Source organism: Lucilia cuprina, chromosome 4 (assembly GCF_022045245.1).
Source record: "Lucilia cuprina isolate Lc7/37 chromosome 4, ASM2204524v1, whole genome shotgun sequence".
In the NCBI taxonomy this organism is placed as follows: domain Eukaryota; kingdom Metazoa; phylum Arthropoda; class Insecta; order Diptera; family Calliphoridae; genus Lucilia; species Lucilia cuprina.
Genome location: NC_060952.1, coordinates 73,682,617 through 73,751,659, shown reverse-complemented (window position 1 = coordinate 73,751,659; position 69,043 = coordinate 73,682,617). Strand labels below are relative to the sequence as shown.

The following is a 69,043-nucleotide window of genomic DNA, read 5'->3' as shown; positions in this document are numbered from 1 at the left end:
CACTGTAGGCTTGACTTTAGACTAAACATTAGGCTAGACTGTAGACTAGACTATAGACTAACTTATAGACTACACTCTAGGCTAGATTGTAGACTAAACATTAGGCTAGACTTTAAACTAGACTAAATGCTAGACTATAAACTAGATTGTGGACTAGACTGCAGATAAGACTGTAGTCTAGACTATAGACTAGACTTTAAACTAGACTATAAACTAGACTTTAGAGTAGATTAGACTATAGACTTGACTATAGACTAAACTATAGACTAGACTATAGGCTACCGTGACAGATATCCTAGATCGGTTGATTAATGGAATATCATGGTCAATTGAAACATTACATATAAGTTTCTTTTCGTTACGGCGACTAAAACATAAATCCTTATCAAAATTATTAAACCTTGCATTCGATACCAACCAGGTTTCACTTCCGTGTAACAATGTTGACTTTAATAGAGAGTAGAAAAACAATGATTTCTCCAACATTTGTGTGAAGTATTTGCCTAATATTACCACTGTGAAGAATTAAGAGTTCTGTGTACACGTATGTGGCTCTGGATTTTAATTTAACAAAATATGTATTTCGCAATCATAAATAATACACTTAAATATATGTATAACATGAATACGCATTATAAAACGGCTGTCAAAATGTTCTTTTTCATCCTGAAAAGAGATTAAGTCTTTTTTTTTGAGCATGTGATGATACTGCTGATGATAACACAATTGCTGACTTTTCATTATTACGATACTTTCGCATGAATGTGTTTATTTCGAAAATTATACAATTTATTACAGATAATATTATGCAAACAAGCACTAGAATTGTTTTTTCATATACATATGTATTTGTAATCACTTTTGCACTACGGCACTAATAAAATATGGCAGAGATGCCAGTATTGATCACTATTCATCTACCAAAAAAAAGTAACAACAGAGTGATATTCATTTAAATAGATTGAGTTGAATAGGTTTTTTATTAAAATATTTTTATGAATGGATGTCCTAGTGACCGTTATATTCTAAGGCATCTTTCTAGTTTTTGAAGAGCTATGCACGTACAAAAGAAAATTCCTTTTCATTTTTCCTAAACCAAGGATGTGCATGAAATATTTATGTTCACACTGTATTCGCTTATATGTATTACGAATGTAAACACATGAATGCATTATCATCTGCGAATTTTAGTGTAAACAAACACGTAAAGAATGTATGTTTTCCACTCCCATACGAAATGCTCATGACCATGATTATTGCATTCATGCGTTTATAATTTAAATATCCTTGTTATTATAAACATCCATACAAACAAACAGATTAATATATACACTCGCATGCATGCACAGTTATATTTGTATGTAGATATTTCCACTATATTTATCAGTATCCCAGTATCTGTACTGGGTCATACAATTACGCGAATTGTTTGTTTAATCGACTGCTTGATACCCAAGTTTTTTTTAATTAAATGAGGTTTCAACTTTTTCAAATTTTTAAAAAAGAAATAATTTTGATTTCTAATATTGAGCAAAATGGCGCCTACGATCGAAAGCATCGTTCCTTAAGTGTATAATATAAAATATATTTTGGCCACCTTTTGATGTTTATAGAGTTAACACTCTCTTCCAAAAATTAGTACATTAAATAATTGATACCTTTTTCATCACTATCATAAATTCCAAGTAACTTGAAACTAACTTAGACTTAGACTTAGAATTTCACTGTCCTCTCCACATGCTTGACATTTGTCTGAATCCGCACGTTTAATTTTGCATAAGTATATGTGATCGTAGTCTTGCATATATATTTAGAATACGGACCATCAGCTCATTTTGCGAAGATTTCACATCTTTCTATTATCAGGGACTCACTCACAGCCATTTTTAATTCAGCCTTAGTCGCGTCGCACAGTTTTTCGTTCTTCATGTTATCTTCCTCGAGCTCTAGTCCCTTCAAAGATATTTGATTTTTTTAATACCGCCTTATTTTAATAATGCAACACTAACTCATTACCAATGCTTAGCCCCATCTTCAATATCAAAGAGATATGTCATCTTTTTTGCAACAGCGGTTAACTTATTCCGAAACATAGACCTCGCAGAGGATCAGTGTTTAAACAATATTCTCCACAAGCATTCCTAATTGAGCTCCGAAAACTGCAGTCATTTGAATACCTAGGAATAGCGGGAAAGGCATCATTAGGCTAGTGAGTTTGTTAGATAGATAGATAGATAGATAGATAGATAGATAGATAGATAGATAGATAGATAGATAGATAGATAGATAGATAGATAGATAGATAGATAGATAGATAGATAGATAGATAGATAGATAGATAGATAGATAGATAGATAGATAGATAGATAGATAGATAGATAGATAGATAGATAGATAGATAGATAGATAGATAGATAGATAGATAGATAGATAGATAGATAGATAGATAGATAGATAAAATACTTTATAAAAAAGTTTAGACTTAATTTCCAAATAAATGTTTTCTTCTCCACTGTAAGCTATTTTAAAATTGTGCAAATACTTTGAACAAACCAAAAGTTGAAATGTTTGTCCAAATCTTGCCATTGATGTCAGAGTATAAAATACAAATTGGCTTTTTAAAAAAATACATTTAATTTTGCATGTGCATCCATTTTGGCAAAAATTTGTCTATTTATATCATGGTGTTTGTGTGTGTACAAATTACCGTAAATGTCTGTGTGTTAAATAAACACAAACAAGAATGAATGCAAAAGAGAAACAAAATTATTGTAACTAAAACCATTGAGATTCATTTCATTGAATCACGTTTCATTACTCAGTCAGTCATGGACCAATGCATTTATTTTCATCTTTCATGTTTCTACATTTCATTTTTCCGATACATTTGCAAAAAAAAAGCAAACAGAATGAAAGAAAGAAAAGTAAATAATTTCTCTTGAATATGTACGAATGCAAAGGACACGTGCAAATATTGAATTGAAAAACATTTTTAAATATTTATTTCACAAGGAAAATGCAACAGAACTCATAAAACTTAAACATTGAACTTTGTTCTTATATCTTTACGATTGAATAAATAATTAAAAATATTTATGAAATCTAAATATTTAATTTAAACTATAATTTACAATGGCCAAATTGAAATCATGGCACAGTAGCAATTAAGGAAAACATACTGAATAATTATGTTTCTTTTTTTTAATTAAAGGGAAAATGCCAATTGCTTCCGTTTGGATAATTAAAGGGTGGAATGGGTTGGGAATATAATTTTGGAATACAAGTATTCTTATTGCTTCAACTTGATTTTAATAAGGGTTATAAAATGAATACGTGGTAAGGATAATTGGCAGCAGTTAACCATAAAACTACTTACTTAGTAAGTGTGTGTCGGAAATTATTATTTTTTTTTTGCATTCAGCATGAACTACTAAAGTAATCGTAACGAAATTAAAGCTTAAAAAATTTCGATTTTGTTGTTTGGTAGCATACGTAAAATTGAGCCCTTTAGTTTGTCCCGAAATTACGGGGACCTCAATAACCATGACAAGAAGAAGTCCGAAAATTACTTATCTGTTTTCGTTGTACCAGATTATTTGACCCCATATATAATCATTCCACGAACCTTCCGTGGACACATTTAGGACCAACCGTTTTTAGTCCTAGATGTGTTCATGAGGGATGTTATATTTATGAGGATGTTATATGATTAGTATTTCGGGATCTTCATAAGAGATTTCCAGAACCGTTTTATCTCCTAGTTTAGAGTTATTCCTACGGCAATTTGATCTAATGCTCCACGTCAAAGTTTCCGACATATTCTGTGTCTGGTATGCAATCCAACACTTCCAATGTATCCAATATACGAACGACCGGCTAAAAAGTATGTTGGGTAAAATATCTCCATCAACGATATATTTTCCGATAATCAAAATATAAGGCCTCTTTCTGAAGGCTACTTGAGGAATTAATCCAAAGAAAATAAAAACCAGAAGTTCCATAAAAATGAGCACAAAGATACAAGCCGACTTGGGCCAAATCTGTTTCTGCTTAGTCTTAGCTGACGCCATTATACTTTATAACGAGCAGCTGCCCCTGATCATTTTGCATCGTCTTGTATGTCTGAGAAATCTCGCCAGTGGAAGTAGTACATACTTAGTACTACGCCCTACAAAATCCCTTAAAAAAACAAAATCTGACAAATCAGATCAAAATTAAATTGGCTCATTTAAGATTACATAAATCGCTCAGGCCAAAATGTAAAACTTTTGAAAAAAAGTAAGTTAAGTACTGTCAACCCTTCACCTTCAATATTGTATCAAATTCTTAATTTTCTTTGAATTATACAGTTATAACATTGCGAATGCAAATATAATATAATACATAATAAAATATTTATATAAAAAAAGAAATCTTGCCATATCATTAATCATATATTTATTTCCATTTTTAATATTCTTAAATCACTTTCTTCCCTTGATAATGAACCTGAAAAAACAAACGAAGCGTGTTCAACTACATGCACACATAAAAATGAAATGATTTAAGACGTCACGTTGGCAATTGCGAAAAGTTGAATCCTTTGTGGCATATCCTGTTAAGTTCAGTGCAATATATTGGGTTTCGCATGCTGCTTCATGCTGTGAATGAATTTACACGTGATTTAAAATCTTTTAAAATCTATAAAACTAGTTAAAGTTTTACACTCAGCTATGCCGAATTTTATGAACCCACCTTCTTAGCAGAACATCTTAGGACATACACATATAAAGTGGGTTTGGTAAGGTTGTTATGAACCGATACCTTTAGTGGTATTGAAAATGTCAATAGAAAATATTTGCTGAAATTTCAAACCTCCCATCCCATAATTTCAATAAAATAAGAAAAGGGCACGCTAGTTCGTTTTAAAATCCAATTGTAATTCAGAATATATGTACTTACATGAGCAAATAGTTGTGTGGTTTTGGAGTAAATTATGATATGTTACAAACGGAATGACAAGTCATTATGCATCCTTAGTAAAGGTACAAAACATACATATAAACGTTAATAAAAGTAGATGGCTCTGATTGGGAATGGGTACTACAAAGTTATGTGTAATAGAATGTTATTGATGTTATTTCCTGTTTCCGCATGTTTACGTCAAAGATGCTATATCTTTGGAAAAAGAACTGCATGTGTTGTTATTGTATTCCACATTTGTAAAGCTTTTGCTGACAATTGTTTAAAAAAAATATATAGTCACATAATATTACGAAGCAGATAATGAAAAGAACGTAATAGTAAACTAACTAACTAACTAAGTAACTAACTAACTAACTAACTAACTAACTAACTAACTAACTAACTAACTAACTAACTAACTAACTAACAAATAACTAACTAACTGACTAACTAACTGACTAACTAACTAACTAACTAACTAACTAACTAACTAACTAACTAACTGTTCTAGTTCAGTTGCGGACTTATATGGACATGTTTATAACGTGCTCTCATCAACTTCGCGCCCATGCAGAAATCACAGTTATTTTCTCTATTGGTTGCCCGTTGAAGCGATTTAATTTACCAGGTCTTCTCTTTCTATACTTAGTTGTTAGAACTTTATCTGTCGAATTTCCGAGTTAATGCACTATATAGCACAGTTTTATTTTCTTCTGTGGTCTTAAAATCCTCGAATGATTCGACCCTTTTTACTTCAGATATTAAGATAGTTAACACATTTTTACAAGTTACTTGAGTAGATTATTTCAGATTTATTGTATACGACCTAAGTAAAAATGAAGTGGATAAGGACCATAATAAAGGGCAATGATTACTTACATCACTGCTCATCACATCACCTAACTTCCACAAGTACATATACGCAAATAGCATTTTTCCAACACAAACCGATAATTGACATCATTATAAAGTGATTGGATCAGAGTTTCGAGTTTTTGTAGGATTCTTTAAGATGTATAGGTGATTGTTATTTCCTGGATTGTTACGCAATCATTGTTACACCCTACACCACTATAGTCCAATACCTTAAAGTATACCGATCTATTCAGAATCATTTTTTGAGTCGATTAAGACATGTCCGTCCGTCCGGCTGACTGGCTGGCTGTCCATGTACAGGCTGCAATTTTCAAGATAATTTGATGAAATTTGGACCAAGCATTTTGAAAATGATTGAAATCGGTCCATTATTTCACCTAGCTCCCATACAACCATACCTCCCGATTTGAACTTTTTATGCCATAATTACGTCAAATAATCTGTTATCTCTCCAAATAAGTTTTATATGAGTATAAATGATACTGCAGATTTTTTGTAAGGATAGGCCCTTATTTGACCCTAGCCCCCATACAAACCCCCCTTCAAAAAATGTCTTAAACGTCTAAAATTGACTTGTAACCATTTGTATCACAATGAAACTCAACAAAACTAACTGTTATTTAAAAATATAAATAAAAATTTTAAAAATATGCTCATGGTGTAGGGTATTATATGGTCGGTCATGCCCGACTATACTTTCCTGCTTGTTTTAGTATTATTTTGTTTACTTTTATACCCATCCATTTAAGGTAATCCGTTAGGGATCGTTATTTGGAAGTATCGACTTTTTTGAACTGTGACTGAGTGGACTGAGTTCTGAAATGCATACCCGAGTGGTATGCTATCATTATCCTACTTTACCATTCGTCTTTTTGACTTTGGTATGAAATCCGAACCCTCACCTATACATATTTAAAGGCTGAAGTATGTTAAATCAGGGATGTATTTTTATGGAAATACATACAAAAAAGTGAAACAGCTGTTTCCATCGCATAATGAAAATCATGCTTATAGTCGGACATGGCACACTATATATATTTCATTACTTGTTCTGTAGGTTTTGGTTAGCAAAATTTCCGCTCTATTTAGCATCCACTGTCAGGAACATTTATATATACATATGTATATGTGCCTACATGTATAAATATACACATGTATGTAGGTTGTTAATTGATGTCAAATAAATAAGTTTTTAACAGTTATTGAAAACCCGTTGGAAAGCAAAATCAGAATAAGTTAGAGCTTTTTTTTAAGTTTCCACTTTATATTTCTTTTTGTATATAATAAATATAAAATGAAAAGCTTTAAAAATGATGGTAAAGCTTTAGTATACAATTGCAAAGTTTTAAATATTTTCTTACATTATTATAAGTAGTAATAATAAGATATATAGGGTTTATAGAGCAAACTTTACATGAAATTTTAGTAATTTGTTAATATTAACTTTTCGACTTTTTATACCCTGCACCACTATAGTGGAGAGGGTATTATGCGTTTGTGCTGATGTTTGTAACAACTAAAAATACTGGTTCTAGACCTTAAGTATATCAATCGGCTGAGAATCACTTTCTGAGTCGATTTAGCTATGTCCGTCTGTCGTCCGTCCGTCTGTCTGTGTGTCCATTTAAACCTTGTGCGCACGATACAGGCCGCAATTGTCAAGATAATTTGAGGAAAATTGGCACTATTGAAAATGGTTGAAATCGGTCCAATATTTCGCCTAGCCCTCATACAACCCCCCGAATCTGGCCTTTAGTCTCATAATTTCGTTAAATGTTCTATTATGTCAACAAAAATCTGCAAAATTTAGTTTTTTAGAACGATAAACGACACTACCAATGTTTATAGTGATCGGGGGCTAGGGTCAACCCCAGATAATATTTTGAAGGTCAAAATTCACTTATAACTTCTAATAAAACGATTAAAACCTACATAAATAACTTTGGGGTAGACGTGAATTCCTTTACCAAAATTTGTAAGAATAGGCCCATATTTACTCTTACTCCCCTATGAACCCTCTTGTAGAAAATCTATTTTTTTGTCAATAATACGTAAAAATATTCCACAATACGGTTAAAAAACCAATTAAATGCTTTATTTTTTAAATTATCCACTTTTTTAACATAATGACTGGTGTAGAGTATACTATATGATACATTCATACTTGTTAAATTTAATCTGATTTTTATACCCTCCACCACCATCAGTGGTGATAGAGGGTATATATAACTTTGTCATTCCGTGTGTAACACCAAGAAATACTCATCTGAGACCCAACAAAGTATATATATTCTGGGTCCTTATCAAATTCTGAGTCGATCTAGCTATGTCCGTCTGTCCGTTTGTCCGTCTGTCTGTGTAAAACACGCTCACGATAAAACGAAGCAATAGAATTTAACCAAATTCATCCAAAATGTTCTTTGTTTTCCTAAGTTGTTTGGTATTGAAAATGGGCAAAATCGGTTCACACCGGGAAAAGTTATGAATCAAAATTTGAAACAACCTCGAAAAAATAAGCATTTTTTACACATTCTGATGTAATTTTCTCGAAAACTATGCAAGATAATTCCATAAAAATCGGCATACATTCGTTTCCACACAAGAGCTTAATCTCTGCGCAAAATCGCCAGAATCGGTCCACAATTTCATATACCTCCCATACAAAAGTACAAATTCCCGGAAATTTGGTTTTTTGTTAATAACTTCCGTCGTAATGTCGATATCTTCACAAAATTTTAGAAATTAAAATTTTATGACAATAGAATTTATTCAGAGGAAAAATTTTTCAGATGGGTCCATAATTGGTGATAGCTCCCATACAAGGTCCCCTCCCGAAAATCACTTAAACGCGCATATCTCACTACTAAATTAAGATATCGATATAAAATTTAGTACAAGTATTGCTCTTATATACAAAAATATTACATTGAAAGTTTTTTTGGATCGGTCCATAATTGGTCAAAGCTCCCATATAAGGTCCCCTCCCGAAAATCACTTAAACGCGCATTACTCATTACCAAAGATATCGATATAAAATTTGGTACAAGTATTGCTCTTATATACAGAAATATTACAATGAAAGTTTTTTTGGATCGGTCCATAATTGGTCATAGCTCCCATACAAGGTTCCCTTCCGAAAATCATAAAAAACGCACATAACTCATAACCAAATATTGATATCCATACATTTGTCAAAAATATTGCTCTTATATACATAAATTCACTATAAAATTGTTTTACGATCGGTCCATATTTGGTCATAGCTCTCATACTAGGTCCAGAAAATCACATAGAATCACAATATTTATTACCAAGTAATGATATAGATACAGAATTCTGAAATTTTGTCTTTATATACATAATTGGACATAGCTCCTATACAAAGTCCTTTTACGAAAATCTCTTAAACGCACATTACTTATTACCAAATTAAGCTATTGATACGTAATTTGTCAAAAATATTAGTTTTATATACTTCTATTTCTATATTAGTTTTGTATACTTCCTGTATTAGGGGCAGGACCCTAAAAGCGCTTTAACCGTATTTAAAGAGCATTATCAATTTGTGTTGAACAATATTTTGTGTAGAACATAATTATATATGTATTTGTATTTTGAAAATCTCTAAATCTTTCACACACATACATACAAATTACATGCAAATTACTAAATTTATAATGTTCAATAAATCTTGGAATTTTAATAGATTTAACTTTTGGGATTTTTTCTATTAAAGACATGAGAAAACTTATTGCTACAAATATTTGATCAATTAGAAAATTAATAACATAAAAGTAGCTGGTGGAGGGTATTTAAGATTCGGCACAGCCGAATATAGCACTCTAACTTTTTTTTTCATTTTTGCCGACATATGTATATATTTCAAAATTATCAACTTTAAATTTCCAAATCTCTTATACGACATTTTTTGTATTGAAAACCCTACATTACCAACAAGTTGTTTGCAAAAAAAACGTTACAATAGAAACAGTTTGAACTTTTTAAACAAGGGTTACTTAAAATTGGTGGGGGTTGATTGAGGAACTAAGGAAACTATAATGAGTGAAACTTTTTGTAATCGACCAACTACGTATAAAAAAAACAACAAAAACAAAATATTTACTCCTATGTGTACTCATATTAGAGATAAACAATAAGTTGACTTTGGTGAAAATTTCAAGTGCAATGAGTGCATTTGCCATCAACACGTTGTCGTGCAAAGACCGAAAACGCGGAACATTAAACGACTGTAAAACCGATACCGATTGTAATTAATTAATAAATATACATTCATAGTATAAAAGTGCAACTTGTTTGAGAAAATATAATAAATTATTTTTATAAAAAGTTTAATTGCAATTGTGTATTTAGATACGTTTTTATAATGTCGATTAATATAATTTGGTTCCGTCATGGTTTAAGACTGCACGATAATCCAGCTCTATTGGAAGCTATATCGGACAAAGATTTAGGAATAGAACTATTGCCGATTTTTATATTTGATGGGGAGAGTGCGGGTAAGTGTAATACCGGCTGATGTATGAACTAGTTTGAGTAAAAGAGCATTTAAACAAAGAAACCTTACAACAATTATACAAAACTAGCATACCCTGGGTGCTTCGCTACCCTAACTTAAATAAAATACATAAAAAATTGTATTTACTTTTATAAAAAATTAAAATTGATTAAAATTTTTTTAATATTTTAGTTTTATACTAAGATCCCTACATTTTAAATTTTATTTTCAATATCTCTGTTCAATATCGTAAAAATATTAAAAATAACCATAGGAAAAACATACAAAAATCTCTCTCAATAAATTCTCATTTAATAACTGTGTGTGTTCCTATTAACCATTATAAAAACGTACCATTTGAAGAATAGAAAAGTACCAAATAGTCCCCACTTACAGAATATTATTCAGTCAAGACCATATATGTTAAAATTAATGTTCCTAGGTTGAGTATTTTAGAAACTTAAAAAATACAATTTATGAGATAAAAAGTACTAAAAAGTTGTATCTTAAAGAATCTTATTCAATGAGGACTGCGTATGTTTAATAATTATGTGTTTTGAGTTCATATTAAAGAGCATACAAAGAGTATCATTTGAAGGAAGAATAAGTACCAAAAATGGAATAAATTTTACCTAAGTGGAAAGTACTAATAAAAAGAGTACAATTTTTCCCCTTTTTGCTTAGAAATATACTTTTTCGAGAATAAAGTTTACAAAATGTTCCGTATTTAAATCTATATATCACAGATAAAACTCAAACGATTCAAATCTGCATATAGGCCTTAGTACTCGAATTCCAAAATAATAATAATAACAATAATAATAATAATATGTGAGTAAATAAACTACTTTTCATATTTTATAAAAATTGGCCTAATGAGTTTGAATAAAATTAAATTTCCCGTTTTTTCTTTTTGGTACTTTTTCCCCAGTGAAATAGCAAACATTTTCTAACAATAAATATTACAGAGTTAGTCCGTAATATAATAGGAATAATTCAATAAAACGAAAAGTTTTCTTATTGTGCTAAAAAAGTACCATAAATACAGTTTTCTCCCTTTTACACCCAAAAGAACTAAATTTTTAAAGAAGTACGAAACAGGTGTCTCGTAATTTTGAGAGATGTATCCAAAATATTTAGAAAAAATTGATTATGTTAATTAGTTCAAAAGTTATAAAGGACCAAAAAAGGTACCAAATTCACCTTTGTTACACATTTTTATCCCTTAAAAGTACGAATTTCAAAAAAGTACCAGACACCCATCTGCTCATTTTAAGAGTAGATACAGGTGCATTTAAAATTTTTCTTGTATCACTAATATTGTGTAAAATAATTAAGAAAACCTGTTTTAGCCGTTTTTCCCTTTTTACCCGTAAATGTGCAAATTTCCGAAAATCCCTCCTTAGTGGATCTACATAACCAAAAACACATCTACTGTCGAAATTTCATGATTCTAGGTTAAGCCGTTTGGGCTGTGCGATGATGAATCAGTCAGTCAGTAACGCTACTCTTTTATACTTATATAGATGAGCGTTATTTTTGTAAATAAACAACTAGAATATAAAAAGTTTAACATATGACTTGACCAATTTAAAACACTTCCATATGTGTTAGGGTTAACAGTATTCATACCTTTTAAAATACAAAAGAATCTTCCAACTGAATTCGTTACTTCAAAATATTCGGTCAAAGATTAATATAATTTTAATTTTACATAGCAGGTACGTTAAAACTATGAGAGGTATTGAGCTCATTCTTTTTGTGTTTAATAATTTTATATATCCTTTATAATATCCAGTATAGAAAACTATTTTTTTTAAATCCATTTAACAAAATTCTTTAAAGTTTTAAAATGGAGTTTTGGAGATACTGTTAAAATAATGGTTCTTTTTTGCCACCCACTAAACCGAGCAAACGTTATCCAATTTGAACAAAAATTCATAAATCTTATAAAGATAAAATATTTCTTTGTAAAATGTTTAAAAACTGAAAAAAATTACTTTTATGTGTCTTCAGAATCACAAAATTCTCGGAGAAAATTTTAATGACTTAAAACTTTTTTTACCAATTTTAAGTTTTCCTATCTTTTTGGAAAGACAATATTGTTAGACATTACGATTTTGCTATGAAATGGTGCAATAATAATTATTTTAAGAGTTCATTTTGTAAAAAAAACTCCAAAAAGTGTAACTTTTTCCCATATAAACTCATTTACAGACTTTGGCGGCGATGCTCGGGCTCGTACCCTCAAAATAATTGAATAATATTTTACAGTCTTCCATTTGACGTTAAAATACAACATAATTTCACTATTAGAAGTTGATCCGAGAGAAAAGCCTAATACCCACCTATACACTCAGAAAATACTTTACTTACCCGGTAAGCAGGCAAGTAATATTGAAGTAATGTGGAAGTACTTACTTTTGGGGTGAATTACAAGTTATTTTAGTTCGACGAGGTTCAAAAAATAACTGTTTACAAATTTGCTTACCCGACTTTCCTGGGCTTAAACTTGTCTCTACAGTTATTTTAGGTATTTATTAGTCTTTCCGCTTACTCAATGAGTAGGTAGTAGATATTTGCTCGTAAGAAATTTAATCGAATTTCAGCACTAAACTCGTCTTTTAAAGCCAGCAAAGGGCGTTGAAGTCATTTTTCTAGAGGACCATATATGAAGGAAAGGGTCAATTATGGATCGCTGCTCATAAAATTTGGTAGAGAGAATTTGGCACATATAAAACTTATTTCTCTCAAATTTCATTGCTACACTCGCATTTTTAAAACTATTATAGTTGTTAAAGCGAGAGGCCACTTGTATGGGGGCTATACGAAAACGTGAACCGATATTGATTATTTTCAATACCAAACAAACCTTATATGTAAGTAATATTTGTGTAAAATTTCAATCTCCCAGCGCTCTTTCTGTATGGACTCTATCGTGCTTTCAACAGACAGACAGACGGACGGGCAGACATGGCTAGATCGTCTTAGAATTTAATAATATTTCGATGCGTTACAAACGGAATGACAAAATCAATATATCCCCCATAATTTATAACTGCCGATTCCGTCTGTATGCGTATTTGTGTATTTCTAAAAATGTTCATAAGTAGTATTTAGTTTTGCAATTTTAAATGGGCTGTGTGACACGCCCATATACAAAATATACATTCAAATTTGTATTTATGAGATACTGCAATACCTAAAAATTTAAAATTATGCATTTACTATGACATTTATATAAACATTTTAGCTGGCGTGTCATCTCCCCTATTAATCAAATACTAGGTTGATAGGAGGATGTATAGTACATCAAATCCGAGAAAATACCACTATCGGGCATGTTGTGAGCTCCTTTTAATGGAAAAAATAGTTCATTCAGTATATTGAGTCAGGTTAACTACCTTTAACTCTCATCCCTTTAAAGCTATTACATTCATTCAGTTAAAGTTTTCTTACAATCCAATGACGTGTTTTATAACCGCTTTTGGTCAGTTCGCTTAAAGAGGCTATAAGCGACGCATCATATGTTAAATATGTTTCAATGGGTGGAATATGTCGCCGTGTTAACATTGAGCCCAGATCAAGGCCATATTCAGAGCCTTCTCAGCTGTTCTACACAAGTAATTAAGACGTTGTCTGCATAGCAGACAGGTCTATGTCGGGTAGGAAATACTGGTAAAATACTTAAATTCGTATATCTGAAAAAAATATATGCTAAAGTAATCAAATATTGTACCAATCACTTAATTATCAATATGAAGTTTTAGTGAAAAATGGAAGGTATGGAATCAGTAGGCGTGACAACACGCATATTAATAGTGGGCGTGACATTTTTTATGTAAATTAAGTACAAAATTCATATATCAAGAATACTACAGAATCACGAAGCCCCTATGACCGAGGAAATTATCTATCGTATGGAAAACCATATAAAATTTAAATCCCGTGGCTATTTTTCCACATCTCAAGGTTCTCTTTTTTCATTCTGTCAGGAAGGATGTTGAGGAGCAAGGGAGGCAATAATTGCATTAAGGCAAGCAGTGATAGAATATTCTTGCAAGACCCGACACAAGCGACTGGTTTCGCTTCCTGATGGCAAATTGACATAAAATATGGAATACCTTTTATTAGTGGATATATGGGAGATAGTCATTCCATTCATGGACTGTTTCGCAATCACGCAGTACTTCTTTGAACGAGATTCAGCTTGAGACCTTAAATATAAGCTTTTACAACAAATAAAGCATTCAATATTTCATCGATGACAAGAGATAACTTTGAAATATCGTGTCTTACTAAATAATTATTTAAGTACACAAGCATCCAGTGGATAACGGAGATCTGGAAAGCTTCTTTGAGTAATTATCTGTTATAGGAGATAACAGATCTTCCGAACTCTTTTTCGACGAAATTTCAGATTTATACAATTTGTTTGAACTCAAACTTGTTGGAGTTTATCGAATCAAAAGTATTTCTAATATTTTATATATAATTCTAAAATTTTTGATTACTTTTAAAATAATTCCTAAAAAAATGTTTTACTGATATTTGTTTCTCTTCGCACAGGCACCAAATCAGTTGGCTATAATCGTTTAAAATTCCTTCTGGATTCCCTGAAAGATATTTACGATCAACTGCAAAATCTCAGTTTAAGTCTGGGACGATTGTATGTACTGCAAGGAAATCCCGTACAAATATTTCGACGTCTGCATGAGCAATGCGGCATAAGGAAATTATGTTTTGAGCAGGATTGTGAACCGATTTGGAATAGACGCGATAATGCGGTGAAAAAACTTTGCCATGATTTGGGCATAACTTGCCTAGAGAGAATCTCGCACACTTTATGGGACCCTAAAAAGGTTATCGATACTAATGGCGGCATACCGCCATTAACATATCAAATGTTTTTGGTAAATATATTATATATATATAAAATTTTAATATTTATTTAATACATATTTATCAATATTAGCATACAGTACAAATAATTGGCTTACCACCACGCCCAGTACCCAATCCAGATTGGACTAATGTCAAGTTCCACAAACTAAGTGAGAAACTTATAATGGAATTAAAAGTGTATCTAGAGGTAATGTTAAAGTAATACTTGAAAGTTAGTTTTTTTTTAATTCTTAATACTTCTTCATTAGTTTCCCACACCGGAAGACTTTAATGTTTATCCCGATAACTTGAGTTATTTAGCCAAAGTCAAATGGATTGGTGGTGAAACCCAGGCGTTGCTACATTTGCATCAACGCCTTAAAGTGGAGGAAAATGCTTTTAAATGTGGTTACTATTTGCCTAATCAGGCTAAGCCCAATATTTTGGAGTCCCCTAAGTCCATGAGCGCCCATTTACGTTTTGGTTGTTTGTCGGTGCGCAAGTTCTATTGGGATGTGCATGATCTCTTTAAAAATGTACAAATGCAAGCCGAAGGTCTTGGCATGCACATGTCTGGTGGAGCTCATATAACTGGTCAGTTAATATGGCGTGAATATTTCTATACCATGTCTGTGAACAATCCTAATTATGATCGTATGGAAGATAATGAAATATGTTTGAATATACCCTGGGCTCAGCCCAATCACGAGCAAATTCAACGCTGGACAATGGGTCAAACAGGGTTTCCCTTAATTGATGCAGCAATGCGTCAACTCTTAGCTGAGGGCTGGCTGCATCACACTCTCCGTAATACAGTGGCCACTTTCTTGACTAGGGGTGGTCTTTGGCAAAATTGGGAACATGGTTTACGTTATTTTCTGAAATATCTATTGGATGCTGATTGGTCGGTATGTGCTGGCAATTGGATGTGGGTTAGCTCATCGGCTTTTGAACGTTTACTCGATTCCTCGTTGGTAACTTGCCCAGTGGCATTGGCCAAGAGATTAGATCCAATGGGTCAATACATAAAACAATATGTACCTGAGCTATCTAAAGTACCTAAAGAGTTCATGTAAGTATGGCAATTATACCAATCCTTTTTTGGATCAGTTACATTAATCATTTTTTTGCAACAGTCACGAACCCTGGCGTATGCCTTTGAATGTGCAAGAGCAATCCGATTGTTTGATTGGTGTCCACTATCCAAACCGCCTGATTGATTTGAGTGTGGCCTCCCAACGTAACATGTTGGCTATGCGAGCTTTGCGTAATTCCCTTATAGCCGAAGGAGCACCCGATAATGGTCCACCACATTGTCGACCCTCAAATGAGGAAGAAGTACGCAATTTTTTCTGGTTAGCCGATTAATATGAACAAAAAATGGTTAGCCGATTAAAATGAAAACAAATTAACGCGGATCGATAAAAAGTTAATTAACAAATTTATACAATATACGAATATTTATTCCAAATTGATCACAATAAATAATATATTTTTCTTTGTGTGTGTGTGTGTTGTAATAAGAAGTGATTTTATTGTTCATTAAGATATTTTTCTTTTATGTTTAGAACTTATATTAGATATTTGTTGTTCTTCCAAAATGCGTCCAAATATTAGATACTAAATCCTGCACTCAAAAATAAGAAATATACGATCACAATATTTTATTCCAATCGACGGGCATCCACAGATTTTTTGTAAGAATTCCAATCAAATCTCAATTTTTTAATAAAAGTTTATTACAAAACCATAAAATTATTAACTTCCAGAATTAACTTGTTTGCACTAGTTCTAGAAAAAGTGCAACAAAGACATTTCTTGAATAACATCTATAGAAGTAGTGATATCGCCATCACTTCTGAATCTTAAGTTCATTGGCCCTAGTAGCAAGTAGTTACCACATCAGATTAATGAATGAAATAAGTTAGTTATTTTTCAAATAAGTTGTGTTTGTACTTGAATGTCCAGTCTACAGTCTAGCCTGCAGTCTAGTCTATAGTGTAGTCTATAGTCTAGTCTATAGTCTAGTCTATAGTCTAGTCTATAGTCTAGTCTATAGTCTAGTCTATAGTCTAGTCTATAGTCTAGTCTATAGTCTAGTCTATAGTCTAGTCTATAGTCTAGTCTATAGTCTAGTCTATAGTCTAGTCTATAGTCTAGTCTATAGCCTAGTCTATAGTCTATTCTATAGTCTAGTCTATAGTCTAGTCTATAGTCTAGTCTATAGTCTTGTCTGTAGTCTAGTCTGTAGTCTAGTCTATAGTGTAGTCTATAGTGTAGTCTATAGTGTAGTCTATAGTGTAGTCTATAGTCTAGTCTGTAGTCTAGTCCATAGTCTACTCCATAGTCTAATCTATAGTCTAGTTAGTTTCTTAGTTAGTTAGTTAGTTAGTTAGTGTGTGTTAGTTAGTTGGTTAGTTATTTAGTTAGTTATTTAGTTAGTTAGTTAGTTAGTTAGTTAGTTAGTTAGTTAGTTAGTTAGTTAGTTAGTTAGTTAGTTAGTTAGTTAGTTAGTTTGTTTGTTTGTTCTCCAATAAAAATAATAACAAAATTTTTAAATTGTTTTTGTTTTTCTTGTTTGTTAATTTTATTTATCTATATTTCTTTAAATTAATTTAAATAAATTGTTTATATTTTTTCTTTTTTAATTAAAATGACAATTAATACGTTGTAATTTGTAATTATGTTTTTCATGATTTTTTTATATTTTTTAATTTATTTTTATATAATAATGTGAAAGGTTGAGTTTTTTTTAGGTTAGAATCTCTATACTGACACATGAACTTTTTTTAATAAAAATTATAATTCATTGAAAATAATAAAGTATTAGACATCTTTTTAGTATAATTAAAATATTTTATTTACTTTTTTTGTTTTTAAGCAAGAGTTAAGTTATTTTTTAAATAGATAAATAACTCTTATTTATTAAATAATTACTTTCCTTTTGTTTTCTTTGTTTTTAATATTTTTTGTTGATTAAACATTAACATCTTCTTTTGGTTTTCTTTAATAATTAAATCATATGTTTTTGTATATATTTTGTTGTTGTTTTTAATGCTTAGCAATAAATGTTGTTTTTGGTTGTGGTTTTATTTGTGTTTTTTCATTATTTTCTAAGTGCAAAAAATACCTGCAAGAATTGTAAAGTTTTACAGTGGGTGTCAATAAAATAGCACGTTTTGTATAGAAATTAAAAAGCATTTTTTAAAATTTTTGTTTGAACTCTTTTCTGAGTTACACTTTGAGATCATTATAAAGTGATGGAAATCGTCAATATATCTATATCATTCAAAATGAAAAGCTTTATCCTGGCTATTATAGCGAATCGTTATAATTAAGCACAATAACATCTTAGGCCTCCAACAAAATGTATATTATATACTGTTACCTATTCCAACATACAAAGTTTCAATTCTTTAATTATTTAGAATTGGCTCACACTTAATCACTGACTGATCTTTGTAATAAACATAATTGGGCTAAATTGTGTCGAATTACTTAAAAACTACAGATTTTAAGTAAGACCCTCTTTTGTAGAAATTTGATTAGGCTCAAACCTAATCACTGACTGATCTTTGTAATAAACATAATTGGGCTAAATTGTGTCGAATTACTTAAAAACTACAGATTTTAAGTAAGACCCTCTTTTGTAGAAATTTGGACTTGATTTTAATTAATTTGTATATGATATGAGTAATATCTTCCGATATCTCTAATAATGTTGAAAATTTAGAAATCTAGGCGAATATGTTATGCCACTTCAACTAGGGACAAATATCTTCGCGCAATAAAATTTTGATCTTTACCAGATCTCACTTGTGTCAATACTTCAATTCTTGCGGCAGTGTGTGTTCTTGTCTACGTAGTTGTCGTACATGCGAAGATCTTTACTGAAATGCCTCAGGGGAGATATTAACTATGTTATATAAAAGATTCCTCCGATTATATCCGAAACTAATTAAAAAACGAGGTGTTGTTGGTTTCTCTATGAATGTTATTCAAAGCTGCTGAAGAACGATCTAAGGGATCATGTACATAATTTAATATGCTCTCCCTTCTGACATGACGTGCGGGGGGAGTTGGTAGCATTAAACTGTATAATAAATATTTTTCTACTGTGTATAACTCAGCAAAGGAGATCACAATGAAACAGTAGTTTTCTTGTCCATACTAAAAAATACTACCGGCTAGCACTACTAGCCGATGTAACTTCGAAATCTATGCGTAATATTGACAAAAGTTAAGAGGATGAATAAGCTGTCGAAAGCGGAAAGTTTAGGACGGTAGAAGTTAAACAATAGGAGATGTCCTCGCTGTGGCATACCTTAATACCTGTAAGATTTTAAGAAATTTTTTTCGAAACTCTACTAACGATTGACCACCACTCAGATATATTCACTAATAATTTCATTAAATTGTAAGACTCATTAGACTGCAAGATGTCCTGAGTCCGAGATATTAAACTTTGTTTTATCTGAGTGGTAATGGCAGTATTTTTTGTTGTTGTAGCAGCTGATACAACAAACGACTATAAATAACTGTCGTTTTGGGTCATTGAGATCAATACTAAGATATTGCGCAACCTCAAGTAGATTAGAGCAAAGGTCTTCAGAACTGAGTAAGGTGGAATTGGCACTGCAATTAAAAAGATGAGAGGTGTCATACAGACCTTCTCCTCAGACTGGTTATATCTTGAAGATGTTATGGTATATACGAGACGATTAGGCATTAAAACTATTGCTTCCTTCAGATCTGCCCGAACTATTCTTGTCTTACATGGCTGTTTGCGTTCTTCTTATGCAATACGTGGTGGACAACCTTCAAGTACAATATAGATACGATAATCTGCAACTATAGTTTTTACCGTATCACTATGAAGTTGAGTGTTGTTGAGTGTTGCCATGTGCATGCCTAGGAGGAGGTTCCAACTGCGTTATATTGTAGTTGAGGTAATTCCTCCGATGACATCCTAGGAGGAACTGTTTAAAGATCATATTTCTCAAGAAAATAGTGTTCTGAGCAACCCGTAACGGTCCTGAAGCCAGCATCTTGGCAACATTGCAAATGTATCTTTGCTGAGGGCAGAGTTTCAGACTCAGTAATTGCGAAGATGCTTTCGCCAAAAAAAAAAACAACAGATACCGCTCAGAGAAGCGATTCTGTGAATATGATATGAATTAATTGATATCGATTAGAGATGTGTTAACCCTCAACAAGCGAAAGGATTCTCTTGAATGTTTTGAATGAAAGAATTGTAGAGTGAGTTGTGGATGGTGATGATCGCATAGTATCTTACTCTAGTACTATTTATAAAATTTCCTGCTTAGGTCCTGTTATATGTTTAGACTTTGATGGTTGCGTAGATTGTTGCCTCTGGGTGCTGTTGCCCAACAGTGTGATACTTTTGAATCATTTTGTTAGTCACTTAAAGGGGCAGTAATGATTAAAGGGGTTTAAGTACTTGAGTAAAGTGCTTGCACATGCTGCGCGCATCCCCAGGGACGAAAAGTTGCCCATTACTTATTCCTTAGTGATTACAAGAGAACTTTCTACCTCACCCTGTGGTTAAGAAAGTACCTACCACCGTGAAATACGATTAAAAGGCAAATGTTTCCTAGTTTAAGTATTGAGATACCTCTACCCAGGCTAGAATATTATCAAACAACTCGTTGATAGAATGAAAACATTTGTCACTGTCAATTAATGGAAAATTCTTTTCCAAATACATTTTTTTTTAAAATTGCAATTATATTACGAATTATAAGAATGTGTACCGACTGAAAATGTTGAAAATAAATTATATTTTCAGTCCCGCAAGGTCACGAAATATTTTATTAAATTTAAAGTGAATTGAAAATAAAAAAGTATTGATTTTTTTTTGGAACTTTGTATAATGTAATTATTGTAAATGGTGCTATTTTATTAAATTTTTCTTTAAAGAACATCAGCAAAAAAAAAAAGTTCTATAGAAATTCTGCAGAATGAAAAAATTAAGGGGGAAATATTAAAAAGAAAACTAAAAAAAAAGTTTTATTTAAAATTTGTATTTGTTTTTCTTTTGTTTTAGCTTTATTACCATTATATATTTATATCTTTTTAAATATATATTTAAATTTATATATAATTTTCTTTTTTTTTAAACAGTTATAATGTATTATTTTTTTTAATTTATGAATATTGGAAAAAAAATATGTTTTTTTTTATATATATATAATTGGAAATATTTTTTTTCTTTTTTAATTTTCTTAAATTTGCTTATAAACTAAGCTAACAATTACAAATAACACATGTTGTTTACTGTTTTTTTTTAATGTTTAAATTTTCTTTTTATTTTTTTAAGTGCTCTGAGATTTGATAAAGTTGTTTTTATAACGAAAATAACAACAACTTAAATAAAAAAACAAACTGTTATAAAAAGAAAATTTAAATGAAAATTCAAATAAAAATACATACTTTTACGGGGGTGACTATAGATTGTAGATATAGTGCGTGTTATAAATATCTAAACAGAAATGATAACCTTGATGCTGTTTAGTATAAATAAATAAATCAGCTAATTAATCATAAAAGAGAAAGTGTTTTGTTTTTTTTTTTTTTTTTTTGTATAATAGATATTTATTTATTGTAAAATGTTTGTTATAACTATTTACCCATCACTTTTGGTGAGCTATATGTGCCACTTCTTTCTAAAAGGAGGAGACATTAAGAAGTCCTTTAAAATGTATCCTTTATATATATAGTTTTGTTTTTATTTACTGTTTTTTTATACTAAGTGTAGGTATGTGTTTATTTGTTTGTTTGTGTAACTGTGGGTTCATTAAGTATTTAATTATTAACTTAAACTATTGCTTGAATTTGAATAATTAATATTTATTTCTTTTTGTAATTGGTGTTTCCTTAACAGCAGAAAAAAAGGAACTAAAACTTAAAATAGGAAATTAAATTTTTAAGAAAATAATACAACGAAACCAAACAACCAAATTTATTAAGAAAGAGAGAGATAGAGAAACAGTGTGTATGTGATAGAGTGAGAGAGAGCTAGGCATTTCAGCATTAAGTATTATTTTGTAAATAGTTGTAGATATTACATAATATAATAACAGTAATTGTTGGTAGTGATAGTGGTAGTAAATGTTGTTGTTGTTAATGTTTTACAAAAACTATTTGTATTTCTTTTTTTTCTTAAATTTGTTTTTTTCTTTAATTTTTTTCTTTTAAGGTTTGTTAAGGAAGGAATATAGTGCCATTTATATATATAATTTTGTTTCTTCTTTTTTTTTTTTTTGTATTTGTGTAATTTTATTGCTATTGTTTTAAATTTGTTTTTTTTTTTAATTTTTTTGTTATAATATTTTCTTTATTAATACGACTTTATAGTTTTTTCTTAAAATTTCTTTTTTGTAGCATTTTACTTTAAATTGTTTTATTCTTATTTTTTCTTTATGTTTATTTTGAAATATTTTTTTTTGTTTCTGCTTTAAAGAGTTTATATCAATTATTTAAAAATATTGTTCCTAATCACTATCGGCCTTAGTGCCACGCACTTCACCCTCTTGACGTTGTTTGTCAAGTTCCTCCTTGACCTTATCCTCAATAGCACGTATATCTTCCATTGTCAGACCGTGCCAGCGATCCATCCAACAGAATACTTGGCTGTAAAATGGAAAAAAAGAAATATGTGGATTAGTATTAATTAAAATATATTGAAATTATTATAATACATATTAATGTTTTATTTTAGGTTTTTATAAGTTATATAAGGAGTGAGATCGAAAAATTCTTAACATACATATATGTTTATAAAAAAGAAACCACTAAACTTACAGCTTTATTTTTTTTTTTTTTATTTGATTCAAATTATTATTACAATTTACAAAAAAAAAAATATTTTTATAGTTTTAATCACTAGTGATGAAATTTTGAACCCTTTTCGGAAACCCTTCCATTAACGTTTTTATAGTGCTTTCTGTCACTTTGCTCGAACATGTAGTCCATCTCCGTTTAAAATCTACCACACTTTTGGACACCTTTTTTGTACTCTTCAATTCTCTTTTAACAAGAGCCCAATATCTCTCCACTGGCCTTAGCTCCGGGCAGTTTGGAGGATTTGCCTCTCTTGGTACAAATACCACATTATTGTTCTTGTACCACTCAAGGGCTTGTTTACCATAGTGACAGGATGCCAAGTCAGGCCAATAATAAGTGGACACATTATGAAGTCTTATGAATGGAAGCAGCCTTTTTTGTAAACATTCCTTGATGTAAATTTTGGTATTTATAGAGACCGTTGTAACATTATTGCTTGCCATACCAAGAACTTTCTGGGAAATTTTGTCTGCTTTTGGGTCCTAAACTTTTCTTCAACATTCCCTCGAGCATCAGCAACATAAAACTTTTGACCTGGAAGTTGCGAAAAATCTGCCAGAACATACGTTTCGTCATCCATTATGCAGCAAGAATATTTTTTTTATAAAACTTGACTTCAATTTCCGTGCTCTGTTTTTGGCCTCTAAATTTTTAGCAGCGTTCCTGTCAGGAACTTTTTGAGCCTTGTATGTTTTTAAACCTGCATTAGCTTTAACTTTTCGTACCAAATAGTCCGAGCACTGAGCTAACCAAGCTGCTTTCCCACCGGATGTGTTGGGAGCTCTTTTGAAAATGCGTTCTATTTTTTGGCTTTAGAAACATCATGTGGACCATTCCTTCTACCTGAACCAGGTTTTCTATCAACTGACAAGTTCTCCCGGTACTGTTTAATAACATTGGAAACAGTTTGACGGCAGACCTTTGTATGCTTGCCAACTTTTTGTAAGACCAAGTTGGGTTTAGTTGAAAATATTTAATAATTTCATTACGCACTTTTTTCTGGTCACTCATTTTAATCAGATTAACAAAAAAATTAATATAATTGACATTACACATAATAACTGACATGTTTTTCAAAGGTAACTTGATCAAAAAAAAAATCAAATAATACTTTGGTTGAAAAATGTAATGAAAAACGTGTGTTAAGAATTTTTCGATCTCACTCCTTATAAAAAATGCATAATTGTCCAAGATTTCAGAGAATGTTAGGGAATGTTAATATTAAGAATTATAATCAAGCGTTTTACGAAATTTTCTCTCTCTAGTCTGATGAACTAACATCGACATTGTTCCGTAAAGGTTGTCTAGAAAATCCATTAAACTAGATTTCACAAGCTATATAGTTACAACCATGAAGAAGATGAATTTACTTTGCTAAACAGGATTCCAATGATTTGTGTTTTTCATCACGAAATTTAAGCCAATGATATTACTCAGAATTTGGAACGAATTTGCTATAACAGCATTTGTTTAGATATATTTCAATATTTACTGACCGTAAGTCGCAAAAAAATCCCTTACGCCATATTTTTTAAAATAAAAAATGTTTTCTATTAAACAATATGGCTGCATGTTTGAGAAATATGCTTAGTTTATACACTAACTAGCATACCCTGGGTGCTTCGCTACCCTAACTATGTTCAATATCGTAAAAATATCAAAAAGTACCATCGGAAAAACGAAAAAGTACAAAGATCTCTCTCAATAAATTAATAAGGACCGTGTGTTCCGGTTAAACATTATAAAGAATCAATTTGAAGAATAGAAAAGTACCAAATAGTTCCCAGAATATTATTCAGTCAAGACCATGCATGTTAAAATTAATGTTCCTAGATTAAATATTTTAGAAAATTAAAAAAGTACAATTTATGAGATAAAAAGTACTAAAAAGTTGTCTCTTAAAGAATCTTATTCAATGAGGACCGTGTATGTTTAATAATCATGTGTTTTCAGTTCAGTATCATTTGAAGGAAAAAAAAGTACCAAAAGTGGAATAAAGTTTACCTATGTGGAAAGTACTAATAAAAAGAGTACAATGTTTCCCCTTTTCGCTTAGAAGTATACTTTTTCGAGAATTAAGTTTACAAAATGTTCCGTATTTAAATCTACATATATATCACAGATAAAATTCATACGATTCAAATCTGCAATCATTTATTCCAGAAAAATTGTGCTTTAAAAAGGTACCAAGTTTTCTTAATGTGATAAAAAAAAGTACCATAAATACAGTTTTCTCCCTTTTACATCCTAAAAGGACAGAATTTTAAAAAAGTACGAAACAGGTGTCTCATAATTTTGAGAGATGTATCCAAAATATTTAGAAAAATTTGATTATGATAATTAGTTGAAAAGTTATAAAGGGCTAGAAAAGGTACCAAAATCACCTTTGTTACACATTTTTACCCCTTAAAAGTACGAATTTCAAAAAAGTACCAGACACCCATCTGCTCATTTTAAGAGTAGATACAGGTGCATTTAAAATTTTTCTTGCATCATTAATATTATGTAAGATAATTAAGAAAACCTGTTTTACCCGTTTTTTCCCCATTTTTTACCCGTAAGTGTGCAAATTTTCAAAAATCCCTCCCCCGGTACTGTTTAATAACATTGGAAACAGTTTGACGGCAGACCTTTGTATGCTTGCCAACTTTTTGTAAGACCAAGTTGGGTTTAGTTGAAAATATTTAATAATTTCATTACGCACTTTTTTCTGGTCACTCATTTTAATCAGATTAACAAAAAAATTAATATAATTGACATTACACATAATAACTGACATGTTTTTCAAAGGTAACTTGATCAAAAAAAAAATCAAATAATACTTTGGTTGAAAAATGTAATGAAAAACGTGTGTTAAGAATTTTTCGATCTCACTCCTTATAAAAAATGCATAATTGTCCAAGATTTCAGAGAATGTTAGGGAATGTTAATATTAAGAATTATAATCAAGCGTTTTACGAAATTTTCTCTCTCTAGTCTGATGAACTAACATCGACATTGTTCCGTAAAGGTTGTCTAGAAAATCCATTAAACTAGATTTCACAAGCTATATAGTTACAACCATGAAGAAGATGAATTTACTTTGCTAAACAGGATTCCAATGATTTGTGTTTTTCATCACGAAATTTAAGCCAATGATATTACTCAGAATTTGGAACGAATTTGCTATAACAGCATTTGTTTAGATATATTTCAATATTTACTGACCGTAAGTCGCAAAAAAATCCCTTACGCCATATTTTTTAAAATAAAAAATGTTTTCTATTAAACAATATGGCTGCATGTTTGAGAAATATGCTTAGTTTATACACTAACTAGCATACCCTGGGTGCTTCGCTACCCTAACTATGTTCAATATCGTAAAAATATCAAAAAGTACCATCGGAAAAACGAAAAAGTACAAAGATCTCTCTCAATAAATTAATAAGGACCGTGTGTTCCGGTTAAACATTATAAAGAATCAATTTGAAGAATAGAAAAGTACCAAATAGTTCCCAGAATATTATTCAGTCAAGACCATGCATGTTAAAATTAATGTTCCTAGATTAAATATTTTAGAAAATTAAAAAAGTACAATTTATGAGATAAAAAGTACTAAAAAGTTGTCTCTTAAAGAATCTTATTCAATGAGGACCGTGTATGTTTAATAATCATGTGTTTTCAGTTCAGTATCATTTGAAGGAAAAAAAAGTACCAAAAGTGGAATAAAGTTTACCTATGTGGAAAGTACTAATAAAAAGAGTACAATGTTTCCCCTTTTCGCTTAGAAGTATACTTTTTCGAGAATTAAGTTTACAAAATGTTCCGTATTTAAATCTACATATATATCACAGATAAAATTCATACGATTCAAATCTGCAATCATTTATTCCAGAAAAATTGTGCTTTAAAAAGGTACCAAGTTTTCTTAATGTGATAAAAAAAAGTACCATAAATACAGTTTTCTCCCTTTTACATCCTAAAAGGACAGAATTTTAAAAAAGTACGAAACAGGTGTCTCATAATTTTGAGAGATGTATCCAAAATATTTAGAAAAATTTGATTATGATAATTAGTTGAAAAGTTATAAAGGGCTAGAAAAGGTACCAAAATCACCTTTGTTACACATTTTTACCCCTTAAAAGTACGAATTTCAAAAAAGTACCAGACACCCATCTGCTCATTTTAAGAGTAGATACAGGTGCATTTAAAATTTTTCTTGCATCATTAATATTATGTAAGATAATTAAGAAAACCTGTTTTACCCGTTTTTTCCCCATTTTTTACCCGTAAGTGTGCAAATTTTCAAAAATCCCTCCTTAGTGGATCTACATAACCAAAAACACATCTACTGTCAAAATTTCATGATTCTAGGTTCAGCCGTTTGGGCTGTGCGATGATGAATCAGTCAGTAACGCTACTCTTTTATATATATATAGAAGATGACTTTTAGCGAATTTGTCATAATGAAGTATAAGAATCAATCGATCAACTTCTATGTAAGTTTTCTGCATAGAAGATTATATTAGACTATACCACTTCAAAGTCTTTATTAAGCATTACAATTGCCTCCAAAATAATACCCCTTAATTGTTCCCAAACGTTGTCTATACAAGTCCTTGACTCTTCATACATTTTTTTCAACTTCTTGTTTTCTGTCCTCACTCTTTCATATACCACAGTCGTATCTTCTCTCCGAAACGAACCAATTCCTAATTGGCATAGATTGTCAATTAAAAAATAGCTGTATCTTGCTATTACTTTTTGTCTGTCTAACTTTTAGAACATTACAAAAATACCTAACCTAATGAGTCAATATTCGAGCATAAGAATGTTTCTTCTTTATTCAATAGTTAATCTATGATTTTACTCTTGACATTACAACTTCTTAAGAACCCACTCTTGAACTAGTTATAGTTATTATAGTTTAAAAGCTTAAGCAACATCTTCCGAAAGTTCGATTAACAATCAAAGACTCTTTGACAAACAAGATCGGAGTAATATAAACATAAAAACTTAATTTTATATTTTTAACAATCTCTAAACATTGTTTTATGATATCCACACAATATTCAATAAATTAAAATTTTTTACTCACCGATGGAAGTTTGTAAATAATCTTCGTTCTGATTTTTGTATGAAATTTTCTATTCTGGACTGAAGACCAAACCATTTGAACTCACAAGTGACTAATTTATAGCAAGTCATAACGGGATCAACCTTTTTCTTCCAATCGGCACCAACTAAAGGACCACGACCGGTCTTTTCTGAGGTGAATCTGTTACAAAAAAAAGAAACATTAAAATTATAAAAAAATACAAGTACAATGCTATTGTTAAGTACTTTGTGGGATCCTCATCAACTTTATAATCCGCAGGTGTAACGGGATCATTGGCAATATCAATATGAACGACTTCACGTAATTTCAATTTCTCTGGAGGCAGTTCATGTACCTAAGGAGTTAATTTATAAATATATATTAAATATTATTATGTCATTAATTAGTGATAATGTTCCAAAAAGAAGAAGTAATATAAAAAATAAACTACTAATTAAAATACCAATTATTAATAATAAAAAAGTAATATAATTAATAATTACATAAAATTTCAGCAATTAGCATTAGACAGTTATTAGTTTTAATCAAAAAAAACACTACATTTAAGGTTAATTTTACTTAAAACTCACATTATCCTGATCTCCTATATCAGCAATATGATGAGATTCAATGATTATGATAAAGTTATCTTTCATATAACCAGGATTCTTTTTTAAGTTTTTTTTATGATTTTATTAAAAATAATAAGTTATAAAAAGCACATACACCCACACACACACATTTAGAGTTTGCCATTAAAAACATTATTTTTTCATTAATTTCAAAATATTAATTTTTGTTTAAATACGTTACACACGATTAATTTAACAGTTAAACCAACACCAACCATAATGTTTATTGTTATTTTTGTTGAATAATTATTATTAGGTAATAGTTTATTATTAATATTTAAGCATTAAAATAAACATTTAAATGTCAATTAAAAAAGAGAAAGAAAAAAGAAGAAAAAAACACCATTAATTACATTTAGTTCAGTGTATTCGACTTACATTTTCAGAATCTCCAATATCAGGTAAATGCAGAGAATCTATGATTACTTTAAAACCATCTTTCATAAATTTAGGATTCTAGAAAATATTTAGATTTAGTCGTTTAAGTTTTGAGTTTTATAAGGTTTTTAAAATTTAAGTTAAGGATTTAAATCAAACGTTAACCATTTGTAGAGTTTTTAACTCTCTGTCTTTGATTTTAAGATGTGAATTAACATATCTAGTTCACGTACCAGACAATAATATAGTCCATAGTTTAGTCTAAAGTCTATTCTAGTATATATTCTATAGTCTGGTATATGATATAGCGTAGTCTATAGTGTAGTCAATACCCTAGTTTATAGTCTAGTCTATAGTCAAGTCTAATCTAAAGTTTAGTGTTAAGTCTATAGTATAGTCTACCGTCTAGTCTATAGTATAGTCTATAGTTTAGTTTATAGTCTAGTCTATAGTATAGTCCATAGTCTATAGTCTAGTCTGCCGTCTAATCCACCGTCTTGTCTGCCGTCTAATCCACCGTCTAGTCTGACGTCTAGTTTTTAGTCTAATCTCTAGTATATTTTCTAGTCTATAGTCTAGTCTATAGTCTAGTCTATAGTCTAGTCTATAGTCTAGTCTATAGTCTAGTCTATAGTCTAGTCTATAGTCTAGTCTATAGTCTAGTCTATAGTCTAGTCTATAGTCTAGTCTATAGTCTAGTCTATAGTCTAGTCTATTGTCTAGTCTTACAGTCTAGTCTATTGTTTTTCTGGTTAAGATGGCGAAAAAAATATGGGCATCTCCTGTGGCCACAATTTACAGCCCGTCAGCACTATTCTGTACTGAGCCTCTTCCTAGAAATTAAATATTTTTGACCCTGGTCCACGAATAAAGACACTCATGTCCTTGGTAAAAGATGCGGATATTACGCAAATGTGATGGCAAAGCACATAAAGCGCTGTGATCACCATAAAGAGATCAGTTGAAGACTATAGATTTAAAGTCATGGTGGTCGGCGAAGAAGCAAATAGCATTGTTATATTTTAAAGAAAATTATAAACGATAGAGTGAAGTGGACCATATAAGTGTTCAATGTTGAAATAGGGACCGATCTATAGAAAATATTCTAGGTCGTATTAGAATTTAATAATAATACGTACTACGACTAACATTTCAATATGTTACAATCGAAATGAAAAAATCAAATTCGACTTTTAAAATTTAGTTTAAAAAACACAATGGTCTCTTGAAACATTTTTAAAAGACCATACTACCAGAGGCTTTAAAATTCTCTGCGTTTTTTGTGGACACAAAATGTCTTGGAAAATTTTAAACTGTTTACTGATGAACATACCGTAATAACTGTTTTACAATATGGATAAGCATTCCATGCCTCTTCGTGAATTTCTAAGGAGCCCTTGGGTGCCAATAGTCTTATAAATGCTGGAACTTTTGAAGCCAAATGATAAATTTTATATGTATACTGACCGGAACTATATTTTCCACCTACAAAGAAAATGGAAAAATAAATGAAACTCAATAATTAAAATTTCAATAAGAAAAAACCACAATAATATTTACCCAACAAAGGATGATTGGTAAAGGGTTCATTTTTTAATACTTCAATACCTTCACCACCACCAGTTTCATTCTTCGAAGCCTCAGCCACTGAATAAAGTTGTGCAACTTGATACTTAGTTTTAAAAGAGAAAAAAATAGAAAGGAATGATATTTTTAGATAAATATTTAATATAAACAATTGCAAATATAGTAATAATAATAACAATAGAACAATAATAAAAACAAATAAAAGATAAACACAATATACAATTTTAAATATAGTTAGATTGATGATTTGATTTGAATTTAAAATTGAATTTGTAAATGAAAATGAATGTGATTAGTGTTTGTAAGTAGAAGTAGACCTGCTAAACGTTCAATCTAAAGTAAAAGTAAATGAAATGAAAACAAAATGGAAAACCTACCTATGAGAACCGTGTATGTTTAATAATCATGTGTTTTCAGTTCATATTAAAGAACATACATAGAGTATCATTTGAAGGAAGAAAAAGTACCAAATGTGGAATAAAGTTTCGCTTAGAAGTATACTTTTTCGAGAATTAAGTTTACAAAATGTTCCGTATTTAAATCTACATATATATCACAGATAAAACTCAAACGATTCAAATCTGCAATCATTTATTCCAGAAAAATTGTGCTTTAAAAAAGGTACCAAACAATTTACTCGAATTTGGTCCTATATACGCCTTAGTACTCGAATTCCAAAATAATATACCAATAGCTTATTTTGTGTGAGTAAATAAACCACTTTTTTTTTAATTTTATAAAAGTTGGCTCAATGAGTTTGAATAAAATAAAATTTCACGTTTTTTTCCCCTTTTTGGTACTTTTTTACCCAGTGAAATATTTCAATAAATATTACAGAGTTAGTCCGTAATTTAATATGAATTATTCAATAAACCGAAAAAGTTTTCTTAATATGCTAAAAAAAGTACCATAAATACAGTTTTGTGCCTTTTACACCCAAAAAGGACTGAATTTAAAAAAAGTACGAAATAGGTGTCTCATAATATTGAGAGATGTATCCAAAATATTTAGAAAAATTTGATTATGTTAGTTTAAAAGTTATAAAGGGCTGGAAAAGGTACCAAAATCACCTTTGTTACACATTTTTACCCATTTGCTCATTTTAAGAGTAGATACAGGTGCATTAAAAATTTTTCTTGTATAACTAATATTATGTAAGATATTTAAGAAAACCTGTTTTACCCATTTTTTCTCCTTTTTACCCGTAAATGTGCAATTTTCCAAAAATCCCTCCTAGTGGATCTACATAACCAAAAACACATCTACTGTCAAAATTTCATGATTCTAGGTTCAGCCGTTTGGGCTGTGCGATGATGAATCAGTCAGTCAGTAACGCTACTCTTTTATATATATATATATATAGATTCTTAAAATATAGAAAAGATTATGATTATTTGGGAATATAGTTGTCTCTCCCCTAAAAGCCTTACAAAATTACAAAAATTTTCTTCAACAACAACAGCCTTGTAAAATAGTTCTTCGCTCTATCAAAACTTAATTCACACAACATTTTTGAGGTTTCGTAAGAGCAGTAAATTTTAAGTCCCTATATTTATAGCCTTTCCGTATTCCACGAATTATCATCATTTTCTAAACCCCTTCTTCGTTTTTCCAATACCTTCTTTTACAAAACAGTTCACAGACAATGGATTTAACCCTACATCGGCTGAGAGTAAAAATAAGTTCTCTTATTGATTTTAATCGTTTTTAATACATGTGTAAGCATACATGCTTGTGAAGTTAAAAGAGAGCTCCTAACAAAGCTCTTTGTCGATTAGGGGATTAAACTATTCCTTAAATATCTTTCTTAATATCTTTTCCGTATTCCGCAAACTACTACTTCCTTCGAAAACCATCTATAGGTGCTACCAATTCCTGTAGTCTTCCGTGACTATAAATTGGTGTTGTCAATTTAATGCCTGGCCTAGTCCTTGCACCACATAATTTGGTATTACGGGTGACGAGTTGCCTGCAGGACTATGTCCTGGCTGGTCAGTTGGTTGAGGTTCATTTGCGATCCACGTAGTGGCTATGGTTGAAAGCCAAATTGCGGGAAGAGGGTGCTTGGTTAAAAGACTGATATACGATGAATATAATTTTCATAATACCTTTCTGTTATCGTTCCTAGATGCTAAAACGGTACGAATTACAGAGCATGACTGTGAATTAATAAAATGTTGGATTTGAGCTAATAATGAAAAGATTGGGTAGTAGAGGTGGAGTCTTCTGATGGTTTCTTATGTCTACTTGCATTCTATAGAGAGAATGGATTAAGTGATGAATTAGACGGCTGGAGTTGGTGCAGTGATGTGCTAGACTGTTGTAATCTAGCAAGAAGGGAAGGATGGACGTGGTGCAATTTCGTCATTACCCTCTCTTTGATTTATTTAGCGATTTTCCTACATAGTTGAGGTTATGCTCAACTTACCACTGAAATAAAGTCTTATCAATTAATATGATTCGTGTTTTGGAATACCAATTTCGTCTCTCTAGGTGCTGTTGCCGTAACAACAGATCCATAGTAGTGTGTTTGGGCGACATTATGTCGGTGTAGATTGAGCTTGCTCATGATACCTGTCTTTCCCCAACGTGACTACTATGGCAAGAGATTAGATAGAGTATATGAGCAAAGTGCTTGTACATGGACCGGAACATCCATGTACAAAAATTACAACCTGCGTGTAAGATACACAAAGGGGCAGTGATGAGTTGTTCAGTTTTTACTCACCCAGGGGTTGAAAAAGTACCATCGTGAGATAGAGCCACATGGCAGGTACTCATGTAAAGCTCTTCGGCTTCATACTATTCTCACGAAGGTGCAGGGTATAAAAACACATCAATTTAAAAACACATTTCAAATAATTTTGAAAAAACCCTCGTATAATACAAAAATGTTCTTTATTCTTTACTATTGAAAAAAATTACATTCAAATTAAAAAATATTTATTTATAAAAAGTTTTATTAAAAACAAATTATTTGTTATTTCTGCAAAATGTTTCACTTAAACAACTCAAAGCTTGTGTCCAATTATTAAGAGAATTCTTATTGTCCTTCCACCATGTTAAAGCTTGGCCATAAAGTATATATTTAAAATCCTGCAAGGCAAGTTTATCAGTGATGTTGTGCTGAGATTTAAACGTCTCTATTGAAGTGACAAATCGTTGAACAATTTCATGATCACATCCTCCAAAACGTATTTCACAATCATGCAAACGAGTCATGGTGTAAATTAATGGATTGTGAAACATGTTGGTAATTTATTGTGTTAACTTCTTAAAATTAAATTTTAAACTTAACTACTCAGACTTTAATTTGATAATGAAAGAATACTGTCACATTCTTATATTATCGTCTTGGTGTTTTTTTTTTACAAAAGTAAAGAACAAATTAAAACGTAATATTTTTTATTTAGTGTGATTAATAGCACAATTTATACATAAATGGGAAAATCTCCTTCTTGATTCGCATATTTTAGGGTTAAAAATCTTGAAAATCGGGAGAAATTCCTTAAACTTTATTTTCTGGGAAAAACCTCATTTAGATAGAATAACTTTTAATTAAGCTCTTAAAAATTTGTTAAATGATACATATAAAATCTCGATCTCGAAATATAATAGTAAAAATTAAAACGATATAGTTCAAAGGTTAACATTTTTAATAAACTAGGAAATAGAGTCGACATTATTTTGCTGGGTTTTTAGGCATTAAACTGAATCCTATAGCTTCAATTTGAATCCACAATTGCAAGTTTAGTTTTCAATTGTACAAGTAAATCCTTATTCTAATAACGCCTGATTTCTCTTTAGGGCAGCTAAAATACGCTTTATTAGTTTTCACAATTTCTCTCATTGAGAAAAGTGGTCAGTAAAGATGGTCTTGGTGTGGACTTTCGTCCGAATCCACCAACATCTGTTTCCATATTGGGTTATTGTTGTATTCTGTGTGTTTACAATGAGTCGATCATATCAGAAAGTACGTAAAAATGTAATTCATTTAGTAGATGAAAGGTGACGAGAAGTCAAAGTCAAATTTCTCGTACCGCGGCTTTATAACCTTATTTGACATTACTTCTACAATGTTAATAAGGATCCGTGGCGAGTCTAGCAACCCAGGCTAGTGTATCAACTACTGCTGTTGCAGCAGCTCAATTTAGAAAAATAACAAACTATACGTGGTTTGCAAAACTCGCCAAGCAGTTAAGACTCCTTTTCGTTCTAAAAATAAGAGACAGACAAAATTGACCCTAAACAGAGGAAAAAATTGTGTTTTAAATTTATACACGCCTGTTACCAAATTGACATCAAAGTGTTAATAAATTTTCAATAACATCCGTTGTCAAAGTTATCAAATTAATAGCAAAAATATAAAAAATAGACAACATTACCAAATCAACAAAAAATGACAACACCATGTTGTCGATCAGAATTTCGGTTTGTTGAAATGACAACAATTCGTTGTCGAAGTTACAACGATGCATTGCTAAAGTGACACAAAGCGTAATCAATTGAGCAAAGAAGATAAAACACATTGAATTAATTTGAAAAAGAGTTGAAAATCAGGGCAGGAAACAAAGAAGGATCAATATTTTATAAATAAAAACAAGTACGAATGTATGGTCGGGCATAGCCGACCATATGATACCCTACATCAGTCAATATGCTAAAAATGGGGATTATTTAAAAAAATAAAGCAATTTATTTTTTTTTTTTTAACTTTTTTTGGAATATTTTTCATTATTGTTGGCAAAAAAAGAAATATTTTTTACAAGAGCGCTCAAAAGGGAGTGGGGGAAATATGGGCCTATCCTTATGAATGTTGGTAGAGGAATTCACGTCTACTTCAAAGTTATTCATTTAATTATTAGTGTTTATAGATGAATTTTGACCTTCAAGTCATTTTGTATGGGGGCTAGGGTAAAGCGACCTGTATCTTGCGCACAAGGTTTACATGGACAGCCAGACGGACGGACATAGCTTAATTAGAATACGATTCTAAGCCAATTGGTATACTTTAAGGTGGGTATAGGACGAATATTTTTGTATGTTACTAACATCAGCACAAACCCAATATACCCTCCGCACTGTAGGGTGCGCAAATTCAAAATACCCTCCGCGGTGTAGGGTATTTTGAATTTGCGTGTCGAAAACAAAAAGAATTCTTCAAATTTTAGACTAAAATAAATCGAAAGTATGATGTCATAGCCAATTTTTCGTAGAAATTTTGGTAACAAAACATCTTCCCAAGTAGGTAATATATATGTATATAGTATTTTTTAACTACCTGATCATTCACACTTTCTGACCAACAAAGGTTAATCAACAGATATTTTGGACAACAAGCCTTAAAGACTTATATTTCCAGAGTATTCGTCCAAATGTTGCAAAGAATCATTCATTTAACAATATCTTAATAAAGATGTTACTAAATAACACTTTTCCACTTCCATTTACATTTAAACATCTTTTATTTGTAATATAATTTTCTATAATTTCATTCTGATGACCGAGTTAAAAACGTTAATTGTGATTGTTAAATAAGAAAATATGTATGTATATATATTATAAAGATATGTACATATATATAAATAAAGTACATGAAATGAGATAGTAACTAAGTGTGTGTTTATATAATTTTATGATTGTATTTTTTCTATTATTGATACAAACCTCATCAACAGTTAATGGCAAGGTGACTCGGCTGCAAATGAGAAGGAAAAGAAAACAATTTTTAATTAGAAAAGTTGCTTTTGTATAATAAAAACTTGATTAAAAATAAGAATATAGTAAAAATAAATACATGAATTAATTAAAAACAAGAATCTATATAAAGAATTTTAAAATAGAATACTTAATTTTGAACAAAATAAATTATTTAAACTAAATACAACGATATAGATGAGGCTATTGTAGAGGACTATAATAGACTATAGGCCGGACTATAAACTTACATATACTCTACACTATAGACTAGACTATAGTCCTGATTAGAGACTAAAGTATAGTCCAGAATATAGACTAGACTTAAGTCAAGACTATAAACAAGACAATAGTAGAGAATATAGGCTGAAGTATAAACTAGATTATAAACTATAGAATATACTGTAGCCCAGACTTTTAACCAGACTTTAGTTCAGACTATAGTCCAGAATATAGACTAACCTTTAATCTACATTAGACAGTCCCTGCTATAGACTAGACCATAGTTCTGACTTAAGCCTACACACTAAAATTTTATCCAAACTAGAAACAAGACTTACAAGATTAGACTATAACTATATATTAAGTCCAGACTTTTGACTGAACTATACTATAGACTGACTATAGTCCTATGACTATAGACTGACTACATGTATACCAGACTACAGACTGACCATTTTCTAGACCATCGACGCATATAGTCCTGACTATAGAGAGACTATAGTCCAGATTATAGACTGAATATAGTCCAGACTATAGACTGACTATAATCCACAATATAGAGAGACTATAGTCCAGACTATAGACTGACTATAGTCCAGACTATTGACTGACTATAGTCCAGACTATTGACTGATTATAGTCCAGACTATAAACTAACTATAGTCCAGACTATAAACTGACTGGACTATAGTCAGACTATAGTCTGGACTATAGTCAGACTATAGTCAGACTATAGACAGACTATAGTCAGACTATAGTCAGACTATAGTCAGACTATAGTCAGACTATAGTCAGACTATAGTCAGACTATAGTCAGAATATAGTCAGACTATAGTCAGACTATAGACTGACTATAGTCCAAACTATAAACTGACTATAGTGCAGACTATAGACTGACTATAGTCCAGAGTATAGACTGACTATAGTCCAGACTATAAACTAACTATAGTCCAGACTATAGACTGACTATAGTCCAGACTATAGTCCAGACTATAGACTGACTATAGTCCAGACTATAGACTGACTATAGTCCAGACTATAGACTGACTATAGTCCAGACTACAGACTGACTATAGTCCAGACTATAGTCCAGACTATAGACTGACTATAGTCCAGACTATAGTCCAGACTATAGACTGACTATAGTCCAGACTATAGAATGACTATAGTTCAGACTATAGAATGACTATAGTTCAGACTATAGACTGACTATAGTCCAGACTATAGACTGACTATAGCCCAGACTATAGACAGTATAGTCCAGACTATAGACTGACTATAGTCGAGACTATAGACTGACTATAGTCCAGACTATAGACTGACTATAGTCCAGACTATAGACTGACTATAGTCCAGACTATAGACTGACTTTAGTCCTAACTATAGACTGACTATAGTCCAAACTATAGACTGACTATAGTCCAGACTACAGACTGACTATAGTCTAGACTATAGACTATAGTCGAAACTATAGATTGACTATAGTCGAAACTACAGATTGACCATAGTCCAGACTATAGACTGACTATAGTCGAGACTATAGATTGACTATCGTCGAGACTATAGACTGACTATAGTCGAGACTATAGATTGACTATCGTCCAGACTATAGACAGACTATAGTCGAGACTATAGACTGACTATAGTCGAGACTATAGGCTGTCTATAGTCGAGACTATAGACTGACTATAGTCCAGACTATAGACTGACTTTAGTCCAGACTATAGACTGACTTTATTCCAGACTATAGACTAACTATAATCCAGACTATAAACTTACTATAGTCCAGACTATAGACTAACTATAGTCCAGACTATAGTTAGTCTATAGTCTGGACTATAGACGCACTATAGTCTAGACTATAGATTGACTATTGTCCAGACTATAGACCGACTACAGTCCAGACTATAGACTGACTACAGTCCAGACTATAGACTGACTATAGTCCAGACTATAGACTGTATAGTCCAGACTATAGACTGACTATAGTCCAGACTATAGACTGACTATAGTCCAGACTATAGACTGACTATAGTCCAGACTATAGACTGACTATAGTCCAGACTATAGACTGACTATAGTCCAGACTATAGACTGACTATAGTCCAGACTATAGACTGACTATAGTCCAGACTATAGACTGACTATAGTCCAGACTATAGACAGACTATAGTCCAGACTATAGACTGACTATAGTCCAGACTATAGACTGACTATAGTCCAGACTATAGACTGACTATAGTCCAGACTATAGACTGACTATAGTCCAAACTATAGACTGACTATAGTCCAAACTATAGACTGACTTTAGTCCAGACTACAGACTGACTATAGTCTAGACTATAGACTATAGTCGAAACTATAGATTGACTACAGTCGAAACTACAGATTGACCATAGTCCAGACTATAGACTGACTATAGTCGAGACTATAGATTAACTATCGTCCAGACTATAGACAGACTATAGTCGAGACTATAGACTGACTGTAGTCGAGACTATAGACTGTCTATAGTCGAGACTATAGATTGACTATAGTCCAGACTATAGACTGACTTTAGTCCAGACTATAGACTGACTTTATTCCAGACTATAGACTAACTATAATCCAGACTATAAACTTACTATAGTCAAGACTATAGACTGACTATAGTCCAGACTATAAACTAACAATAGTCCAGACTATAGACGCACTATAGTCTAGACTATAGATTGACTATTGTCCAGACTATAGACTGACTACAGTCCAGACTATAGACTGACTACAGTCCAGACTATAGACTGACCAGTCTAGACTAACTATAATCCAGACTACAAATTTTGGTATGACACTCCATTATTTTATTAAACAAAAAATTCTATAAAATCTCTGCAATTTAATTTGATCAACTTTTTAATTCTCTCCGTTCTTCTTTTTTGTTTTCATTTGAATTCATGTTCCTTTCATCTTAACCCCTTTAGACAGACAACTTGACTTTTTCTTTTAATAAATTTAATTAATAAATTAATCTAAAATAAGCATAAACTTTCAGCAGCATCCAAATAATTGCCGCTTGAATAAACAAACAATGTTTTCAAATAAGCTGCAGCAAAACAAAAAGGAGTAAAGAATAACTAACAACAAAACTAAATGGGTAACTAACTAGTTGTCAAACTTAAATATTAAATATAACAATAAGAATATCGATCAATGTTTTAAGTATTGTTTCCTGTGGCATAGAAAAAGAAAAGCATAAATTTTGCACATGCCACATACAACGTTTCCAAGGTTTCGTTCTTTTATATGTTTTTCCTACAACGTGTTTTCTGTTTCAATTTATATATTTTTTTTGTTTTTGTTTTTATTACTACACAAACTAAACTAAAAGTAAAGTAAAAGTCGAAGCCATCAAAAACATTATGGAAAATTGTATTCTTCCTTTTTGTTGTTTTTGTTTTTTTTGCTTCTTTTTTCTGATTGTTATAATTCTGAAAGTGTATGATGAAACAGCAATCCACCAACACCTCTTCCAGAGCAACTGCTGCTGTTGCTGCAACAGTTTAAAGTTTGTTCGTTCCTATGTCGTTTATGTTATTTTTTATTTTGTCTGAATTAACAATGAAGCAAAAAAAGTTTTTATTTACAGAATTTATAAAATAAAGTGTGTTGGTGTGAGTGTGTGTGCGTTACAACAAGAGTTTTGAAGTGAGAGTGACACATCAGTGTAGAAGTTTTTAAAACAGAAAACATGTGTAAGTCTCAGGGTTTTATCGATTAAAAATTATATAAATTGAAATTAAATTTAATAGTTTAATAAATGAATTCCTTGAAATCTATAGAAGAATAGAAATTGTGATAATTTTATAATTTCGAAAAAATTTTATATTGTCATTCAGCCTATTGGATTTTCGAAAGAAAGAGAAAAGAGGGCTAAAATTTTTCCAACCTATTGTCCTATAGCGTTAGGTTGATAAGAGTATTTATACCAAGACCACTATTGGGCCTGTCATGAGCTCCATCGTCCGATGTTGAGAAACTCAGATTTCTGGACGTAATTCCTAAAAATTATCAAATCAATGTTCGTGAGGGATGTTATATTGGGAATATCACTCCCAAGATATTTGGGTCAGATTTCGATGAAAGCCTTATAATGGCAGCTAAAGTGCTCCTGACTACAGCTGTCCTTTCCACTACATTCATCTAAATCTTCACGACGAAGATGGTATTGTTGTGACCACTGTGTATCCACTGGTAATACGTAACATTATAATAATCTCAGACTTTCATACTTTAAGGAGGCTTCTCGTCCTGCGTTCTTTAAGGTCTCACTATTATAGGATCTTTGTCCTATGTGATCCTCTTGCCCTCTGATCGAATGGTTTTCGAAAGTTGAAACCCTAATTTCGAAGTTTTAAACTAAGAGCCTCAAATAAATTTAGACAAGTAAGAGTGTTATATACGCCAATGCCGAATCTTATATACCCACCATCAAACCTCGTTTGGCTCGAATGAAACTTACATATGTCGAATTTCATCTATAAGCGTTAAAGTAATTTTCTGAAGGGATCCTTATATAGGATGATAGGGTCAATTATGGGTCGATCCTCATAAAATTTGGTATACAGAATTTGGTTCGTATTAAATTTATTTGTGTCGAATTTCTTCGCTACGTATTTTTAAACCACTAATGAGCGTTGCAGTCATTTTCTGAAGGGGACCTTATGTGGGCGGTAGGGTCAATCATGAACCGATCCTCATAAAATTTTTTAGATAGATTTTAACTCGTATGAAACTTACTTATGTCGAATTTCATCTATATACTAGTATTTTTAAGCCAGTAATGAGCGTTAATGTCATTTTCTGAAGGGGACGTTATATAGGGGTAGGATCCGTTATGAACCGATCCTCATTAAATTTTGCATAGTAATTTTGGATCATAAGAAAATTACTTATGTCGAATTTCATAGCTATATTCGTATTTTTAATCAAGTTATGACTTTTAAAGCTGATTTTCGAGGGACCACTTTTATGAGGATATCCGAAAACGTAGACCAATACTGCCTATTTTCAATACCAAACAAATATTTATGTGAAATTTCAACCCTCTAGCTCTTTCCATTCGGACTCTATCGTACTTTCAACAGACAGACGGTCAGACATGGATAGATCGTCTTAGAATTTAATGTGGACAACATAATGTGCAAATTAGGGACATAATTTAAAAATTTGAACTAAATTTTAAAAAATTCGAAATTAATTTTGAAAATTTGAAATTTTGAAATTTTGAAGCTAATTTTTAAAAATATTAAGTTATTTCCAAAAATTTTAACATCATTTTGAATATTTGGAAATGATTGTAAAAATACATAACATAGTTTCAAACATTTTAATTAAATTCGAATAAAATATTGAAAATATGAAAATAATTTAATAAATTCGAAAGCGCAAAAAGTCAAGTAGAGTCAAAGAGATTGAGTTTTAATTCAGCATCAGTTGCTTCGAATTGAATTTCGAAATTTTATACTTTATTTCGAAAATTCAAACTTAATTTTGAAAAATAAAACTTGAATTCGTATAGAATGACAAAATTAGGGACACAATTTAAAAAATTTCAGCTTCATTCGAAAAATTCGAACTAAATTAAAAAAAAAAAACAACTCAAAACTAATTCTGAAAATTCAGAGTTAATTTTGGAAAATATAGAGTTGTTATATGAAATTAACTTTCGAAAATTTGCAACATAATTTTGAAAATTTCAAACATAAATGCATTTTCAAAAATTTCATTAAATTCTAAGATAATTTGAAATATTTGAATTAAATTTCGAAATTTTGAAAATTCTAACTTATTTTTTGAACTTCTAAAGTTAATTTCGAAAATAAATTTAAACTCAATCTCGAATTCATATTCGCATTTAATTTAAAAAATCTTAACTTAATTTTGAAAATTGTATACTTATTACGAAAATTCAAACTTAATCATATTCAAATGGTTCACACCATTTTAACTTATTACGAAAAAATCGATTTTAATTTGAAAATTTTCAGTTAAAATATTTTACTTTAAAATAATACATAGTTTTAAAATAGTTTTGAAACTTCGAATATAATTTTAAAAATTTTAAAATTCTAATTTATTTTTGAAACCCCGAAAATAAATTTGAACGTAATTTCCAAAATTTAAAACTAATTTTGAAAACCCAAAATTTCGAATATTCTAACCTAATTTGCTATGCTATGTCATCACCGTGTTAAAAAAAATTAGTTAAAATGCTTATTAAAAAAACTAGTAAAATGCTACTTTTCATTAAAAATTATTGCTGGGTTTATTTTATATATAGAAAATTTAAAAAAAAAAATTCTCTGCTCAATTACAAATTAACTAGCTGCAGACATACACTTGTATCTGCAATTATTGCCGTCTATATACACGACGTCATTTTCCTACTTTTTTTTACATTTCTTTTTAAGTCTTTTTCATTTTTCCAAAGTTTCAATGATTATTTCACATATTTCATTATACAACGAATATTCGTGTAAATATTAAATTGTAAAATAGAGTGCCTTGTTGTAGTAATTGTCAGTGTCAAGTGCCACCATTAACCCAATTTAAAAACGATTTAGGCCAAAAAAAAACCAATAGAGCAGCAACAAGCATTTAAAAGGCGACTGTGTGAGTGAAATATTTGTTAAAAAATTGTTGCGCGTAAATTGTTTCAAATGATTCATCGTAGTCGGGCTGTTAAAGAGCTAAAAGCCAATATCTTTTGTTATTCAAATAGATACCTATTTGTTAATATTATTTAATACAAAAACAATTGTTTTAAATGTGTAGTTGTTGTTTTATGACCATGTGGATTTTGCTAAAATATTTTTTTTTAACATTTGCAGACAGGTTTAGTTTTAATATTAGTTTTCAACTATGACTCGTAATTCGTTAAAAAAAAAACTAAAAATTATTTATAAATATACACTTAATTTAAGTGTGCTCTTTTTTATTATTATTTTATGTTTATTTATTGGAAACAAAGATAAGGTAAGTGGTGACAGAGAGCAGGGATGGAAATGTCTCTAGTTAGTAGTTATTGACCTCGAAAAATATCGCGTTAACCCCACGTCTAGTCTATAGTATAGTCTATAGTCTAGTCTATAGACTATAGTATAGTATAGTCTATAGTTTAGTCTATAGACTATAGTATAGTATAGTCTATAGTCTAGTCTATAGTCTAGTCTATAGTCTAGTCTATAGTCTAGTCTATAGTCTAGTCTATAGTATAGTCTATAGTCTAGTCTATAGTATAGTCTAGACCTCGAAAAATATTGCTTTAACCTCACGCCTAGTCTATAGTGTAGTCTATAATCTAGTCTATAGTGTAGTCTATAGTCTAGTCTATAGTCTAGACTATAGTCTAGTCTATAGTCTAGTCTATAGTCTAGTCTATAGTCTATTCTATAGTCTATTCTATAGTCTAGTCTATAGTCTAGTCTATAGTCTAGTCTATAATCTAGTCTATAGTCTAGTCTATAGTCTAGTCTATAGCCTAGTCTATAGTCTAGTCTATAGTCTAGTCTATAGTCTAGTCTATAGTCTAGTCTATAGTCTAGTCTATAGTCCAGTCTATAGTCTAGTCTATAGTCTAGTCTATAGTCTAGTCTATAGTCTAGTCTATAGTCTAGTCTATAGTCTAGTCTATAGTCTAGTCTATAGCCTAGTCTATAGTCTAGTCTATAGTCTACTCTATAGTCTAGTCTATAGTCTAGTCTATAGTCTAGTCTATAGTCTAGTCTATAGTCTAGTCTATAGTCTAGTCTATAGTCTAGTCTATAGTCTAGTCTATAGTCTAGTCTATAGTCTAGTCTATAGTCTAGTCTATAGTCTAGTCTATAGTCTAGTCTATAGTCCAGTCTATAGTCTAGTCTATAGTCTAGTCTATAGTCTACTCTATAGTCTAGTCTATAGTCTAGTCTATAGTCTAGTCCATAGTCTAGTCTATAGTCTAGTCTATAGTCTAGTCCATAGTCTAGTCCATAGTCTAGTCTATAGTCTAGTCCATAGTCTAGTCTATAGTCTAGTCTATAGTCTAGTCTATAGTCCAGTCTATAGTCTAGTCTATAGTCTAGTCTATAGTCTAGTCTAGTCTATAGTCTAGTCTATAGTCTAGTCTATATTCTAGTCTATAGTCTATAGTCTAGTCTATAGTCTAGTCTATAGTCTAGTCTATAGTCTAGTCTATAGTCTAGTCTATAGTCTAGTCTATAGTCTAGTCTATAGTCTAGTCTATAGTCTAGTCTATAGTCTAGTCTATAGTCTAGTCTATAGTCTAGTCTATAGTCTAGTCTATAGTCTAGTCTATAGTCTAGTCTATAGTCTAGTCTATAGTCTAGTCTATAGTCTAGTCTATAGTCTAGTCTATAGTCTAGTCTATAGTCTAGTCTATAGTCTAGTCTATAGTCTAGTCTATAGTCTAGTCTATAGTCTAGTCTATAGTCTAGTCTATGGTCTAGTCTATAGTCTAGTCTATAGTCTAGTCTATAGTCTAGTCTATAGTCTAGTCTATAGTCTAGTCTATAGTCTAGTCTATAGTCTAGTCTATAGTCTAGTCTATAGTCTAGTCTATAGTCTAGTCTATAGTCTAGTCTATAGTCTAGTCTATAGTCTAGTCTATAGTCTAGTCTATAGTCTAGTCTATAGTCTAGTCTATAGTCTAGTCTATAGTCTAGTCTATAGTCTAGTCTATAGTCTAGTCTATAGTCTAGTCTATAGTCTAGTCTATAGTCTAGTCTATAGTCTAGTCTATAGTCTAGTCTATAGTCTAGTCTATAGTCTAGTCTATAGTCTAGTCTATAGTCTAGTCTATAGTCTAGTCTATAGTCTAGTCTATAGTCTAGTCTATAGTCTAGTCTATAGTTTAGTCTATAGTCTAGTCTAAGTCTAAGTCTAGTCTATAGTCTAGTCTATAGTCTAGTCTAAGTCTAGTCTATAGTCTAGTCTATAGTCTAGTCTATAGTCTAGTCTATAGTCTAGTCTATAGTCTAGTCTATAGTCTAGTCTATAGTCCAGTCTATAGTCCAGTCTATAGTCTAGTCTATAGTCTAGTCTATAGTCTAATCTATAGTCTAGTCTATAGTCTATTCTATAGTCTAGTCTATACAGTATAGTCTATAGTCCAGTATATAGTCTAGTCTATAGTCTAGTAATCTAGTCTATAGTCTAGACTAGTCTATAGTCTAGTAATCTAGTCTATAGTCTAGACTAGTCTATAGTCTAGACTGGTCTATAGTCTAGACTAGTCTATAGTCTAGTCTATATTCTAGCTTATAGTCTAGTCTAGTCTAGAGTATAGTCTATAATATAGTCTAGGCTGTAGTCCAATCGATAGTCTAGTGTACAAACTAGACTATAGCCAAGTCTATTCTATAGTATAGCGTAAAACTTGAATAAATACTTTTTTTGTTATAATTATAATTTCAAAATTTAAGTTTTCCATGCCTGCAATAAGATAAGAACTGAACCAAAAACAACCTAAAAATGTAAACGAATGCAAACAAATGTAAACTGCTGGTAAAATTTCGAAAAAAAAGGAGAAATAAAAATCAAACTATTTGTTGTTGCTGGAGATAGGAAATACAGTGTGTATTGAATGTAGTGTACAATGGAAGAGCAGAGATGGTTGGTGGCAGTAGTAGTGGGACGTAGTATGAAAGGCCTTTAGCAAATGTAAAAACAAAGTAATTTTCGAAATAACTATAATGGAAAGATAAAAACATGAAAATTATTATTGTTGTTGTTTTATGATTATTATTTGAAATATCAGGCCACATGTTCGAAAATGTTTAACGAATGGAATAAAAAAACCTAAACTTGTCAACGATACAAAGTACAAGAAATTAATGTTACAATTTTGATAAATTGATTTTAATTAATTGAAAATTTGAAAAATTATTTTAAATTCTGCAATTGAAAATATTAGACATTTATTTAAAAAAGTACATATTCAAAAAGAAAAAGATCATAACTGAAATGTCTATAGTCTAGTCTATAGTCTAGTCTATAGTCTAGTCTATAGTCTAGTCTATAGTCTAGTCTATAGTCTAGTCTATAGTCCAGTATATAGTCTAGTCTATAGTCTAATCTATAGTCTAGTCTATAGTCTAGTCTATAGTTAAGTCTTTAGTCTAGACTATAGTCTATTCTATAGTCTAGTTTATAGTCTAATCTATAGTCCAGTCTATGGTCTAGTCTATAGTCTAGTTTATGAATTAGTTTATGAACTAGTTTATAGACTAGCCCATTATTTAGTCTTTTGATTTGCTTACAGCATAGTATATGTTCTAGACTATACTAATTAATAGCCACTTGTTTCGCCTGCTGCAAGTCATTGTACTATTTATTGTTTATTATTATTTTTTATTTTTAATATATGTAATTAAAGTTTTAAATGTTAAAGGCAATTTATTAAAATGTTCATGCCAATTAACATATATTTTTTACTATAATTTATAATGTGACACTTGAAAGCTAAAATACTTCAATTAAACAAACGTTTTTTTTCTTTTCTCAAACTAAACATATAATTGCAAAATAAGTTTTAAAAATTGTTTGATATTATTTTATTAAAATGTTTTTAATAAAAATGTTATAATAATATAAAGTTATTTAAACAAAAAAACTAATTTTATAAAAAAAATTATTATTAAAATTAATTTACAGCATAATAAGGCATTGTTTTAACAGATTATTATTTTATAATATTAATTGCTGGGAAAATTAATTAGTTATAGGCGGATTTTTTTTAAATTTAATTTAAATGAAAAATCAAAAAGTAATTTATTTAAAAAAAATGTTTCAAATTGTCTCGCTCACCCTGGTTTTAAATTAAAAGGATATATTTTTATGAATGAAAAAGTTTTGGGAATAAAACTCAATTCATACTATTAATTACAAAATTCATTTCAGTTATGATCTTTTTCTTTTTGAATATGTACTTTTTTAAATAAATGTCTAATATTTTCAATTGCAGAATTTAAAATAATTTTTCAAATTTTCAATTAATTAAAATCAATTTATCAAAATTGTAACATTAATTTCTTGTACTTTGTATCGTTGACAAGTTTAGGTTTTTTTATTCCATTCGTTAAACATTTTCGAACATGTGGCCTGATATTTCAAATAATAATCATAAAACAACAACAATAATAATTTTCATGTTTTTATCTTTCCATTATAGTTATTTCGAAAATTACTTTGTTTTTACATTTGCTAAAGGCCTTTCATACTACGTCCCACTACTACTGCCACCAACCATCTCTGCTCTTCCATTGTACACTACATTCAATACACACTGTATTTCCTATCTCCAGCAACAACAAATAGTTTGATTTTTATTTCTCCTTTTTTTTCGAAATTTTACCAGCAGTTTACATTTGTTTGCATTCGTTTACATTTTTAGGTTGTTTTTGGTTCAGTTCTTATCTTATTGCAGGCATGGAAAACTTAAATTTTGAAATTATAATTATAACAAAAAAAGTATTTATTCAAGTTTTACGCTATACTATAGAATAGACTTGGCTATAGTCTAGTTTGTACACTAGACTATCGATTGGACTACAGCCTAGACTATATTATAGACTATACTCTAGACTAGACTAGACTATAAGCTAGAATATAGACTAGACTATAGACTAGTCTAGACTATAGACCAGTCTAGACTATAGACTAGTCTAGACTATAGACTAGATTACTAGACTATAGACTAGTCTAGACTATAGACTAGATTACTAGACTATAGACTAGACTATATACTGGACTATAGACTATACTGTATAGACTAGACTATAGAATAGACTATAGACTAGACTATAGATTAGACTATAGACTAGACTATAGACTAGACTATAGACTAGACTATAGACTAGACTATAGACTAGACTATAGACTAGACTATAGACTAGACTATAGACTAGACTATAGACTAGACTATAGACTAGACTATAGACTAGACTATAGACTAGACTATAGACTAGACTATAGACTACACTATAGAATAGACTAGTTCATAGTTTATAGACTAGTTCATAGACCAATCAATAGTCTACAGTCTAGATCATAGAGTTGTCCATAGACTAGGTTATATACTTATTTATAGAGAAGTCCATATAGTCCAATGACCAATCTAAACCAAATACCAATCAATATTACATAGACTAATCCATAGACAAGTCAATAAACAAGTCCAGGGCCAGTCAATAGACAATTCAAAATACTTCATAGTTTATAGACTTCCATATAATAGTCCAAAGACTAATCAATAGTCTAAACACTAGAGACTAGTACATACAATAGTCCATTGGCTAATCTTTATACAAGTCCAATGACAAATCAATAGATCAGTCAATATACTAGTCAATAGACCAGTCAATAGTCTATAAAGTATTGACTCTGGACCATATTTTGACTAATCCATAGACAAGTCCAAAAACAAATCAATAGAACAGTCAATATACTAGTCAATAGGTCAGTCAATAGTAGAGTCAAAAGTATTGACTCTGGACGCCGCTGATAATGATTGGAATCGCACATGTATTTCAGAAAAAAAAATTCATCAATTTGAACGGAGTTGCCACACAATATTGTGCTAATATTTAAATAGTGAAAACTACTATAAATGTCTATATTGTGCATAAAAATCTTATATAGAAACAGGATTCTATTATACAGAGATTTTTCAATATAATAAATGCTTATAATGACAATTTCGGAAGAAAAAGTTAAATTGAGCCGACAATTTAGCCGCCGCCGACGACCATTTGGTATCGGCTTGTATCTCTGCAGTCAATAGTCCATCCAAAGCTCATAGAATAACACATATACTAGTCCATAGTCTAGAACATAGGTTAATCCATAGTCTAGACAATATAGACTAGTATAAGAAATAGATCCATCGACTTATTAATGGACTAGTATACATAATCTATAGACTTATCAGTAGGCCTTTTAAGAGACTAGTCCCTAGACTAATAAATAGTCTAGTCCACAGACAAGTGAATTGGCTAGTAGTATAGTCCAAGTTTTTAGAATAATCCATATAATAAACTAGTCCATATGCCAGACCACACACAACGAATGTGCATAAAATTAAAATAACACCATATTGTCATTTTGAAAACTATCGTTGCAATTTTTACAAAACGTCGTTGTCATTGCAACAGCGCATTGTTGTCATTCCGATTGCACTTATATTATTTAGGCAATTCATAATTCTGATTTCTACAACGAATCGTTGACATTTGGACATCACAATGTTCTATTTTATAACATAGCGTTATATGATAACATTGACAACTGATGTTATTGAAAATTTAAAAACACTTTGTTGTAAATTTGATACCAAGCGTGTTTAATTTTAAAAATTATTTTTTTCCTCTATATAGTTTGTTTCAAACTTTTAGCCTGTCCTAACTATTTATCGACAATTTTATGACTCTAGGGTTATCATTATTATTCCTTAATTAATTATTTAAATAAAAAAATTCCCAAAGGGAACAATAACAATAAAAAATTTAACCTAAAGAAGCTAGGGAACAAAGAGCATGTCTGACAGACAATTTCTTATAATTAAATAATTAGTCACTATAGACAATAACTTGTCAATGTAAAAAAAAAACGTGTATAAACATAACATTTCGTGCAATGACAAAAAGTTGTATTATTATTGTCTTACGTTTTCTTCAAATTCAATAAATATGAAAAAGAAATACTAAATGTTATTTTATATTTATAACAGTACAAACTACAATATTTTATGATTGAAATGTAAAATGTCTTGAAACAATAGTCTGACTGAATGTCTGTCAATTTCATAGAAGTGTCATGAGCTAAATTACCCCTATAGAGAGTAATTAAAATGCAAAAAAAATATGATGTCAATTTGGAAATAAAGCAAAAGCGTAGAAAATCATATTGATGTTGTAATTAAAACCTAGAATATGTTATTTTGTTATTCAAATATGTGCGGCAATATCATTTCTTTTATACACTATACACATTCAATAATAACACATTTCCTTTCAAATGATATACATATTATATAGCATTGATTTTTTAAGAATATCTTTGACTAAATCTTTGATAAAGTTCATTCTACAGATATGAATCAATTTTTAATAAACACGTTAAACGATGGACTTCTTAACGAAAGTCTTTCCCGGTTCACCACAAAATTGTGAATATAAAAGATTAAATCACAACTTATATATCTACCTAGTTATAGTGAAATTTACATGTCCAACAAATCCACTTATATATGACATGTACAAAAAAAATCCAAATAAAATTAAAACATCATTTAATTTAAATACTACAATTGAGACGTGGGGAATACAATGCTCTGCATGATTTGTATAAAATAGAAAATTATTTTTTTTTGCTTTTTTTAGTTTATTGTTTTAAATCAAAACAATTACTTTTTGTAGTAGTTTTTGCAAATAGAATAAAATTTAGTTTGATGAAATTAGATAAACACTAAATATAATAACAGGAGGATTATATATAATTACTAATTCCATAGCATAATGTGCTTTGTAAGCCTAAAATCTATATAAAAAGCCAACTCAATGATTTTTGAAGATTCTATCTCTAACAGTTTCCCAGATATACAAATTTTTGTATATAAAATTCATGTGGTAGGAGCCAAGCCCTCATTTAAAGTCACTTATTTATTACCCAAATATGGACATGGATGTCAGAGTTCTTTGTGCAAAAGTTGAGGTTTTAAGCTCTAATAGATTTCTTGATCAACGGTTTTTTGATCATGGGAGTTGATGGCAATTTTTTTTTTTTGAAATATGCCAATAGTTGTTAAAATTTTAAGTTTGTAAATCTAATAGTTTTCCAGATATGGTTTGGTTAGATTTGAATAAGGACCATACAAGTATGTGTTTATTGACAAGATCAACATGAATGTCGAGAATACCTTGACGTCCTTATCTCACGGTGGTCTTTTTCATCAACTGGGTAGACTTGAGAACGGTCTACCATCGCCCCTTTATTCTTCAATGATGAATTCAGGTGGCAATTTTTGTACATTGGTCCTTGTTGATTCGGCAATAGCACCTAGAGACGTAACCGGTTGACCGAAGTACAGATCCATCAAATAAACTGAAGACATTGTTCTTACTCACAGGGACACACTGTGGTAATTCTGATATGAACAGAGTATACTCTGAACATAACTGGACAAGAAAGGAAAGTTCAATGGTATCATTTGAATATGATACCTTTCATCCATCATCATACAGCACACATCTCATTCATACGACACATTCATAAGAGAAAAACATACTACAGATTTATTATAGGTAGACGGGTGGGTGAGGCCCGCCGTACCCCACATTCATCCCGTACCATATACAATTAATACCAACTCATTTTCAACGCTTATTGCCACAGTCACTCCTCTGTGGGGTATCTATTGTTTCGGCAACAGCACCGAACTTATCCCGAAATATTGACTTTGCCTTACATCATACTTTTAACCGCCACTTACTCTCCCCGCGAATTGGGGTCTAAACCACAGCCACTACGTGGATGCCGAAGGAACCTCAACCAACTGACCAGCCAGGATATAGTCCTGCGGGTAACTGGCCACCCGTAGTACCAGATTATGCGATGCTCTGGTCTGACCTCTGTCAATCTATGCAAAGACTAAGCCAAACAGTAGACTGTAACCAATTTTTTAGTCCGGCAAGACTAGAGGTATTGGCCACCTCTTTATACCCCAGGATTGCAATAACACCAAGGCGGAGGCTTCACCATGCCCCCCGGGGGGGTGACATGATCAACAGTTGATCCAAAATAAAACATCATATAAGCATGTAGATTGCCTCATTAGGTTTTCTTTCAATAATATGCATTTTTTTGGTATTTTGCCGATTTATTACTTAAATGTTCAGATTTATGTCAAAATAATAGAAATTTAGTTCTAATAGTTTTTCAGATATACGAATTTGTATGTTTAATTCATATGGGAAGTGTAGGGGGTAATCCCATAAAAAGTACATCGTCTTTTTTCCTAAATATTCTTATAAAAGTTTATGGTCTTTGTGCGAAATTTTAAGATACTAATTCCAATAGTTCCCTAGATAAACGGATTTTAGCATTTATTTACTATGGGAGGTGCAACGCCCCCCATTTTTTCTCCTATACGAAAGTTGTTCCGACAAGAATTGAGAACTGAAGATGGTATATTTTCTCAGATATACTAATTTAATAGTTTTATTTATATGTTAGCTTCCACGCCTACTATAGCTGGGCTGTCCATTTTATCCCCATATGGATGTCATATAGTTGTCCATACAAATTTTAAAACACCAACTCTTGCAGTTTCTAAGATATATGATTTTTAGTACTTATATTGTACGTGGGCGTGGCACGACGAAATTTATATTATTTCGGCTGATTTTTGTGCTCGAATTAGGGAAAATTGGTTTCATCGCATTCACATGTGACAGAGCCTACGTCAACCGCGGTTAAACTGGAGGTGTTTAAGCGGACCTACATACGCAAAGGACCTTTTAACGATGTCGAAAAATTTCCCAATAGTGTCCAAAAACTAATTCATAAATTCATCTTCAATGCAATGACAAATTCCAGTGCATATTTCATCACTTGAAAGCAGTTTTTCTCTTGATGATTTTTAATTTAATTAAAAATAAGTCGCTTGGGTGATTTTTGAGTTTAAATTCCAATTTCAGATAAACAAATATGAACAGAGTTAAAAAACTGGGCCGAATAAAAACATTCTTGACTAAGTAACATTTTTTGTAATATTTTCACTGAAACTTTAACAAATTTCATTATATTAATGAAATAGTTTTACAATGATGAAGAAAAACAGATTCATAAAATGAATGAAACATTCTTTAATAATACAACGAACGGCTACATTTGCTTCATTCCGGGACTCAGCTTCTCTCTTGATAAGCTTTTTTCTAAATTAAAAATTTGTCAACTAGAGAAATTCTAAAAACTAAATAAATTTAAATTCTTTAAAAATTATTAAAATTTTTAAATTGATTTTTGAAAAATAGATTTCGTTAAAATTTTTAAACAAAATTTCGTTCTTTCATCACTTTATTATAAATTTGTGCAAATATTAAAAATAAAATACAATTAATATTGAAATGTTCTGTAAACAATTGTATTTAATATTAATATTTTTTTCTTTATTATTTCGAATTGAAAATAAACAAAATATTTAAAAAGTTCATTCTTGAATATAATTTAATTGTGAGACAAAACATTTGCCAATTTTACTACGAAAAAAAAACTACAAATAAAAGTTTATTACTTTTTATTATTAAATAATAAAATGCAAGTATTCAATTTTAAATTTTATTATATTTTATATAATTGAGAATTAGACAGTGAAGATCGAAAGCATTTTTAAGAAAATGACAAATTTAAAAAAAAACCCCAAAGAGAGTGGGAAAAATGAAGAGAAACAGGGAGAGAGGGATTGTTGTCTAATATAAAATTGTTTACAATTATATTATGATGTCATTTGTAAAAATAATAAAATTTTTAATGCATTTTGTTGTCATACTCATGTTTACTTTTAATAAAATCATAAATTTTTATTGAAATTTTGTTAATTTAAAGGTCAATAGTCTATACTAAACACAACCAGTTGAATGACTGACATCTTGAGCAGATTTCTTTTTAGTTTTATTATTTAATTGACACCATTCGTCTTTGTATGATCTTTATTTGTTCGAACAGTGGTTAAAGATCGAAGAAATTTTAAAAAGACAACATTATAACTTCATGGACTGCATATGTAAAAATTGCATCACATTTATGAAAGATATTTTCATATATTTAAAAGTTTTGTAACATTAATGAAATATGTCATAATATTGACGAAATAAAACCATTAACATAATTTACTTCATTTTGTTTATGAAAAGCACCTAGAGATGTAATCGGTGGACCGAAGTACGTAGACTTAGAAAAATCCAATGGTGTCATATACATGTAACACCAACTATTTTCCAACGCTCAGTCCCACAGTCAATCCTCTGTAAGGGATCTGTTGTCAATGGCTATAGCCCCGAACTTATCTTGATATACAGACTTTACGTGCATCAGTCTTTTAACCGCAATTCACCCTTTCCACGAATTTGGAATTAAACCACAGTTACTACATGGATCCCTAAGGAACCTCAACCTATATATATAGTCCGGCGGGAAACTAGCCACCCGTAGTACCAGGTTGTGTTGTTCTCTGGTTCGACCCCATGTCAAATCATTCCAAATAATGCCCGAGGAGTGAAGTAAAGTCTAAAATCCCGGCAGATTAGAGGTACTGGTAGCACCTCTTTTTTCAGGATTGCAATAAAACCAAGATGGGGTCTATCACCAAAGTAAAATGTCCCCGGGGGATGAATGTCAAGAGTTTTACGAGTGAATGTCAAGAGTTTTACGAGTTTTTCCCCACGATGGTCTTTTTCATTCACTGGGTAGACTTGAGAACGGTCTACCATCGCCCCTTTATCCTTCAATGAAGAACTCAGGTGGCAATTTTTGTACATTGGCTTTGACCGGTCCATGCACAAGTACTTTGCTAAAGTACTCGAGATATCTAATCTCTGACCATTGGATGGCCTCTGTTGATTCGGCAACAGCACCTAGAGACTAACTGGTGGACGTACCAGATTACGAGGTGCTCTGGTTCGACCTCTTTAAATCTATGCAAGGACTAAGCCAAACAGAAGACTGTAACCAATTTTTTAGACCCGGCCAGATTAGATGTATTGGCCACCTCTTTATACCCCGGGATTGCAATAACACCAAGGTGGAGGCTTCATCAAAGTAACATGCCCCCGGGAGGATGTCCCCGGGGGTCCAGGATCATCGTATGTACGAGAAAAACATACGCTGATATATGCAGGATCCATTATACCGTATGAAAGTCGAAAAAAACCTGCCGCCGAAAACTAAAGTAATATTGACACTAAGTTCGGGATAGGACAACATGCTTAAGGCGTACTGGTCTCGCCGTACCCAATGAATGTTCTGCGTGTGGAAAAGGACCTCATATTACCCACCACATATTCAATTGCTCAGCCAACTCTACTTCAATTTGACCAATGAATTTATAGACACATAAAGTTGAAGTAGAACAATTTTTAGACGTGGACATTGAAATAGAATTCCTCAGATTATTGTATAGTTTTAGCTGTTATAACAACAACATAACTCCTGCAACCACTCCAAAACTTGTACGTAAACAATTCCACACCAGACGAAAGTGTTGTTCCTAAGTTAATGTAAACATGAGATAAAACCAAAATTTCTCTTATTTTCCCGCTCAAAACACTGTGCCAAGTTAGAAGTAATTAATTTTCAAAATGTTCGTTTACATCTACATTTAGTTTTTCACTCTGCATTTTGGCTCTTGTTTACGCCATACATATACATATTTATTATTATTGAAATTCTATTGATAATTCAATAGAAATAAATGTGGCTGATGTCTGGCGCTGCTGCCATTAATAAATTTTTCCATACAATTGGCAAAAAAAAAACATTGATCAAACCGATAATAATGACGAATGCACACAAATTTAAAAATATCTTAAAACTGGTCATCATGTACCCCCTTAAACATACCTCTATCCGCCATTTATTGATACAAAAAAATATTAAGTGTTGAAATATTTAATTGAAAAATTAAAAATGTTTGAAATTTTAGATTTAACAGGAAATTAGAGCAAACAGAAAAAAATAGAATTCAAAAAAAAATACAATATTTAAAAAGAGGAAATCACTGCTAATTGAATGGAAATGAATAGATATAAAATCAAATTACTACTGCAGCAGACAGAGAGCAGACAAATGATGACACATTTGTTGCAGGTATCAATAAGGAAACTGTTTTTTTTTTATATTATTATTGATGATGATGTCAATGGAAATTATAGTAATAAAAGATATATATTTAAAAAAAACCCAAAGTAATAAAGGGCTATAAAATATACATATATTGGAGAATAGAACACAAATAATTTGTATAGTAATGGTAACCACATTTAGAAATGATAAGAATATTTATTAGCAGAACAATACACAAAGCATGTGATAACCCAATGAACATTGATGATGTCATGTAAATGCATTAGAGTTGCGATTTGATACTTTAGAAACTATCCACAACTTTAAGCCCAATATAGTCAATAACAAGAATATGAACAATATCTTTTAACATTTTATTGACAGTATAAGTTACTGCGAAGACAACCGGGTCAAGCATACTTGCCAATGCGAAGATAATAGAGGACGAGGCTAAAAACGCGGCTGGTTGAACAACTTCCAAATTTGCCAGATTTTTGGCCAATTGTGGAATCAGTTTTCCTCTAACAATAGAGACATCAAGGATTACAACGATAGCATACTGACAGATATAGAACAGCAAACAAGTACATGGAGACAACACATAGCAGCATATCAGCAGTGCGAATGACAATTTGCACGACGAGTGCAACTCTACAATGCCCACGACAACAATTGAGAAGATAAACTGCGTTCCCCTATCCCTTGAAGAGATTTTAGGCGACATTGTAAAAGTAAAGAGGAGCAAAGCACCGGGAAATTACGAAATTCCAGGAAACGCTACCGAATGAATGAATAAGAGTGTATATAATTAAACTACACAACAAAGGTGGCCTGACAGACTTTAATACTTGAAGAGGCATCACACTTCTGACTACAGTCAGCAAGATTATGGCGATTATTATTAACAATAGGTGAATGAGCATACAACGATCTGGTTGTGATAAATATGAGGTTTTTCGACCACATCATAATTATGCCGACCAGGCCAATACACTACGGATCATAATCGAACAATCAATGAAATAATGGTCGCACTTGTATTTAAAAAAGACTTTTGTGACCCAATTAAGATATTCCAATAAGAGCTGTATATGATAACACTTCCGAAGGTTTCTCATAACAAGAGGTGTTAGTGGAACATTTACTATAAATGTAGTTGTGAAGCTCTTAGACAATGTTAAGTACAATGTTAGGTTATCACATGTAGCCTTTTCGGCTTTACTTGTGTCCATGTTGATCCCTTTGTAATAATAGTGAGAGATAGGGAAGAGTGGAAAAAGAGACGTTGGCAAAGAGAAAATTAGAATAGCAGTAAGATATTGAGAAAGAGAAAAGACACCAGGCCAATTGCCATGGATAAAACTGTGTGAATAATGGATTCACACCCATTTTGTCAGATTAATGAGTTCCATGAGGCGTTCCAATTGATTATTTGACAAACTATCGGAATATTAGATTGACTATCGGTATAAATTCTGATATCCCTGTTAGATATCCGATAATACATTATACAATTTAACGACGTCTTTATCGCCGATATTTCTGCTTGAAGGATGTTACAATCATCATTAAGTCGGAAAGAGATTTTCGTTCTAAATTCCTCAGTGAAAATGCCACCGCCAACTCCTTTCGCCGTCTTGGATCTGTCTGTGTACACTCGGAAACAATTATTTGGCAAAAGGAGATATTCCTGAGACTCCGAAGAGATATAATATTGAAACTTTCTCACTAGAGACTGTACCGAAATTCAATAATCAACATTATATTGATTATTTGGTATGAGATCTTCTAGCATGGCCTTTGGAGTACTGTTTCCATTTGCAAGTTGCACTCAATCTGTCCGCAGTTGTCATAGCCAATTGCCTTGTTAGAAGGTCAACCGGGAGCCAGTTGAGCATATTGAACAAAGCCATTGAAGTAGTCGTTCTGAGAATGCCAGTTATAAGAAGCGCAGTAGTTCTCATGACTTTTTTCAGTTGTTGTCTGAGGCCTGTTAAGTACAAAGATTGAAAGAAAAGAAGAGAAATTTTCTGGAATTTCTACCGACATCTTGAGGATCTCGATTTCTCACAGGGAAGGATTTTATTATCAATTCTAAAGAAGTTAGGTGTTAAGACCAAGTCTATGAACAACACAAGATATGCCTTGGAGAGGAACCCTTAAGACAGTAAAAGAAAAGGACGTCCAAAGAACACATTGAAACATATTTGTAAATTCTTCCTAATAGATGTTGAAGGTAAATTTTAAAAGTCGCGGCTATATATTTAAATAGATATTCCGTTTGTGGAATATAGATTTTAAATTAGGATTTAGATTAGTAGAATCAGATTAGCTGGAAAATAGCCAATGATAATAGTATAAATATCTTAAATTAACCAAAATTTTACTTTTTTAATTTAATCAATTTAAGAATTTTTTTGTTTAAGCCAAATTTGATGTCAACAAGTTTACCTTTGAAGGCTCAAAATTTAATCGGCTCTCAGCACTAAAGTACTACAATTTTTTAGCGTTATCATTTGTTAATCTCCCTTTATTCACATTGTATATACAAAAACTTAATCTCCATGCAAAAAGACAAAAATAATTGAATCATAATCCAAAAACAGATCAATAATTCTTTATTCGTAATAAAAATAAAAGTTGTCAGTAGTCGTCTCAACGTAGCAATACGTATTTAACTAGAAAGGCAAATACAATGCAAATAAAAAATAAAGATGACTTTCAATAAAATCACTTTTTGGTTATAAAATATTAGTCAGTATTTTAATAAAATCGTGTTTCGGCTATTAACAGTCATCTACGTATGCGGACGTGTGCATACATTATTTATTAGTTTCTTTTTTTTTTTGGTTTTCTTTTAAAAATGATTAAACACTTAATAGAATTCTGATTAAACTGTTTTAGTCAGTGTAATCTAATCAATTATCATGACGTTTTAACCGTTTAACTGATTATTTTTTATATATGTATGAAAATCAGCAATTTTTGTAATACATCGTTGATTGATTCTTTTATTAAGTGCAAAAATGTTTTGCATTTAGATTAGTTCAAAAAACTACAAACAGACTTTTCCGACAACCATTTCCGTTTGTATTTTAATGTAAACACAAAAATTTCTATTAATTCTATAGCTTAATTCCCTAAATGTGAATTTTATTTTTTTTAGAAAAGTTTACTTTTACTAAGAACCTTGCTAAAACATACCTAATCTCTTGTCATAATAAAACATCTAAACAAGACATTTAAGTACTACTTAAGTAGAAATTATCAATAATTGATTAAATACTTGGGAAATAATGTGTTTTTTTTTTTTTTGTATTGCATTCATTTAAGAATTATGTTTTTTTACCTTTTATTAGTTAAAGCAGATCTCTTAAGGTTTTTATATAATTTTAAAATGTAGAGCAATCAGAGCTGGAAAATTTCATACTATTTTAATTTTTCAGTAATTTTTCACTGCATCACAGCAATGTATAGACTAGTCCATAAAGAACAACAAAATCTAACCTATAAATTAGACCATGCTTTAGTTAGTAGACTTTTCCATAGACTGGTCAAAAGAATTGTTAGAGAATAGACTGCTTTATAGTCTGACTAGTCAACAGACTTCAATTCAATGAACTAGATAGTCTATTAAGTTATAGACTAGCCAAGTGATTAGTCAACAAACTAGTTAATAGACTAGTGAATAGTTATTAAAATAGTTAACAGTCTAGGCACGTTAACAGACTAATCAATAGACGATTAAATAGTATAATGTACTAGTAAAAGGAATGGTGAACAGACTAGTCAACAGAGTTGTCAACAGACTAGTCAATAGACTCGTCAATAAACTAGTCAACAGACTATTTTAAAATATTAGTTAACAAACTAGTCAATAGACTAATCAACATACTATTCAATAGACTGGTCGACAGACTGGTCAAGAGACTAGTCAATAGACTAGTCAACAGACTAGTCAACAGACCAGTCAACAGACTAGTCAATAGCCTATTCAACAGACTAGTCAATAGACTTAAGTCATATTCAGCCAAAGATTGTTAACCCAGCGACAGCTGTATCAATCAAAAGTTTTTTCCCCAGGAAAGACCACAATCGAACAGCAGACTAGTCAACAGACTAGTTAGCAGACGAGTCAAGAGACCAGTCAACAGACAAGTCATTGTCATGAGTCTTGTCAAGATACCAGTCAACAGACAAGTCATTGTCATGAGTCTTGTCAATATACTAGTCAACAGGCAAATAACTAGTCAACAAACTAGTTGTAAGAATAGTCAACAGACTTAACAATCTAGTCAATAGTCAATAGATATTTCGATAGGAAAGGGCGAGATGCCACTCCCATATCAAGAAAATATTAAATCCGTATATTTAAGATAATATAAGAATCCTCAAATTTTGATGGAGCGTCTTTGGTGTCAATATGATTATTTAGGACAAAAAGTGGGCAGATTAGGGGTCGTGGCACATCACATATAAATGAAATGCAAAAATTCATTAATCTTGAAAACTATAACAGTTAGAATCTTAAAAATCTGCACGAGTAACTTGAAGCTCCATGTTAACATTTTGAGAAATAAATTGACGGACTCCAATAAGGGCACTTCCCTTTTAATAAAATACAAAAATTCGTTTATCTGGAAAACTAATTAAACTTCTTCGAATTTTGCACCAAGAATTTTAATATTCATCTGAACATTTTGGAGAAAAAGGAGCGGTAGTCCCATATGAATTAAATAGAAAAATTCTTATATCTGTGAAACTATTAGAGCTGAAATCCGCAAAATTTTAATAGAAGAACTTTGACTTTCATGGGCACATTTAGAGAATAACGGGCGGACTATTAAAGGGGGTGGCTTTGCGGCTTCCATATGAATTAAATACAAAATTCCATTTATCTGGGAAACTAATAGAACACGATTTTTCCAATTTTGCAAGAATAACTTTATTATATGTCTGAACATTTTGGAGAAGAAAGGGCAGGCTGTGAGTCGCCACTATTAGAGATAGAATCTACAAATTCTACATGAAGAACTTTGACATTCATATGAACTTTTAGGGAATAACGGTCTGACTTTCAAAGGGGTCTTGGCACTTTCTATATGCATTAAATACAAAATTTCGTTTATTTGAGAAACTATCATATTTTTGAAATTGTTTTATCGATTACATTAAAATCTTAATAAACATCCGGAAAAATTAGCGAATTGTAACAAATTATTATCTGAAAAACCATTACAGTTACAATCTTCAAGACGGTTTTGTCTTTATTTTGGTTTTTGGGTAGCGAATCACACTGGGTATAGCTAGTAATGTATAAAATGTACAAGTCCATAGATTATTCACTGGAAAAGTCCATATACATTCCCTAGAATAGCCCATAGTCAATAGATTAATTTATAGACTAGTCCATAGAATAGTATACGGATTATTAGAATCAACTAATATGTATAATCTTGTTCATTATTACCGTGAGTAATCAAAAGCCTAGTCCATAAAACAATCCATAGACTAATTTATAATCTAGTTCACAAACTAATCGAAGATTTGTCTATAGAATAGTTCAAAGACCAGTCTAGTAAATATGCTAATGGATAGATTAGTCAATAGTCCAGTTAATTGTTAAAAGGCAAAGGGCACGTTTTTCAGGTAAAGATAATCTATATTCTTTCTTTAAACCTAGTTTAATACATGTTTTGTGCGTTTTCTGTAAACAGTAACGTTACTTATTATCTTAGTTTAACTGAGTGTTATTGACCAATTAAACTTAAGTTATAAGTGAGAAATCACAATTATCAAAAACAATAAAACAATGATTTCGGAAAATCAAATACTATATATGTATTTTAAGTTAATTACAGATGTTCATTGTTTATATTATTGAATGAAAAGTTGGCTGTACTGACAAAGTTAACTCAACTTAAATCCATAACTAAAAAACACAATCATCGGTTAAAGTCCGCTTAAATTTGTTCCGAGTTTAATCTAACAGCAAGTTAAGCCTAGTTTAACTCAGTGTGGTTTTTATCAAAAAAAAAATACCATTTAATACAAAATCTATTTCAATATTGCCACGCCTGATAATAACCATGACTTTGAAGTATTTAGGGGCGGGGTAATGATTGTGTTCTCTATCTACTATCTAAAAGAAAAATTATATCTTATACAAGTATATAAGGTATGTTTGTATGTATGTAGGTAAATAAATAAATAAGTGTGTTTGTTAGTTATAATGTGTTTATTGGCAAATTTAATTTTATTTATATAATTTTATATAGTGTTGTTGTTGTTGCCATTGCTATTTTTTTTCTTATCGTCATCTATTTAATGGCACTTATTTTCTTCATTGATTTATTAGTTCTAATTTGTTGGTTTTTTGTTTTCTTTTACTTTTATTTGTCAATTTCTTTTCTCTTCGCAACTGCATCATTTCCTTTAAGATCTATGTTTAGTTTTGTTGTTTTATCTGTCATTACTGACAGTAACCACAAACACAAAACAATAATTTTATATGTAGTAAGAAAAAGTGACAATATTTTTTGGCAATATAATTTTAGAAGAAAAAAAAAACAACAATAACTTTACCTAGTTTTACAAGGTTTACTAGAGTAGTTTAGTTTCCATAAAAAATATCGAAATTGTTTAAAATTTAAATCAGAGTTTTTTGCTATTATTTCATTTTTGGCCTAATTAACCTCAGGCTCAATTCTTTTTAATTGAAAATAGATTTACACTTACTTAATTATACCCTACACCACTATAGTGGGGAGGATATTATACGTTTGTTACATACAAAAATATTGGTCCAATACCCAATAAAGTATACCGATCGATTCAGAATCATTTTTTGACTCGATTAAGACATGTTCGTCCGTCCGTCTGTCCGGCTGGCTGGCTGCCCATGTAAACTTTGTGCGCAAGGTACAGGCCGCAATTTTCAAGATAATTTGATGAAATTTGGACCAAGCATGTTTTTTGGCAGAGGGACGAATCCTATTGAAAATAGTTGAAATCGGTCCATTATTTCACCTAGCCCCCATACAACCGTACCTCCCGATTTGACCTTTTTTGCCATAATTACGTCAAATATTCTTTTATCTCTCTAAAAATTGGCACAAATAAGTTTTATATAATTATAAATGACACTGCAGATTTTCGTAAGGATCGGCCCTTATTTGACCCTAGCCCCCATGCAAATCCCCCTTCAAAAATGTCTTAAACGTCTAAAATTGACTTGTGACCATTTGTATCGCAATGAAACTCAACAAAATTAACTGTTATTTAAAAATATATCCTTTTCCCAAATTTACCGAGGATCGGCCCATATTTGACCTATATAAAGACTCATTTAGAAAATTTTGCTTAATATTTGCTTAAATATTTTGGAATTATGGTAATATTCAACATAAAAGGTTCTTTATAAAAAATAAAAATTTTTAAAATATACTCATGGTGTAGGGTATTATATGGTCGGCCATGCCCGACTATACTTTCCTACTTGTTTTTTTAACAAACTTAAAAATATGTTTTATTTCCCAAACGTATGAACAAGAACAAAAAATTTGTTAACGACATTTTCACATTAGTTCGTACAAAGAGAAATCTTATTGTTCCCATTTCTTTTCGAAGCAATACCAATAAAGAAAAACAATTAAGAAACTAAATACAATTCTTTTTTGAAAGCACATAAATAAAATTTCCATGAGAATTTTTCACATAGAATTTTAAATACATGTTTTACAGGTACAAAATACAAAAAAAAACAAGACTTTTACAATTCTACTGTATTTTTCTCTAAAAATTTGTGAAACAACATTGTTAATTGAAATTGAATGTAATGTTTAGGAAAACAAAAAGGAATAACCTAATAAGAATGGAAATTCAGAAAATAATATCCTTATAAATGATCTAGAAGTGAAAATATTGAAAAATTATTAAAATATGATTAAAAAATTACTTTAAAATGACCAGTAATGCGACTTATTAATGACACAAAAAAGATTCAAAAAAGAGTCATTGAAAGGTTACAATTTTCTCACGTACCATTTATGATAAGAAAATAAGCGCATTTACATGGTTAGATTAGGTTGATAGGAGGATGCATACTACATAAAAAACGAAGAAATACACTTAGGCCACAATCGGGCCTGTTGTGCGCTCCTTATCATGAGGAAAAAATGGAACTGAATGAATTATTTTTCAGTGTTCAGAAACTAAGTTTCTTGAACGTAATTCCTAAGAATTTTCCAATCAGTGTTAGTCAGGAATGATATTTCCGGAATAACATCACTTTGACGAATACATGGCAGTGGCAAAGAAACTGCTGTAGAGTTTCACTGTCCTCTCCACATGCTCTACATATGCCTGAATCAGCACGTCCAATTTTGCATAAATGTGCTCGTAATCCTGTGGGTCCACTCAGAATACGTACTATCATACTAACTTCAGACTTGCTCATTTTGAGGAGATTTTTCGTCTTTCGTCTATGGTCATCTCATAGTATTTTCGTAGTTCTACACACTGTTTCATTATTCCAAGAGGTCTTAGTTCCTCGAGCTCCCTTCCCTTTAAAGCTATTACATTCGCTCTTTCGTTACCGACTACTGTCAAATGAGATGGCACCCATACAATGAGCGTATATACATACATATACTAAATCGCCAGATTTAGGCTTTCCCATACAGTTCCTTAAGAACAAGTTTCTTGCAGTTCGTAAAATTGTAACCAGTAAAGGTGTCGATTTCTTCCTCATCCAACAACGCGCCATTTATAACTAATTCATTTTTAATACAGTTCCTGGTCATGAATGTTAGTGTAATTCGTGACCAGGAACCCATGTTTCGTTATCCTAGAATGTCTTGCTGTATCATTTAGAGATACTCGCCATTATTTGATTAACCAGATGTGATAGCAGTCTATATATGTACATATATCCCCCAATATGTGATAGTATCTTAACGAATTCCCTGCTAGATTAGTACCAGATTTTTCTGCCTAAAGAACACTACCGTAGTTAGGTTGTCTGAAGGATAATTTAATTCCAAATCCTTCAATGCCATTAGTGTAAACTCTCGATGTAGGTGATTGAGGTTTAAATTTAGACTTGATAATGTAATAGTCAAGATTATAATGCCTGTGCAATTTAAATCATAATTTTCCGAGGAAAGACTACCATTACACACCGCTAACTTTTATCTTAACTGCAGCTTTTGTATTTAAATAAACTCATTTCAAATCGTTATCTAAACATTAATAAACAAAATATATATTTTTTTCTATTAAATTTACCGCCTTCATTATTGTCGTAAACTAATTATAAACTTTTTTTATTCAGCTTATTGCACCTTATAAATGCTATTTGAATATTAATGATAAATTATATAGTAATTAGATAAAAAAAGCATAAAGTAAATTATAATAAGAAGAAATATGCCGTAATATATATTTGCGGTTCTTTTTTAAATATGACTGAAAAGGTGGCACGACATAATGTCCATGGACATTAGGAAAATTGTCATTTTTTGGTGGTGACACATCAAAAAATGGCTGTATTGCCATTAGGAAAATGGCGACTTTTCAGAAAAAACAGCGATTGTTTGAAAATCAATTTATAGAGAGATTTTTGGGAACTTGTAGAAAAAAGTCAAACAGCTTTCCTCTTAATTTAGACTTTTCGAAAAAAAATAGTATCGATTGTTTGAAAATCAATTTATAGAGAGATTGTTGAGAACTTGTTGATAGTGGAAATGTTTTCTATATATCTAATTTGTAGAAAAAAGGCAAATAGCAAGAAATAGGTAATATGTTTGTGAGATATTTTCAAATATTGGAAGATCTAACGGTCTCTTAGTTTAGATTAACAGAATTCCGGAATAACTAATATGGTTCCCTGAACATTGTAACCTTTAGAGTAACTGTATAGCAGACTAACTCGTCAGAAAGGGGAAGAATGAATTCGACAATTTTAACGGTAGATTATTATAGAATTTGTAAAAATTAAATGATATGGACACGGCATCTCATTGTCCAATATTCAGTGAAAGCAGGAAGCAATATTTTGGTTATTCTTTTGTCTTAAGGAATTTCGGGATAAGTTAAAGAAATAGAGCTTTGCGCTCCATCTACACTCCACTAACTCGACAAGAAAGGTGAGATGAATCGAAAATCTTGTCGGGAGATTACAATAGAAGTCGTCAAAATGAGGAGAAACAGTTATTAAAAGCAGAAAATAATATTATGATTCTTTTTGTCTTAAGGATACCGGGGACAAAATAAATAAATTTCATTAATAGAACGCGTTGGTTTAAATTAGTAAATACCTAGTAATCAATATTATAAAAAAGGCCAAAGAGGTACATAAGAAAAAATATTCCCACATTATAAAAAGAATGAAATTATTTTTAAACTCGTACTTTTAAACATAATTTGTTTTTGTTAAATATTTATTAATTGAACTAAACTTATAAACAATTTTAACTTCAACAACTTAACATTTATGAATAATTCAAACTTAAGCCTCTGCACGTAATCCCGATTAGATAATAACACTTAAAAAACGCTAAATTAGCAATAATAACAATGTCAAACTATTGTAAAAAACACATGTGTTTTTCTTTATCATCCAATAAGAAAAAACAGAGAGAGAAAGAAAGTGACCATGAGAGAATTATAACAAAAAAACGGCAAACTAGTTAATCGATTTATCACAAAAAATAAGAAATTTAGCGGCAAATATTTAGTTATTAACAAAAAGACAACAAATATAAACGAAATTAAAAAATATATATTTAAAAACTTAATGAAATAATTAAGCTTAATCTTATAAAATCAATAAAACATTTGTTGGTACCCAAAAAAAGGACACTTTTTTTGGGTACCAAAAGTTGCGAACGAAGAGATTTTAATAAGAAAACAAATAAATGAGAGTAAATTTTTGTTTTTTTTCCTTTTTGCTATTACTAAATACAAAATAGGGTATAAAAGTGAAAAGAGAAAAATGAAAAGAAAAAAACATGTAATTTATACTTACAATTCTTTAATCAGCATTTTTTACGATTTTCTTTTAACTTGTTGTAATTAATTAAATATTAATACACAATTGTTAATAACGATAGAATTTGTTCACTTGTTTCTTCTTTAATGGAATTGAAAATAAAATTTTCTTCACAAATTTTGTTATTATAGTTGCTGTTTAGTAGTTTTTGTTGTTGTTATTGTTGATATTAAATTTGACACTGATATCAGCAGCATTCACTTTATTCGTAATTATTTTTGTTGTTGTACGTACAAATGTTTGTTGTATTTTTTTTTTTCTTTTTTTTTATTATTATATTTTGAGTGTGAGAGTAGTAATGGTGTGATGAAGAAGGAAACAAATATAAAAAGGGGGAAATATATCGAAGGAGAACCGTTGTCGTCGTAACGGGGAGAGAAGGTCGTGGCTCTGAGCTGGCAAATATAAAAAAATGTATAATTTATGTTAAAAAAAATATGCCAAAAAATCCTATATTACAGAAATTTTTAATTAAATTTTAGCAGAAATTTAATAACTTTGTTTTAATTAAAAATAAACAAAAATTTTAGCTATAAATTAAAACTTTGTATTAAATAAAATACACTTTAGAGAATTTGCAAATAAAGAAAAAATCTATTGAATTTTTTTCACATCTATTTCGCACACACAAAATATCTGAAAAAAAAAGTTGTCTCCAACAATGTTTCTTTGATGACGTCCTCCTTTTAGTTTTTTTTCTTTTAATTTTTGTATGTGTATTGGCAAATTTTTTTTTGCTTTTTTTCTTCAAATGATTCTCACTTTATAAAATATTTTTTCTTAACACTTTTGTTTTAGTTTTTACAATTTCTAATTAATTAATTAATTTTAATTTATTGAAAATTAATTCTCTTTACTTTTTTATCTTCCAATTACGAACGTAACTTTTATTTGTAGCCGCTCGAAAAATCCATCTGTTAGATGTAGCAGAGACCTGTACCGACAAACTTTAACGACGGCGTCAGTGGCGTATGACACATGAAATTTCGGTGGCGGCTTAAAATCGCCTGTAAGCCGGCTAAATTTGCAACAGTGTTTTTAAAATTTTAACGTTATGAAACAGAAACGGTGTTTGTGTGATTGATTTTGCAAGAAAATTTTTTGAAAAATCAAATTTTGAATCTTTTGTAATATAATACTGGATTTTAACATAAATATAACAATATTCTGCTGCATGAAATCAAATATTCTCTCCACAATAGTGTATTTTCAAATGTTTATTTTTTACATAAACACTTAAAAAAAGTAATACCAAGTTAGGCAAGAATTTGTTGATTAGCGAATTCATTTTAATGTGGCAGCACCCTGTCGAATCTTATATACCCTACACCAAGAATGTTCAGAAAATTATCTAAAATTTCCGGAGAAATTACCGGTGAAATTTATGATATTATTTATTAAATGTGATAAAAATTTTATGAAAAAGCTTAAAAATTACA

The 69,043-nt window shown here is 30.7% G+C and overlaps 2 protein-coding genes across 6 annotated transcripts; one reads left to right on the top strand and one right to left on the bottom strand.

Annotated features, from left to right (window-relative positions):
- Positions 1-10,023: 10,023 nt before the first annotated feature.
- LOC111688195 (cryptochrome-1) lies at positions 10,024-16,976 on the top strand. The gene is made up of 5 exons (XM_023450672.2): positions 10,024-10,337; positions 14,906-15,249; positions 15,312-15,428; positions 15,490-16,292; positions 16,357-16,976. Exons 1-5 carry the CDS (start codon positions 10,205-10,207, stop codon positions 16,586-16,588), a joined length of 1,629 nt encoding a protein of 542 aa, XP_023306440.2. The 5' UTR covers positions 10,024-10,204; the 3' UTR covers positions 16,589-16,976.
- Positions 16,977-22,065: 5,089 nt separating this feature from the next.
- On the bottom strand, positions 22,066-68,586 carry LOC111688196 (phosphatidylinositol transfer protein beta isoform). 5 transcript variants are annotated; one of them, XM_046948454.1, is made up of 9 exons: positions 68,462-68,586; positions 67,581-67,999; positions 36,428-36,458; positions 30,734-30,845; positions 30,507-30,658; positions 28,754-28,831; positions 28,409-28,518; positions 28,164-28,343; positions 22,066-22,873 (listed from the first exon to the last, which is right to left on the bottom strand). In XM_046948454.1, the coding sequence occupies exons 2-9, from the start codon at positions 67,595-67,597 to the stop codon at positions 22,735-22,737; spliced, it is 819 nt and encodes a 272-aa protein (XP_046804410.1). In that variant the 5' UTR covers positions 67,598-67,999; positions 68,462-68,586; the 3' UTR covers positions 22,066-22,734. The 5 variants fall into 5 exon arrangements, with proteins under 5 accessions (XP_046804410.1, XP_046804409.1, XP_023306446.1 ...); XM_046948453.1 differs by lacking the exon at positions 28,754-28,831 and adding an exon at positions 29,174-29,251 and having other exon boundaries at positions 68,462-68,585; XM_023450678.2 differs by lacking the exon at positions 28,754-28,831 and adding an exon at positions 29,174-29,251 and having other exon boundaries at positions 68,367-68,522.
- Between the last annotated feature and the right edge of the window lie 457 nt (positions 68,587-69,043).

What these genes read in the sequence shown, in the direction of transcription:
- LOC111688195 (XM_023450672.2), top strand. Translation starts at nt 10,205, where the DNA reads ATGTCGATTAATATAATTTGGTTCCGTCATGGTTTAAGACTGCACGAT. An exon ending in AATTAAAAGTGTATCTAGAG is followed by an intron (nt 15,429 to 15,489) that starts GTAATGTTAAAG and finishes CTTCTTCATTAG; the next exon opens with TTTCCCACACCGGAAGACTT. An exon ending in AAAGTACCTAAAGAGTTCAT is followed by an intron (nt 16,293 to 16,356) that starts GTAAGTATGGCA and finishes TTTTTGCAACAG; the next exon opens with TCACGAACCCTGGCGTATGC.
- LOC111688196 (XM_046948454.1), bottom strand. An exon ending in TACCAATCATCCTTTGTTGG is followed by an intron (nt 30,659 to 30,733) that starts GTAAATATTATT and finishes TTTTCTTTGTAG; the next exon opens with GTGGAAAATATAGTTCCGGT. An exon ending in TTATTTACAAACTTCCATCG is followed by an intron (nt 22,874 to 28,163) that starts GTGAGTAAAAAA and finishes TCCATTTTACAG; the next exon opens with CCAAGTATTCTGTTGGATGG.